Here is a 70,836-nt window from a genome sequence, read left to right as displayed (position 1 = left end):
GTGGGACCATTTCACCGTCTCCATGGCCCAACCCAAACCATGGCGTCCTCACGCAGCTCCTGGTATGGCTCACGTGGTTTCAGGAGCGGGCAACAGAGGTGGCCTGCCCAGAGCTGGAGTCTGGATACCGGCCAGGTGACTCCCTCAGAAAGGGGAGGTTTTTTGACCCCTTTACACGGGTCCCACTGTGCAGACGTAGTACAGCAATGCTGCTATCCAAATATAATTCTCTTCTCTCTTTGGGCAAATGTTCAGTCGGGACATTAAAAATCCTTCTCCCTGTGTTAGAAAGAGTGGAAGGAGGGGGAGGGGAGGGGAGGGGGGAGGAGAAGGAAGGAAGAAAGGAAGATTCCTCTCTTTCTCTACTAGAAAGGGACAAGCCAGAATATTTCTAGAAACAAAGAGAATTTTCACAGGAATTTCATAAACACCCTCATCGCATATATACACAACCCACGGGATGTGTCACTTGTCTTCAAGGAAGAAGCACACAGAAATAAAACAGTTTATTCCATTTTTTTCTAAAATTAAAATATATATATTATGTAATGAAAGCAGAGAATTGTCCAAGAGTCTCCCATGTAAGAAATACAGAGTGTGGGGGCACCTGGGTGGCTCAGTCGGTTGAGCATCCGACTTCAGCTCAGGTCATGATCTTGCAGTTCATGGGTTCGAGCCCCACATTGGGCTCTGTGCTGACAGCACAGAGTCTGCTTGGGATTCTCTCCCTCTCCCTCTCTCTCTGCCCCTCCCCCACTCTCTACCTCTCAAAAATATACATTAAAAAATATTTTTTAAGAAACATAGAGTTTGATACGAGATATGCTATCTCGATTTAATATACGTGAACTGATGAAATAAGTACAATTATCCCCATTTTTGCGATGATCAAACTGAGAGGTTAGATAACCGGGTCAGGGTTCAAGCAGAGAAGTGAAGCCAGTAGAATATGTACATACTGAGTCTACAAGTCCATTTATCTCCACCTCTGGTCCTGGCGTTTGAAACCCATAGGACACACGGGAAGGAAACCAGATAACAAATGGGAAAGATCAAGGACAGCCGGACCCTAAGTAATGAGCTGGAACCCATGAGGACAGACTGAAAACTGGGGCAGCTCTTCTGCCTCTGACCGTGGTGCCAAGAGCATCCTACAGAGGCCAGAGCCCTCTGTCACACTTGGGTGAGGCGCCAGAGAAGGCGGAGGGATCAGCCTGCAGAAAATCCCAAGCCCGAGGATTTTGTACGTGAAAAATCATGGAGTCTTGGATAGGGACAATCCTGCATCTTCTTTCAAATCTGTGTACTTTCTATTTCTTTGTCTTGCTTTATTGCACTGGCTATCACTTCCAATACAATAACAAACAGGAGTGATGAATGTGGACAGCCCTGGTCTTGTTCCCAGTCTTGGAAGGAAAGCATTCACTCCTTCACCATAATGAGCTGTGGGTTTTTGGTTGAGGTCCTCCAACAGACTGAGAAACTTCCCTTCTGCTCCTTGGTTTGCTGAGAATTTTTTTTTTTTTTAATCATGAATGGATATTGAATTTTATCAACTGCTTTTTCTGTATCAATTGACACGATCATGTGGTGTTTTTAGGATATTGTCATTTTGGTTTACATGGATCATTCTTCCAATATCGAACCACACTACCATTTCCCTGATAAACCTAATTTAGTCGTCACGTATTATCAATTTTCTCTCTTGCCGAATGTGATCTGCTAATCTTTTGTTAAATATTTTTGTACCTACGTTGATGAGGGACATTTGTGTGTTGTTTTCCTGCATTGTCTTTGTCTGGTTTTGGTCTCCAGGGTAATTCTGGCCTCACAAAATCTGTTTGGAAGTATTCCTTCTTTGATTTTGACAAGACTTTGTAAAGGATTTATATTATTTCTTCTTGGGAGAATTTACTAGCAACACCATCTGGATCTGGAGCTTCCTGTTTTAAAAGGTTTTTAGCTCCAAATTTATTTTCTCTAACACACTTAGAATCATTCAGGTCACATATTCCTTCTTAAGCGAATTTTGGTGCTTGTGTCTATTTGGGAATTTGTCCATTTATCTAAGTTGCCGATTTTACGTGTATGATGTTGCTAATAGTATTCTTTTAAAAAAAAATGTTTTTTTTTTACACTTATTTATTTTTGAGAGACAGAGAGAGACAGAGCGTGAGCAGGGGAGGGGCAGAGAGAGAGGGAGACACAGAATCAGAGGCAGGCTCCAGGCTCCGAGCACAGAGCCCGACGCAGGGCTCGAACCCACGAACCGTGAGATCACAACCTGAGCCGAAGTCAGACGCTCAACCGACTGAGCCACCCAGGCGCCCCACTAATAGTATTCTTTTACTATCCTTTCAATGTATGTAGGGTCTAGTGACATCCTATATTTTCTTCATTATGTTAACAATTTGTGTCTTCTTTTTCTTGCTAGAGTTTAATAAATTTTATTGATATTTTCAAAGAACAAACTTTTGGTTTCATTGACTGTATTTTTCCACGCTCAATTCATTGATTCCGACTTTTACCATCCTTTCATTTATTTTCCCTTTTTTTGATACTCTCTTAAGGTAGAAGTTTGGATTACGGATTTGAGCCCTTTCTTTTTTAATAAAGCTCTGAAGGCTAGAAGTTTCCTTTTAAGCACTGCTTTTATGGCTGTTTTCAAAGCACCCATATGTTTTGATATAGTGTATTTTCATTTTCATTCAGCTCAAAATATTTTAGAACATCTGTTGAGATTCCCTCTTTACTCATAGACTATAGAAATGTACCGTTTAACTTCCAAGAGGTTAGGGTTCCTTGTGAAACCTCAAGAATATTATCTTGTGATATTCTTTTCTTTTATTAAGTTCTAATTTAGTATCATTATGGTCAGAAATGTGTTCATATCATTTCAGCTCTATTTAATTCATGAAGTTTTTTAATAATCTAACATATGGTTTATTTATGTGACTATTCTTTGTGCACTCGAAAAGAATGTTTATTCTACTGTTGTTGGGTGGGGTATTTTACAAATGTCGGATCCAATTGAATGATGATGATGTTTGGTCCTTCTACATCCTTACTGGTCTTTCTGTCAGTTAATTCTATCAATGAGTGAGACAGGAATGTTGAAATTTCCAACTATTATTGCAGATTTGTCTTTTACTTGCTTCAGCTGTGGGTTTTTTTTTTTTTTCAGTTTTTGTTTTGTATGTTGTGAGATTTTTGTCTATTTATTTATTTTGAAGTAATCTCTATATCTAGCATGGGGCTCAAACTCACAACCCTGAGACCAAGAGTCCCATGTTCCACCGACTGAGCCAGTCAGGAGCCCCTGTCTGGTAGGTGTAGAAGCTCTGTTGTTAGTGTCTTCTTGGTGAGCGGACACTCTTTATCTCTGGTAATGATCTCTATTGTGGAGTCTATTTTGTCTATTACTAAAAGGGCCACACCAGCTTTCTTTGCATTTGTGTTTACAGAGTATATCTTCCCCCGGGCTTTTTCTTTTTTTTTTTAACAGCTTTATTTGAGACAGTAATTCACATACCATTCAATTCATCTACTTAAAGTACATAATTCAGTAGATCCTTAGGACATTTACAAATACATGCACCTATCACCAGTCCATTTTAGAATATTTTCATCACCTTGAAAAGAAACTCCATGCCCCTTAGCATTCAACCCCTATCTCCACCCCGCCCCCTGCCACACCACCCTAAAGCAGCAGCCACTAATCTACTTCCCCTCCATACAGATTTGCTTGTTCTGGACTTTCATATGAATGGAATCAGAGCATGTGGATTTGGTGAATGGCTTTTGCACGTAGCATATGTTTTCAAATTTCATCCAAGTTACAAGCGTGTATCAGTATTTCATTCATTTTTGTGGCCAAGTAATATTATATGGATACACCACTTTTATGTATCCATTCACACATTAATAGCCACTTGGGTCGTTTCCACCTTTGGTTATTACGACTAATGCTGCCATAAATATCCATGTGCCAGTTGTTGTGGAAACAACAACTTCTCTTGGGCATATACCTAGGAGTGGAATTGCCCAGTCATAGGATAACTCTATGCTTAATCATCTGAATAACTGCCAGATGGTCTTCAAGCAATGGCACCATTTGAGATCCCCACCAGGGGTGCGTGAGGGTTCCCATTTCTCCATATCCTCCCCAACAGTTGTTATTATTTGACTAATTTATTTCTAGCCAGCCTAGTGGATAAGAAGTGATATCGTTGTGGTTTTGATTTGCATTTCCCTGAGAATCCGTGATGTTGAGCATCTTTTCATGTGCCTGTTGGCCATCTGCACATCCTCTTTGGGAAAATGCCTATTCAGATCGTCTGCCCATTTTTTAATTGAACTGTTTGGAGGAATCCTTTTGCTACTGAGTTGTAGGAGTTCTTCTCTACTTTGGATATAACCCTTTATCAGAGAATGTGGTTTACAAACATTTTCTCCCGCTCAGTAGGTTGCCTTTTCATTTTGTCGATGATTTCCTTCACTGTGCAGAAGCAAATGTTTTCTTCTCTACACACTTTTTCTCATCTCTTTCTGGTATCCAAATGATACAAATGTCAGCCTTTTTGTGGTATGATCCCAGAGTTCCCCGTTTTTCTCTTCAGTCTCTTTTCTCTCTGCTGTTCAAATGATCTCATTTGGTTAATTCGTCTTCAAGTTCACTGACTCGTTCCTTTGTCACCTTTGTTCTGCTCTTGAACCCACTGAGTATTTTATTCATTTAAAAAATTTTTCAGTTCTAATTTCCACTTAGTTCTTGATGTCTTCTCTCTCTTTGCCGGTTATTTCTCTCTCTCCATGCATCGCAAGGAGCATTACTGCAATAGCTACTTTGAAGTCTTAATCTAATAATTCCATCCTGTGTCATCCCAGTATGTGCAACTGTTGACCGTCTTTCCTGAGCAAGTTAAGGGTTTAATGGCTCTTTGTGTGCAGTGCAAGTTTGGACTGTATCCAGGATAGATGAACATCAAAACCTTCCAGGTCTTGGTTCACTGTGTTTTAGAAGGCAATCAGTTGGTTGAATTTCAGTTCCAAGTCCCTATCTGCCTTCCATGGGTTTTGTTCCCAAAGCCAGATCAGTTCTCAAAGCCTCTGCGGGACTATTTAGGTCTATCAAATGCATATGGCGCCCTGTGGCTACTCTCGGGGCCGGGCAGCTCATCCCACAGTTCAGCACTCCATGTGTAGGGATACCGTGCAGGGTCAGATCCACGCATGCACGGCTCAGGGGTGCCCAAGTCATAAACAATGTTATGGGGCCATTTGGGGGGCTGCTCCCTTCTCTGCCACCTCCAAGCATTTTCTGGCTCCTTGGTTTCCCTTCAAGTCCTCCTGCCAGATGGCTCTGGCTTTCATCACCCACAATGCCCCTCAGTCCCTCTGACTGTGCGTATACTCGGGGCCAAGAGGCAGAAGCAGAAGTAGAGAAAAAAAAAATCTCATACAGGTTTATTCTGCCCTCTGGGGACCTCACTTCCTCCCGTCAGAGCAGAGGGTCCTTCCTCCCTCAAAGACGAGGCAGCCGTGGGCCTCCAGAGGCTGGGGCGCAAGAGAAACGAAGCGGGACACAGACACCCCTCTGAGCGCTGGGCGCCCCATTTCCCAGTCTTGGAGCCAGAACTCGGTGGTTTTTGCTGACACTCCCTCAGTCCACACCCACAAAGTCATCCCTCTCCTCTGACACCAATCATTCTGTGCAAAACGAACACAGTCTAAGTCCCGAGGGTCATTTCACGTTTAGAGAATCTTTTTCCTTTTGAAAAAACAGGAGGACAGTGTAACAACACTAAATCCGTTACTTAAAATCCCCAAGCCCATTCCCCTCTCACTTCACACTTCACCTTCCTGCAATGGATACATTTACATCTCTGAATCATCTTATCCAAACACACGATGCAGCTATCTATTTAGGCATTCCCGTGCCCTTTCCGGCGTGGGCACATGGGTCCGTGTCTATGCCGTAGGAGCGAGCCTTGCAAATCTATGACGTGGAATCACACACACTTTTATGCAAATAGGGCTTATTTGGCGGAAGGCTTCTCATGCTGTTCTAATGCTGTCCACTTTACCACAGTGTCTGCTGTGACTTCCCGACACATCTCTTTGACCCGGATCATGGAATTAAGAGTGTATTAATTTTTTGATAAGAAAAGAAAAAGCCCCACTCAGCTTCTTAACCTGATGACCATTTTTGGTGAACGAGCACTATTCTCAGTGATGGCGGGAGGAGCACGAAAATGTAACCTTTCGTGGATGGTTACTGCCATCCCTTACCCCCCTCCACCTTATTTTTATTATTTTCCACCAGTGTGTTATTTTTACCTCTTCAAGTAATTCAGGAAAACTTGTATTTGATTGACTGTCATGTGTGAGAAATATTCTACTGTAATTCCTTTCTATTCATCACCTTTAGGAGTAAAGCAAATAACAATGAAAAAACCTTCGGGGCACCTGGGGGGCTCAGTCGGTTAAGCGTCCAGCTTCGGCTCAGGTCACGATCTCACAGTTTGTGGGTTCGAGCCCCGCATCGGGCTCTGTGCTGACAGCTCAGAGCCTGGAGCCCGTTTCAGATTCTGTGTCTCCCTGTCTCTCTGCCCTTCCCCTGCTCACACTCTGTCTCTCTCTCAAAAATAAGTAAACATAAAAAAAAAAAATTTTTTTAAAGAACTTAATGGAGGGATTTATTTTTTATAAAATATCTAGCACAGCACAGGCCTCTCCTAATACTGAAAGTATGAATGACTGAATGAATGAATGAGTAGGATTTTTAAGGAACGGGTTGGTACACACACTTTCTAACTCTTGTAAAATGAAAACATATTGGCTGGGGCGTAAGTTACAACAGCGGCGGGCAGAGTCAGCTTCAAAACCTCTGTGACTTCACACGGGAGAACTTCGTGGGCGGGGCATCTGCCTCACGTGGCTATTCGGGGACCCAGGCTGCCCCTTCCTGCGGCCACACCACTGTCTGTGGCCCTTAAGGGTGACTCCGAAGGCCACCAACAAAGCGACAGCTGGAGACGGTCGCACCGGGATGCCGAACGCAGTAACTTCCCTACAAGCCCTGCGGCACCGAGGATTAGGCAGCAACTAACGTTGAGGACGATGAGCCTGAATTAGTGAAAGGTCCTAAGTCACTGAAGAAAGAAGTGAAGAATCTGGACACTCACGAAGCTTGCTGATCAGTTACCCTACATTTTAATTACGTTCTCCAACCCTCTGATTTGGAGAGAACACCCGATCGACGTGAGTGCTCCTGGGTGCCGTCCTGGGCACAGGGCTCGCCTCGGGCGAGCGTGGCCGAGTTAAGGACCGAGGGCAGGTACGGCGGGGCTGTTACATAAGAGAACACTCGGCACACACATCACTTCTGAAACCACAGAAGCCAAACCACAGTGGAAAATTCAGCTACTCTGGAAAGAATCAGCAAGATAATTTTCTGCAAAGTTTCCTACTCTGGTATGCCTTCTTCTAAGGTGGCCTATATTTCTAGTTCTTCTTAAAGCCCACATGATTAAAGAGCACCGAGTCTCCGAAAACAATGTACGTATACACATCCTATCACCACGGCTGAGGCTGGGGACAGGTGGTGGACGACACGTGCCGTGGAAAAGCAGCAGGGGTCCCGCCAGCTCGACCCTGGGAAGGAGTCTGCCTCTGGCTCCGGGTTCGAGCTCACAGACGGGGCTACGTGTGAGATTTCAGGTGTCTCCCAAGACTGAAGATGCTAATCCTTTTCTTCAACACGTATAGAAGCCTCTGAGAATTCTGAAGATCTTCATCAACTCAGGTGCTGAGGATCACCTAGGGCTTAACGCACACGTGGACGCCCCCACCCCTCGGGTCCCAGCGGTCCCAGAAGCGGGCTGGCCCAAACCTGCTGGACTCTGAGTCCCGCCGCGGGTCCCCGGGGCGCTGGCCGTGCACGGGCTGGTCACCTCGCGGCCCAGCACCGGCAGGACACAGGAGGACACGGCAGGGCCCTCTCTCTCGGTGCCTGCGCCCGGGGCTCCCGCCGCGGCCCTCCCCTCCTCACCCCCCTCCTCCCACCTTCTCTTCTGCACCTGCGCCCTGGCCCATCGCTGCTCCCCTCTCTCCGTCCTTACTCGCCCACAACGCATCAACTGAACGTTTCTTTTTGCTTTTGTAAAGTTGGCCAGTAAACACGATTTCCACGTTTTTTGAGCCCTCAATTTATTTTCTCTGTAGGGAAAACATGTAAGGCTCTCTGCTGTTTCTTAGGATACACACAGCCAAGTATGTTTATGCTCCCATGGCAACTGGGTTCTTTTTTTTAATAAGAAATGGGAATCGCTGCGCTGCTCCCCTACGGCTCGAACACACGGAACTAGATAAATGACATAATCAGACCTGTTGCCATTACTGAGCACACTGTGTAGATGGGGTTATTTAAATACCGAAATGTGAACAGAAGGCCAGCAAGCACTTCCAGGCAGTTTTTGGTGGCTGGTGCTCTGACGACACAATTGCAGGAGTCGCGCTGGCTTTGAGCACAGCTGTGCCCGTCCCCCCGAGGACGTCAGCCGTGTCTGCCCGGGCCCAGGGTCCTGCTTGGCCGGCCCGTCCGCATCCCCCACCGGTTTCCCTCGCCAGGCGGTTGGCACCTCGTAGGCACCGCCCCAGCCCAGGCTGGCAGCTTTTTTCCCTGCATGACACGGACGGTTCTGGAAGTCCTAGAAGGTCGGGGCTGGAGGCACCTGGGGCAGCGGCTTCCCCCGAAGCCGCAGAGGAGAACCCTCAGTTGTAAGTCCCACAACGGGATTCTGTGTTCCAGGAGGAGCGATCGTGGGCAAAACTTGGCCGCTTATCTTTCCTGAGGCTCACCTCAACACCTGTTTTGACTTAGTACTTAAAGCTCAGAACATTTTCGCCACTGTCCAGGAAATACCTACATTTCACTAAATCATTGTTTGGTTTCCACGGTAAAGGATGGGTCCGTGAAGACATTCAAACGTTTGCTCGCTAGGATTTATCTCGATTGTAGAACAGACCCCTTCTCCACCAGTACAGACAACAACCTGAGAAAACAGTATCCTCAAGCCCCAGTTTCTGGAAGAATCACATGGCAAACCTTCGCCAGAAAGTCACTGGGTTGGCACTTACTGGTCCTACAGGCGTTAAGTGCGGCCATGTGGCAACGAAGGTGGCCAATCTCAGCAGCCCGGCCCATCCCCCGACCCGCTATCTCACCTCTGCTCCCTGCAGGGCGACGGCGGCTCATTCACCATCGGCCTTGGACTCGTCATCCCGGATGCCCGCTTCACAGTCTCTTCAACGATCACGGGCAGCCGCGAAAGCCTGTTGCCTGAACTTCACCGAAATCCTACCGGAGTCACCCGGTTTGTGCGAGTCCCAGGCAGCGGCACTGCCGAGGAGCTCGTCAGCCAAGTGCAAAGTGAACCCGGGAGCGCTCGGAGTCCTGTCAGAGCCAACCACGGCCCAGGGCTGCACGGGGAGCAGGTGACCCGGGAGAAGAAAGGGATGTCCTCCGGGGCTCGCCGTTGGCAGAGGGGTGAAGCGGGGGTTCACGAATACCCTGGAGAGGAAGCCCCGGCTGTCCCCTCCACCGGGAAAGGCGGAGTCCCCTTGAATGGGGTCTTCCTTCCTCCCCTCTCCCTCCGCTCCCGCTCCCTTCCCTCACTTTAGAGCCTCAAGTTTTTTAAAGGACCTGAATTACTGTGTTGTTTTTACGTTTTTTTTAATGTTTATTTTTGAGAGGGAGGGAGGGAGGGAGGGAGGGAGGGAGAATGAGTGGGGGAGGAGCAGAGACAAAAGTGAGACACAGAAGCCGAAGCAGCTCCAGGCTCTGAGCCATCAGCACAGAGCCCGACGCGGGGCTCGAACCCACAAACCACGAGACCGTGACCTCAGCCGAAGTCAGATGCTTCACCGACAGAGCCACCCGGGCGCCCCAAGACCTAAAATTATTTAAGGTGATAATTATAACGGATAATTCTTGTGCTTGTAAGCTACAGAGAGGTAGTAAGTACAACAACAACAGCACAAGGACAAGACCAGAGGGAAGAGAGCTGCCTGGGAGAGGAGTTTCCCTAGGCTGGGGGGAAACGATTTGGTGCAGACCAATGAGAAGTACGCTGTAAACCCCGGGGCGACCGCTGAGAAAATGCCTTAAAAATACAGTGAGGACCCTCAGGAAAACTGTGAAGAGACTAGAACCCAAGAGTTCTCCTCACAGGAAGTTTTTCTTTCCTTTGTGCTTATCTGTGTGAGAGCACAGATGTCAGCTGGACCTGGCGTGGGATCGTTTCACGGCACACAGACACCTAACGGTCGTGCCGCACACCTGAACTTACACAGCGACGCATGTCAATTCTCCTCAACACAACTGGAAAAATATACAGTGAGAAAATAATTTAAGAAGTTAAAACGTTGCACTAGAAAATATTCACTTACGGGGCGCCTGGGTGGCTCGGTCAGTTAAGCGTCCGACTTCGGCTCAGGTCACGATCTCTCGGTCCGTGAGTTCGAGCCCCGTGTCGGGCTCTGTGCTGATGGCTCAGAGCTTGGAGCCTGTTTCAGATTCTGTGTCTCCCTCTGTCTCTGCCCCTCCCCTGTTCATGCTCTGTCTCTCTCTGTCTCAAAAATAAACATTAAAAAAAAAAAATTAAAAAAAAAAAAAAAGAAAAAATATTCACTTACTGCAAAAGAAAGCAGCAAAGGAACAGAGACAAAAAAAGACATGAGACATTTACTCGACAAATATTAAAACTGCCCACGTAAGTCCAAACTGTATCAATAACAACACGAGATGTGAATGGACCAAGCAATCCAGTCAAAAAGTAGAGGTCACCAGACTGCATTTTTTTTTTTTTTAAATCCAACTACATGCTATCTCCAGGAGACAAACTTTAGATTCAAAGACACAAACGTCATGCAAATGGCCACCACAAGAGCAAGGCTGGCCACACTGTATCAGGCAAAATGGTTTGCTTTTTTTAATTTTTTTAATGTTAACTTATTTATTTTTAATTTTTTTTTAATGTTTATTTTTATTTTTGAGAGACAGAGTGCAAGGAGGGGAGGAGAAGAGAGAGAGGGAGACACAGAATCCGAAGCAGGCTCCAGGCTCCGAGCTGTCAGCACGGAGCCCGATGTGGGGCTCGAACCCATGAACCGCGAGATCATGACCTGAGCTGAAGTCGGACGCCCAACCGACTGAGCCACCCAGGCGCCCCTGTTTGTTTATTTTTGAGACAGAGAGAGGCAGAGCATGAATGGGGGAGGGTCACAGAGAGAGGGAGACACAGAATCCAAAGCAGGCTCCAGGCTCCAGAGCCCGACGTGGGGCTCGAACCCACGGAGCACGAGATCATGACCTGAGCCGAAGTCGGACGCCCAACCGACTGAGCCACCCAGGCGCCCCCAGGCAAAATGGTTTTAAAACAAAACGAAATTGCTAGAGAGAGACATTTTCTGAAGATACAGCAATTACACAGAATGCACCTAACAGCAGAGTTCCAAAAACACCAGAAGCAAAACCCGACAGAACCGAAGGAAGAAACTGGTAAGTCAGCAAAGGCTGGAGATTCTGATGCCCCCGCTTTCAATACAGAATAAAACGGAAGAAGATCAGTAAGGAAACCGAACGCGTGGACCGCACTGCTGAGCAGTCAGACACTCTCCCCGACGACAGCACAGAGTCACAAGGGCGCGTACAATCACTCCAGATGCAAATCGAAACCACGGTGTGAAACCCGTTCACACCCATCAGAATGGCGATATTCAAAACGAGAGCTAATAACGAGTGTCCCGTGAGCCGCGGCTCCCTCTGACGGCCTCGACCGAACCACGGACCGACTCTGCAGGCCTGGGAGCCCGGGGACAGGAACGCTGTCCCCAGGAGGTGGCTGCCCAGCCAGAAGCGTCTCCCAGGCGCCCCCGCCGACACCCAGCCCCACGAGCGGGCCACCGTATCTGTCCCCCCGCCCCGTCCTTACAGAGCCACACGATGGGCCACGTGCTATTCCAGGTGCCAAAGACACACCCAGGTGGCGAAACACGGCGCCCGCTCGGACGGCTCGCACACAGCCCACGGGCCCGCGTCAGCGACGAGACGGGAGTGAAATACCCTGGGTACCCACGGCACAGACGGAGTGGGAAGGACAACTGGCGTCCCCTCGGGCTGGAACGTCTGAGAACGGGAGGGACACGAACCGGCGATTCTTGGGCAAGGGCGGTGCGGACAAGGAGCCGGTGGGCGGCGGGGACAGCGTCGGCGTGCTGACCATCACACGCGAGATGCAGCAGGTGCAGGGACACAAATGGGACAATAAAGGCTTTTTATTCGCTTTGAGCCACTACCAGTAAAATGACGCGTCGCACGTACCAGTCCCACCGCACGATCCAGGCTTTCCCATACGGATGCGTTCCGTGGGTTAGTATCTCGGAAGGTATTTCCAAACAAAAAGAAACCACTCGTCACACTCACACACTCAACACCTTTCTGCTCAAGGACGACGTGGGGAAATCACACTTTCCAGAGGGATGCAGTGCTAATGACAGATGAGGTTCCAGACGGGGCGTTTCCTGCCCGTCCTCCCAGATACGACCAAAGGTCGGGTTCTCTGCGTAACAGAACGGTGACCAATTTCAGACGGTGCTGTTCCCATGCTTTCCCCAGATTTCAAAAGCCACCTCCAGCTGTCACTCCCAATCCTGTCACTGAACTCTAGCTCCCATCAGGTAACAAAAAACAAATCACACCCAGGGGCGTCTGGGGGGAGCTCAGTCGGTTGAGTCAGCTGTGCGGACAGCTCCGAGCCTGGAGCCTGCTGCGGATTCCGTGTCTCCCTCTGTCCCTCCCCTGCTCATGCTGGATCGCTCACTCACTCTCTCAAAAATAAAGCGTAAGAAGAAAAACTGTTTTGAATAAAAAGTCACACCTGTGACACAGGTCCTGCCGTGGCTCAGAGAAAGTGTTTCCAGAGATGGCTTCCAGGCAAATGCAGTTTGGAACAAGCACACGGGGGGACTTTCGGCAACAGAGCACATCCCCACACGGCGCTGTTCACTCGCACAAAACGTGACCCACCGCCAGGACGGAGGCCACAGCCCATGGACCGAGGGCAGACCGACACTGCGGCTCCCAGGGGGCCCTGGCCCGTCTTCTGTCCTCCTTCCTCTTGGTGTTTATGGCTCAGTTTCACCGAGGGGCTATACAAGCAGATTGTCAAGTTATACAATCTCGCTCCTCACGCCATCACCTCCCTTTACCTCTGAGGGCCCAGCAGATATTTCTGCCCCCTTTAGGCTAACGTGAAATGAAAAACGGGCACTCCATGAACCACGGAGTCTGCTCACTTACTGAGATCAGTCACGTAGGTCTAGTTCACTCTTTATTAATAAAGGTGACTTCTAATAAAAAGCATAATTTAATTCAAATAAAAAAGTACAGAACGTAACACATAATCACAGCGTCACTTACACAAACAGGAACGGACGTGCCCTCTCTGGGCTGTCTGGAACGGAGACCTCAGAGCCCTCGGTGACCTACGTGGACAGCAGCTCGGCAGGTGCGGGGGAGGGGGGCTGCCCCCAGGCCGGCACTGGCCCCGTGTGCAAAGGGCCGTGGTGGAACGACCTAGAGTGAGTGGGTAAAGCCCGTCAGACCAGATGTGGTCTTAGGCCATCACCACTGTTCCAGTCCAATCTGGATCTGAGTACGACCAGCCTACACATCTGAAATAAAAGCACTGCTTCATGCTTTCCGACGCCTTTGGCATTTCGTCTGTTTCCAGGCATCTTTATAAGCAATAAATTATGACTATAAAGAACACAACCTGCCACTGACGCTCCTTACGTGGACCTGGGCAGCGACCACCAATGTCAGCGACAAGTCCAGGAACTAAAAGTCAGAGCAACCTCTAGATTTCTTCAAATCAAGCAAAACTACGTAGCACACACACAAGTGTTTTCATACAAGCTTCCTGGTCTAACAACCCTTCCAGATGGAAGGAAATACACAATAAAGCGGACACATCAAATTCAACTTAAAGTAACAGGCTTCAATGCTGCACATGTACCAGGTCGTTTCGCCAAGTATGTGCAGAACCACCTAATATCAAATATGCTTTGATTCTAGACGGCTCAAGCCACACACACACACACACACACACACACACACACACACACACACACAGTTGTGTGAACCTACAGCTTTATTGACACCTTTCAGGATGCTCTTAATACTCGTATTTTCATGGGTTCACTCCCTGTGAGGAGTCTGAGTTGTAGACAATCAATTTCCACAGAGAAATGTGCAGCCAAACCAAATTAAGAACTTGTATCTTCCACACACGGGCTCAAGTCGGAAGCGTTTTGTTTAGTATAACGAAAAGTTAATTTTTAAAAATATCTGCAGTCTTTTTGAAACACAAGGCACCAACAGGGAGCAGACATTCCAGCAAAGAGTGATTGTCTGGGCGGGGGGGGGCGGGGGGGGATGCAACTGATCACAGTCCTCTGTCCTTTGTTGATGAGAACACCTCCTCCTTTCGTGTCTACGCAACGTCTTCCAGATAATCCGCGACATCACTGAGCTGGGACACAGTCAGGTCCTGCGTCAGGTCATCAAGCTTCGTGGTTCAAACGGAAAAAAAGGAAAAAGAGCCGGTGTCAGAAGAGAGAGTCATAAATAATCTCTAAAACATACTGCTGTCATTTACATATCACCTTGTACTCCACAAACCACTTCATATTCAAAATGAATATGAACCCTCCCCTAAACCCTCCCCTTCCTCCCCCCATTTCGAAACCTGGGACGATTACCAAAGGCTGAGCTCGCAGCCCAAGGCCACACTAACGAACACCTGTTGCCATAACCCTCCCAGCTGCCCCGGTGGCTGCAGGTACATCGGGTGCGACCAGAGACCAAGTGCCGGGAGCCGTCCTCCCCCAGCCTTCCCGACGCTCCCGTGAGGCACACACTACCGGTCCCGCTGTGCCAACGAGCAGGCTAGAGATGACAGATTAAAGCGCGCCCAGGAGACCACAGGACGCAAAAGGACACGCTCCCAGAGCCTGCCGGCTCCAACGCACCACCTCTCCCAACGGCCTGCCGCGTCCGCTCATCCCGCGGCGGTCACGGGCACTTGGGGAACGCCCCTCGTCCACCTCCGGGCCGGGGCCGCCTACAGCCTGAGAGGCGCCCACCTGACCGGCGGCCGCCTCTGTGACGCCGACGGGACAGGCTGAGATGCCGCCTCCGTCTCACGTGCAACGTGCGTCCACCCAAGTACACTCTGCCCTCTGCCCGAGAACAAGGCCGAACGTGGATCTCCAGGACGCACTCCTAACTGCACAGCCCGCCGCATGTCCGCCGCATCGTCCCCTCGGGCTTCCGCGTCAGCCCTGGCCTACCTGTTGACACGCCGCTTCACCTCCCCCTGCACGGGGCTCCCGTCCCTGCGCCCACTCCCAGTCCTGTCCCGACTTCTCTGGCCTCTGCCGTCTACACTCCTGAGGCGGTCAGTTCGGACTCCAGTCCCGACCCACCGGGGCCCACCTACGCCCACGACGCCCAGCCACAGGGCACAGGTGCCCCAGCGGCACGCACTGACCCCGGGAGCGGCCATCAGGGGCACCCTACAGACACGTAAAAGCCATTGTTTCTCGACTTGGGCCCAGTAACTGTCACGTCACGATTTTCAACTGTTTTTCTCCTAATCTGTGTACATTTTTTGAAGCTTTACAGCAAATCAAGGCAACAGGCACAAACAGCGTTCCACAGGAAACGCTAACACCATACTTTGTCACTGGTATTGATGTCGTCCATTTCCACAGAAAGATCTTCCTCGATCTCTTCACCAATACTCAGCTCACTTTTTTCTGAGCGATGGCTGGTACTAGTTTGAGAGAAGGAAACAGAATAAAGGACACTGAATATGAACGTTTAAATGAAACATCAGGTACCATTAACTTTGTCCGTATTACCTCACCTGATCCTTAACATAAGTTATCGAGGGCAACAGAAACAGGGGAGTCAACTTAAGACATGAGAAAACCAAGGTCCGTGATGGTGACTCTGGCCACAATGTCAGGAAAAGCACAAACCCAGGTTCTTAAAATTTCATCTACAAGCCATGCCATCTCTCAAAAAAACTGTAGGATAAATCATTCTGTTAAGAAATAAAATATAAATTCTCAATGGGGGGGGGGGGGGACCTTGTCAATTACATAAAATTCTCAGGCTCTAATTTAAAATTTCTCATCACACCCACAACAATTATTTCCAAACCATCAGGCAACTCACAGATTATATTATCATTACATACGTAAAAAGGTATCTGAACAAAACATGACCTGTCATCTGAATGAGGACACTAGCTGGAGAGGGCAATGTCTGAAGTTAGGCGCGCGTCCCCACCTTCCACGGGGCTGGGGGAGCGCACGTGGACCACGGCGACCTGACGCCTCCGAGTGGCCGTGTCGTGTTCTTACCAAATTTCCTGAACATGACGCATTTGTTCGCATTCTAATGCAAAACCAAAACAGGCTTCGAAGTGCAGGGTGTAACTCTGGAGTGACCAGCGTGCACGAGAGAGTCAAATACACTAAAATAAGCAGCAACGTACTTCCGTCACGCTTTCCTGTGTCACAAACTCTTTGCGATTTATTTGTTGCCCAGCTATTTTTCTTACCTGTTAAAGTCATCAACATAGTCGTCGTCTTCTCCAGTCCCTGTAAGTTTAAGAAAAGACGGGCGACGTTTACATCAGCATGCTTCACGATGTAGCTACAATCGCACACTCACGTTTCCTTCAGGAAAAACCCCATTACCAAATGATATTGCATCATTAAAAATGAAGTCTCCGGGGTTAGAAATATCTTTCCCGTATAGGACACGAAAGCAAAGGACCAAATTTTAAACTACCTACGAAATAACAGAATGTCATTCATAAAATGTGGTTAATACCCAGTCTTTTATTCCAAGTACCCAAAAGCTAAATCACGTTGTATGTTTATTATTTGTAAAGTCGTCTGATGCTGGTGCTGGATGTTAATGGGAGACCTCAAAACCAGATTATCATGAACCCCCTACTGCTGCCTCATGGGCTGTGGGTTCGAGCCCCGCGTCGGGCTCTGTGCTGACCGCTCGGAGCCTGGAGCCTGCTTCCGATTCTGTGTCTCCCTCTCTCTCTGCCCCTCCCCTGCTCGTGCTTTGTCTCTCTCTCTGTCAAAAATAAATAACATTAAAAAACTAAAATAATGTCCAGGTAGGGCTCTCAGTTAACGTACCGGCACTTGACAATCAGCGTGACCTCAGGCAACTCACGTAACCTGGCTCTCATCTGCAGAAATGGAGGAAATACTAAAACCAACCTCACAGGGTTAAGACTGAGATAAAACCACCTGTTGCCACGGTGCCAAGTGCGTGTCGCCAGCGTCATTATTACCCTAGGCTGGTCCGCTAACATTCGTACGTTACTTCAAATACTGAGAAGTCCACAAATTCACGACGACGACAAAAACAAACAGGAAGCAATACTGTTGCAATACCATCAAACAAAACTAAACAGAAATGCTGATTTACACCGAACCCTCACGTCCGGCTGAGTGACCAAACTTCAGCTGACGAGTCCCAGGTCTTCCCCGCAGTGGCACCCACAGCCCCAGCCCAACGACAGCACAGGTCCCGGCGAAGGCGAGGGAAGCAGAGGGCCCCCTTCTCCCGGCTGGCACCTGCAGCGCGGCAGGGCCCCTTCCCTCCACGAGGGGAACGCTCAGCGTCCCCTCCTCAATAGCAGGCTGGGGCTGCCCTGGCTTTGACAAAGAGCAGGCTGTCAGAGCAGAGGGACAGCAGGAGGCAGAGACACCTGGCACAGGTGAGAAGCAGGTGAGACGTAGAAGCAGCAGGCCAGGCAGGGAGCAGGGGGCGGGGCCAGGGGTGGGGCCAGGGGCGGGGCAGGGGCGGGGCAGGGGCGGGTAGAGCCGGCAGCCGCGGGTGGGGCTGAGGAAGAGGCGGCCTGCCCAGGAACCGGGGGAACTCTGGGCAAGGGCGCAGGCCCGCCCAGCATCACCGTCACCACCACCGCTACCGCCACGGCTGCAGAGTCTGGCAGCTGGGGGCGCGTCCACGCTGCGGCTGCAGGGCGAGCCGAGACACCGCCAGAGGCAGCTGGCGCTCATGAGGCACCGTTCACTAGGGCCTGCGTGTGTCACTGGAGTGTCTCCGGCGTACAAGGAGCTGGGTGCCGTCAGCGCCCGCGGGCAGGCCCAGAGAGGGCACGGCTGGCCTCCGCCTGTTCGGACGGGCCACGGAGGGAGGCCCCATCTGCGATGTCACCTGCGCCCACCCACTCCCAAACCGGAGTCCTCTCCGCTCACCGCAGTGTCCTCCAGAACGAGGGGGGGGGGGGGTCTCGCCAGGGCCCAGTTGCCCACCCCGCGAGCACAGATCCGGGGCAGCGGAACGTCGCGTGGGGCACACACCCCTGTCCCGCGGGGACGAAAGAGGGACCGCCGAGCACGCGGGCCGAGCATGCGGGCCGAGCCGTTTCTTCCAGCCCCTCCCAGGTGAGGTACGCCTAGAGGACGCCCATCCGCCTCTGTCCCTCCCCCCGGACCGGACACCGGAGGAGAGCCCCAGGGCCCTGGAAGCGCTCACGTCCGCAGGAACGCATTTCCTCCCTCAGGGTCACAAACCACCACTCCACGTGACACAACTGAACACCGTATCCACAGCCTGTCTCCCGCTCAGGCTGTTCCCCCAGGGCCTGGACGGCGCACTCCCAGTGCCCAGAATAGGGACTCTGCCTTTGCACGGACTGTCCTCGGTCCGCGCGGAAACGTCACCCACCCGGTCTCGGCAGGGAAGTCGCCCCCGGGGCGAGGACGAGCCCGCCTCCCGCCCGTTTCCACCCCAGCGCCCACTGGCTCCTCCCACGCCGCGGGTGTCTGCAGGGGCCCGTCCCAGGCAGAACCCCCCCCCCCCCCCACCGAGAACCCAAGCTCCACAAGCAGGGAGACCGTGGTGGCCGCTGCGTCACCCACCCCCGGGGACCGCCAGGCGCCCAGTCAGGAGGCGCCTGCTGCAGGCCAACCCGCTGCATTTAAGGTTTTATTCTAAAACACAATGGCCTTCAGGCCATTAAGACTAAAAACAGGAAATCTACTTACCTAACCCAAGCGATCCAACTTTATCATTGACCAACTTCAGATCTTTCAAAACCGCGTTTCCTCTTTTACCTGTGGAGGAAAAACATTCACACGGGATTGACTTTTAGAACCCAACAGTCTCTAAGGCGTATCACTCGTTTTTCCGGTATAGGGCTTATGACTATAACGTCATAACCAAAATCGAAGACAGAATTGCAAACTGACGAATGATGCTCTCATCATGCATCGCACCCCCTTTTTAACCACACACCATACTGCTCTTTATTGAAATCTGACCAGGAAATAATTTCTGGCCTAACAGATAGCACCGTCTGTGAAAAGACTCATTAAGTGTGAATTCAGGCACTACGGTTATTCTCAATTTTATTTCCTTCAATTTTGCTTTAATTCAACGGCTATTTCATTTACCAAACTGATGGTTTTTTCAGTCCTAAGTGCTCAACATCCTCTCCCAGTCGTCATTCTCTACTCGCCATTAAGAGCAACTTGACCATGACCCGCTAAGTTCTCACTGCAGGTGACAACGACTGGGGAAGAAGAATGGGGGGGGGGGGAGGGGAACTGGCGTGGGCCACATGAACAGATAGGTGGCCAGTTTACTACCCGGCTCAAAGAAACCACACATCATCTCCTTCACGTATCCTGGGGAATCCCGCAGCTGCACCACGTAACATAAAAAGGTTAGTAGGGGTGCCCGGGGGGCTCAGTCGGTTAAGTGTCCGACTTCGGCTCGGGTCATGATCTCGGTTTGTGAGTTCAGGCCCCACGTTGGGCTCTGTGCTGACAGCTCGGGGCCTGGAGCCTGCTTCGGATTCTGTGTCTCCCCTCTCTCTGCCCCTCCCCCACTTGTGCTCCGTCTCTCAAAAATAAACATAAAAAAAATTAAAAAACAAAGGTTAGTAAATACTACAAAATTATGCAAAAATCACACAATTTCTTAATAAAGATCTACTTTTTAGTAGGGTTTAAAACACTGTCCATTAAATCTCTATTTACTGTGATATAGTAAACAAACTTCACCTACACGCGTCTTCATTCAAGGCTACACTTTCAAACCCTCTGTCTTGTCACCACCTGCATGTGGGAGGGGCGGGAAGGTAAACCGTGCAGCGGCACGGCCCTTCCACGTCTGACAATCTGCCTCTCTGGTACGTGGAAAAAGAGAGGTCAGATTCACATTCCGAATAAGGAAATCTTGCCATTTGCAATGATGTGGAGAGAGTCAGAGAGTATAATGCCGAGGGAGATAAGTCAGAGAGAGACAAATATCATACGATTTCACTCACGTGTGGAATTTAAGAATCAAAACAAATGAGCAAAAGGAAAAAGAGAGAAACCAAGAGTCAGACTCTGAACCACAAAGAGCACACGGATGGGTCACCTGAATGGAGGGGCTGGGGGCATGGCTGGAACGGGAGGGCATTAAAGAGTACACGCATCGGTCAGAGAAAGACGGATACCGTATGTTTTCACTCCTGCGTGGATGGCGAGAAACTTAACAGAAGACCATGGGGGAGGGGAGGGGAGGGGAAAAGAAAAGTTACAGAGAGGGAGGGAGGCAAACCACAAGAGACTCTTAAATCCAGAGAACGAACTGAGGGTGGATGGGGGCGGGGGAGAGGGGAAAGTGGGTGATGGGGACTGAGGAGGGCACCTGCTGGGATGAGCACTGGGCGTTGTGCGTAAGCGACCAACCACGGGAATCCACCCCCCGAGCCAGGAGTATACACTGTATGTTCGCCATCAAAAAAAAAAAACAAAAAAAGAGAGAGAGAGAGAACACGCATCACGGTGAACAAACACATAAAATAAATCTAGGAGATCACACACACACGCACACAATGATTTGGAGTTCTGATATCCAAAGGGGAAAAAAGATGGGCCGGCCCCAAATCGCTGAAGGGAGAATATTTTAACATTCCCGTGATGATTATTTGCAATCATAAAACCTACAAAACAAATTCTTAAAAACTGATCGACTCTAAGTCCTGCTCGAGTCCATCTAAATGCCCCACACGGGAGAAATGACGTGACATACTCACGATCTAAGGCAGCTAGGAAGTGGGTTTTGGAAGCGTTTTGATGGCTGGGAAAGCGGCGGCACGAGGAAGCGAGGCGACCGCGACCGTGGTAAAGGAAGGGAACGGGAGCCGCCTCGGGAGCACCACGGGCTGAGGACTCGCGCAAAGGAAGCGGCTCACGGGCTACTTAACCAGAGAAAACCCATCGCCAGGCCTCGGGCCGTGTCTCCACCGCACTCACTTCCGGCCTCTGCGGACGAGGGGGCTCCGGGGGCTCCGGTCAGGGAGCTGCGGCCGCTCTTCAAGGGGGGCGCGTCCGAGAGCGAGGCGAGGCTTCCGGCGGGCGGCCCGGGCTCGCTCCTCCTGCCAACAAACAAGCGGGTCGCGTTAGTCGCCTGCGGCCAGGCCAAGGACACAGAGGCGACTCCACCGCGGCGGGAGTGCGCGCGGTGCCGGGACCCAACGTGCAGTCGCAGAGTCCGCGGCGAGTGACCGGAGAAGCCCGCTGGCCTCTCCCAAATCGTCTGCGACCTTACAAACTGAACCGTTCGGCACCTTCAGGGTCTGTGATTTTTAACGGAAGCCGGCGAGGGGCAGCACAGAGGCCACCTCCCCAGCGGTGCCCCGCCCTCGCGTGGGCCTCTCGCGGCCCCACCGTCCTCCTCACCCCTTCCCCGGGCCTCCTCTCCAGCCCTGCCCACGCCCACCCACGCCAGCAGGAACCTTCCCAGGCTGCTACCGTCACCCCCCACCCCCCCACCCTGCCCAGTGCACCCGCACGCTCCGCCCTGCGCACAGCAGCACCGAGACCGGCCTCTCCCCCGCACCCCTGCACATCGGTCCCCTCCCTCCTAGCACTGTCCTCAGCAGACAGGCGCACGGCCATTCCCCACTTCCCCACTTTATTGTTCTCCCCCCACCCCTCACACCCCTGTAAGACACAACTCACCTGGAGTGCGCTCCCCACCTACCATCCGCCCCCATCCTTTGCCCAACCCGCTCTAACCCTCTGCCACGGCAGCCCGCCGCCCCACGATCTGTCACCCCTGCCTCCGTGTCACCCCTGCCTCCGTGTCACCCCTGCCTCCGTGCTGCTACGCAGTGACTGACTTTCAGGACTCACTCCAGCCTCCTCCTTCCAGGACACCTCTCCCAATCCCCTGGGTCCCTTCCCTCTCCCTCCTCCTCCCCTCGCTGACTTCCAGGTGCCACCTGCCACTTCCCAGGTGACAGCCTCCAGGCTCCTCTACGGGCAGCATCTAACACGGACACTTCCCTCCCCCCTCACTGGGCCTCCAGCCCAGACCTCTCCCCGAATGCCCGTCGGACGCCCTCAGTTACCGGCCCGAGGCCTGACCTCGGCAGCAGCGAGCTTCCCAGCCTGAGTTCTAGACCGTCACCTGCCCAGCTGTGCAGCCCAGCCCTGCTCTCCACCTGTCGGCGGGGTTTCCAACCTTCCAGCCATTCAGCTGAAAACCCTGGACCCTCCCTCGAGGTCACTCCGTTCTCTGACACTGACCAGCAAACCCTTTTCGGATCCGGCCCCCAAGCACACCTCCAAACTGCCAATTTCTCACCACTTCTGACATCGTCTCTCACCCGGATAATCCCGACCGCCTCCCAGCTGGACGCCCAGCGGCCAGACCCCGGGGCTCCCGGTCTCCCGAACGGTGAAGTCGTACGTACTCCCGCCGCAGTGCCCCTCGCCGCTCTCTGCCGTGCCCGCAGGGCTGCACGAGCTGCCTCCTCTCCTCGGAGTTCCAGAAGCCCCGCCATCTGCCCGGCCGACTCACCAACTCGGTGAGCTCCCCCCCCCCGGGACGGCCGCTCTAGCCGAGCACCACCGGCCTCTGCTCGCCCTGTCACCGCTCCCGTCACTGCTCGGCCGTCACTCTGGCTGCATCCCCCTGGCGGCCTGTCGGGACTGCCTCCTCCTTGGTGCCTCTGTCTACAAGACTGCAGGCTTCTGGAGGGAGGCGCCCTGCCTGAGCTCTGGCTGCCCCGTCCTGGCACGGGACAGGCACCCGGTACGTGCCCGCCGACGGAAATCAGTGATACCCAGGTTTTCGCCACCTGGGATTGTTTCACAGCACGAAAGGCTTTAGTGACACAAAATCAGACTTACATATCAATAATTACAGAAGCTTCAGTAGCTCGTTTTTAAATTATGAAATACTCGGAAATGATATTTTTAAGCCTCTGGCTTGATAATCCAAAAACATGGTTTACTCACCAACCGTAAGTTTTTTCTGGTTTAGGAATGGGATCATCAAAGAAAGAATCCCCTTCCATATCATCTCCGTCTGGACAAAGACCAGCTTTGTCTTTGACATCTAGACTTTTGTTACTTAGGAAAGATCCAATTTTCGTTTCATGAGTCAACAAGTGGAGACTGCTTCTGCTCTTTGGTTCTGATGAGGAGAGACTTGTGTCACTCTGACTGGCCTCACTGTTGGCCTAGAAAAACAGAACGGGAAAGAGAAGAGGCCTCCTTGGTGAAACGAAACATTAAGAAGCTATTTGACACAAGAAAACATCACACGGACATACACAAACCTCTGTGTGTGTGTGTGTGTGTGTGTGTGTGTGTGTGTGTGTGTGTGTGTGAGATCTCACAGCTGCATGGAGGGGAGAGTAACCCCGTGACCTATCAGCACGTCCCCAATTCACGGCATGGCTAACTTCCGAAGGAGAGAATGTCAAAAGTAATGTGTTCGAACCATTCTTCTTCTCCCTCCCTAAATGGAAGTATCTTTCCCTACCCCATTTATAAAGAAGCTTTCCCACTTATAAATAACTTCTGCATTTCCTCTTACGTGTCCGTCACTGCATCAAAAGTTATCTTAAATTAGTAAGTCGCCAACTTGCAGAAAGGAGGAGGGCCCATGGGTGAAGAAGGAAGATTAGTTCACATGAACGAACCAGGCAGTAAAACAAAGCATTCATCAGGGAAGACGGCACTTGTCCACCCAGCGCCAAAGAGAACAGGCGTCGAGGCGAGAGGGGCCCTCTCCGCCGCCCCCGCGTCCAAGGCAGATTTGCTGCCGAAAGCACTGGTCTGACTTCAGACACCAGACAACTGCCCGATCCACACTGCCTCACCCGTCCGCGGACAAGTGTCCCTCATCCGCCTCTGCACACCTTACACGGTACAAGACCCTCAAGCGTCTCTCCCCCCGTCCTGCCCATCTGGTGTTACGGGCGCAAAACCGCACACCGCAGTTTCTTGTTTTCAGTTGGCCTTAATCCGCACAACCTCACTTTACTCCATCCTTGGTCCCATTTCCTTTTGCCCTTAGACAGGTCTAGGTCAACAACAACAAAAACAAACCATGCCAGTAGCGATACAAGCAGCTAACCTTTCTGGAGAACCTTCCAATCTTCCTCCAGGCGATCTCCTTTTCATCCTCAAAAGCAGCCTAAAGCACGGGGAGGGGAGAGGCGCGGGGGCAGGGGCCGTCTTCCCCACTGATTCGGAAAAGGCGGCGTGCAGTCGTTTTAGTCACTTGCCAAGGTCCCCAGAAAGCTCAAGGGTCAGGTCAACACTAAGGTCTGATTCCAGAGCTTAGCCCTTAACACTCATGCCATGCCATTAAGTCGACTCGTATGAAATTGCACTTTTGTGGGTTCACACGGACACCTTCCCCAGGTTCGGCCTTCCGCACCACAGAGGGCAGTGCCGCGGCCGGGGCCCGCACGTGTTGCAGAGGACTCTCCCGTGTCCCCCCACGGACGCCTCCCCCGTCCACGCTCTACTGCCGACCACACAAGGAACCGAATTCAACTAGAGTAGTATTCTCCAGCCGGGACTGCTGCTGGGAGTTAAGAGAGGAGGCGTGTGCAGGGGGAGAGGCGAGCGGGCAAGGAAGCCGTGAGGACGGCGCTCCAGGAGGACGCACCTTCGGTACGTGTACGGACAGGGTGGGGCGTGTGTGTTAACACACAGTTCACACTTCTCCAAGAGGCCGTGATCAGCCAACACCAGGCAGGACACGTGCTACACAGTGTGGCCTTGTACAGAGCCACATATTCCAGAAGTTCCTAACGTAGATAAATCAATTCTTGTAAAAGAAACGTCCGGAAAAAAAAATAAAAAAAATAAAATAAAATAAAAAAAAATAAAAAAAAATAAAAAAAAAATTAAAAAAAAATTAAAAAAATAAAAAATAAAAATAAAAAAAAATAAAAAAAAAAATAAAAAATAAAAAAAAATAAAAAAAAAAATAAAAAAAAAAAAAAAAAAAAAAAAAAAAAAAAGAAACGTCCGGGAAAAGAAACACCAACTTGTCCTCCTTTAGACGACACGCGGCACTTTCACACGGCAGAAACGTTTTACCGTCTCCCAAGCACTTTCTGGAAGTTCCCCGTGTGATCAACTACAGAGAAGCACCACCCACCTACATGGCCCCCGGATTCATGCCCAATGTCATGTACGATCCATACCCGCTGAAACACGGATTGATTATGTTTTCAAAGACATATACATGTGGAAATAAATACCCTGACTCGTGACATTTAAACCCATTTACAACTACAGATACCGAGAAACACACTCTCTCCGTGAGAACACTCCTGAGAAAATTCAAAAGGTCGAACCAGTGTGAAGTAAAATGGGACGTAAACGTAAAGCAACTTAACAAAACACAGGATTATTCCAAAAAGTCTCTCTCGCCCGTGAAGTCACGTAACGGTTTATGTGACGTAACTCCAGTCCCCGTGATGAACTGCAGACGCTTAGTGATCCCTCCCTCTCCATCCCTGGTGATCTCTGACTGGTCCTAGCAGTATCGCCGGTAAAGGCACAAGGACTAGTTTTAGGAAGACAACTTCCACAGACAAGCATGCTCTGATGTTCGGCACAATACGCATTTTTAAAAGTAATAATTAGTTTGTTTTAAAACTGCAGTTCTCTGGGCACCTGGGTGGCTCAGTCGGTCGAGCGTCCGACTTCGGCTCAGGTCATGATCTCACGGTCCGTGAGTTTGAGCCCCGCGTCGGGCTCTGTGCCGACAGCTCAGAGCCTGGAGCCTGTTTCAGATTCTGTGTCTCCCTCTCTCTCTGACCCTCCCCCGTTCATGCTCTGTCTCTCTCTGTCTCAAAAATAAATAAACGTTAGAAAAAAATTAAAACTATAGTTCTAGTCATCTAGGGGGTAAAATTTAAAAACACTCCATCTGCTTTGGAACTGGGCTCCAAATCCATTTCTAAACTACACAGGAATGTGTCACCCTAAGTGTTTATCTAAAGAACCCTTCCTCAATCGGGTTCCTAATGAATTCACTCAACGTGACTCCAAATCACTTCTCCCGTTGGAAAACAAGCCACACTGACAGAAGGATTTATCAAAACATTGACAGGTTACCACAAAAGCACTACAGAACTTTAAAACCAATTTCCACACGGGAAATCCGAGTCCTCTGAGCAACAAGAAGTCAAGTCACGACGTGCTGCCGAGAATCTGTTTAAATACCCTGCATCGTGGCTTGAGACGAGTCTGTCTTGTGCACACAGATTCAGTGACCGCAGTTTCCATCACGTACATGTGGACAAACTGGAGGAACCAAGGTAGCTAAAACTCAGCACTGTTTACAACAAACAAGTGTGACAACAACAGAAAGACTCCCTGGACGCATTCACTCCCTGGACGAGCTCAGAGCCCTCAGCGGTTGTGACGGGGTAAACGGTGTCTCCCCAAAAGGGAGAAGACGGAGCCCTAACCCCCGGTGCTCCAGAGCGCGCCCTCACTCACCAATCGGGTCACGACAGATGGGACAGGTCACGAGGGCTCACGGCGCAGGAGGCAGGCCTGGCTCCCCAACGGGGAGGCCGCCCGGGGAGAACCCACAGGGGCATCCCGGCGGGGACGGAGCGACAGATGCACGCCGTCCTCACAGTCCTCAGGGGAACCGGGCGTGCGGACACCCCCCTTTCACACCTGCGGCCTCCAGAACCATGAGACAGCAAGGGCTTGCTGTTTAAGCCACCAGGTGGGTGGTGCCTTGTCACAGCAGTCCTGCTCAGGGCTCCAGACAGTAGCCAACGGCCCTCCTGGAGGTCGGTCTTTTCACAGAAGCCACCGAGCAGCACGAAGAAAGCAGTCCCTAAGTGCCCGTGCGCCGACCTCGAGACTAATAACCGTCCTGGTAAATTACAGTAAAGTTGCAAAAAGGTTTCAGAATGTACCTAATTCTCTACAAGTACACTTACACATTTAGACTTCAGTCATTTCTAGATTAACAGAAAACTGACATCACAGAGAAAGAAGTTTCACGGTGAAAATAACTGCAAATTTTCCAGGAACCAAATAATGAGTTACCACTAGAACATCTCGAGAACCAAAAAAATACCAAAAAATTACCACTAGAACATCTTGACCACCAAAAAAATAATAATCATTCTGCTTTTCCAAACGAAAGGCTTAATCTGCACTGCTCATGCACAGAAACATCACACCTAAAGAAATAACCCACTTTAAAAAAAAAAAAAAAAAAGAGCAAACCCACTCTTGCAAAAGTACTAAAGGAACCTATGGGAACTAATTCCCTTCCTCGCTGGTGTCTCAAGCCCCCAGCTCTGCCCCACCCCCCCACCCTGCCAGAGGCCTTTTTTGACCCAAGATTTAAAGAATTTTACTACAGCTGTAAAACTACATTTAGAATTCACTCACCTAGAAAATAACACCGTGGGTCTCGAAAGCCACAGAACATTTAAACTCCTCTAAAACATTTCTCTAGACCACCAGTGCCTTTGATCCACGGACAATCTGCAATCCCTGCAGACGCACCCTACCTCTGGCTCTGAAAACAGACTAGAAAATGACCCTCTGCACCGAGGCTCCCCTCTCCCAGATCCGGCCAGCAGCTCGGGGGCCAGCGGGAGAGGGCCTGGCTGTCCCCTCTCGAACTTGAAGCGGCCCCCGCGACGCGCAGCTGGCCGGGCACAAGTGCGAGTGGCCCAGCGCTGGGCCTGCTGCTCACCCACATGTACCCATCCATTCAGGAAGGGGTGTGAGTGTGTGTGTGTGTGTGTGTGTGTGTGTGTGAGGGAGTGACGCTGCTCGAGTATCTAGAAAGCCCTGAGCAAAGTGCAAAGACACAGAGGCATGCCCACCCCACCCCCAAACGTACCCACATGGCGGTCTTCACCCCTGCCCTCAATCAGTATCACGCTGGGCCGATCCCAGAATTTTGAAAACAAGGAATAACAAATTCAGAAGCATCCCTGTTTGAGAACTTGAGAAGCAATACGCTAACTAATTTGGATGTAAATCTAAAAAGATAAAAAATAAAAATTAAGAACAAAACAAAGAAGAAAGAACTTGAGAAGCAAAACATACCTCCACACACACTAGATTTAAAACCCCTGGGAAACGATTACAAAAAGGATGACCTTTCCCATTACATTCAACACGATGACAGAAAGCCTCTGAGTCTAAACATCGCAAACAAAAACTCCCTCGCGTCTTAAAGAACACACCTAAGTCAGTGGATTCCACCAGTCTGTCTGCACCACAACTGGCACCGGGTCGGCAGCACCAAAGGATTTACGGTGAAATGGACCAGTACAGACGACGCTCCGAAAGGAGGGCTCCCGACACACCGGGAATGTTTACTGCCACACCCGCCCACCCAAGACCCCTCCACCCAGGACTCCAATGCCCCCCACCACCCTCCACCACCCTTCAGCATCTCACAAAGGAACAAAAACCAGAAATGTAACTTTTATGCAACCAACTTAAATTCGCTCCAAAACCTTGGATTTTGCTCTGCATATTGATAGGTTTATCGTAAGAAGTACAAATCAAATATATACGTGTACATATATATATACACACGTATACATACCCATATAGACATGAACGATTTTTGAAGCTCATTTCTAGTATGGATATAACTTCTCTGAAAACAGCCAAGGATCTCCAAATAAGCCCTAAGTCCTGAGCCTTCCTGCTTCCTGCCTACAGAAGAACACGACCCGTCCACACCCCTGCTCCCTGCTCGGCGTGGGGCTCTCCTGCCGCTCCGCCCGTGGTCCCCACACTGGCTCCTGGCAGGCGGGGCCACGCTCACAGCTTTGCACCCTGGGAAAGGCCACCTAGCTGCCCTGTGAAGGGCCCAACGTCAACGTCCACAGGCAGCTCGGTATTTGATTATTAAGATGTTAAGAGTGTTAGGATATTAAGGACACTGGAAACCCACCGCACATGCAGGCAAGGCAGAGAGGCATTGGAATGAGAGCTAAGGGCTCACCTATCAGGCTGGAAATAGGGGATGCTGGGTGCGATACAGATTTATAATGGCAATTCAGAAACAAGATCAAGGAGGGGGGAAGCGGGGGAAGGTTTCAGAGTGGCTAAGTATCTTTGGTCAGAAATACAAAAATGAGATAAAAGGGGCCCGACTGATAGCCTACAATTCCGGGGCATGGGCCTGTCCACATTCTTCAGTCGCCCCCCCAGGTCGGGGGACCATGAGGCCTGCCCGCTGTAGACTGAAGGGTAAAGTCTGGGCCCACCATGGCTGCGTTTCACTGCAAAGTGAAAGTTCATCTTTTGACGTGCTTTGGTTCTATGTATAGACCTCTTCGAAATGTCTGAACCAGGAAGATTGGATGAAAATGTAATACTATGAAATATGCTTTTAACGTTTTTGAAAAGTCCAACAAATTGATCAAATGTATCTTTAAAAAAACTACGCTGTTTTATATCGTTAGCCATCTTTCTTAAGGGGGGGTCTCACCTCTCCAATGAGACTGTCACCTGTTTCGGCGGGGACCACGGTGAAGTGCCCACAGCACGTAACACAGTGATGTGCACCGCATACGTGTTCAAACGTACCTGCTAAATACCACTCTAAAGGGTCTTCTCACGTAGAAACACACACAGACGACACGAACAAGTACAATAACGGGAATTTACTGGTGAAACCACAAGAATGAAGCCAGCTAACACAGCAAATCCAGGGTTTAAAAGCCCTTTAATTTTGAAGGTCTTCGATTATAAGCTAAGGTTCCACAAGAACTGAAGCATCTCACAGAACTAAAAACTAAATACCTTAAATATCTTATCCTAAACAGGTATGAGAACTGTCCTGATGAGTAGTGTGCTTCCAAGAACTCTAATACTTAAATTTTAAAAGCTAATCTACTGGCTGGGTCAATTTTTGTCATCTCTGGGGGAGGAAAAAAATGCAGCCAGGCACAGATCCCTGACGACTCAGTGCGCCTACCCCGTGCACCCCCACACACCCCCCGCCCCAGGCACCCCCGCGGCCAGGGCTTCGTGGAAAGGCTCGTCATCGACATCGATGTGCAACGGGCAGATGAGCTGCTGAATGCTGAACACCTTTCATTTATCGCCCAGAACTTATCCAAAAAGTAGTCTGATGTTCTATTTACCTCAGATAAAAATCATAACGTTAAGAGTAAGAATAAGACCCCCTCCCCTGCTCATGCTCTGTCTCAAAAATAAAAACGTTAAAAAAATTTTTTTTTTTTTTAAAAGGGGCGCCTAGGTGGCTCAGTCGGTTGAGCATCCGACTTCGGCTCAGGTCATGATCTCACAGTTTGTGAATTCGAGCCCCGCGTCGGGCTCTGTGCCGACAGCTCGGAGCCTGGAGCCTGCTTCGGATTCTGTGTCTCCCCCCTCTCTGCCCCTCCCCTGCTTGTGCTCTGTCTCTCAAAAATAAATAAAAACATTAAAAAAAAAATTTGTAAAAACAATATGTATAGGACCATCCAAAGGGAAAATAAGTATTTTCGACTTTTTTTTGGACAAAAGAATTCTCCAAATAAAATTAACAGCACACTTGAAAAATACAACAGTATGATTTTCACCCGGATAAAAACTGAAAGTCAGATTACTTTTCTCGGCACGGTGACTTTATCACAAGTGACCGCAGACAAAGGAGCACGGGCCCGGGGCGGGCAGGAACCGACCGGCAGGGACCCAGCGCCCGGCAGGGACCCGCGGCCCCCAGGCTGGCAGTCTGCTGTGGCGCGGGCTGCGCTCCCCCTCTGCCCTCGCGCGTGTTACCTTGGCACCAGACTTCCGCCTGCTTGTCTTCTTCTTACCTTGTCCTGTGTACCTTGGTATCTGAGCATGAGAATAAAATGACATTTTACCACAAAGCATAAATCTTCAAAAAGAAACTAATTCATCACCAAACTAATGAAGCTTCCGATTAGCAAAGTTCTTAAAACTGGAAACCTGAATCAATCTGTTCCTTTTAGAGACCCACTATTTTTTTTTCTTCTCTTGCCTTAACTCCCTTCCTCAAGTGGTTCAACCCACGGGGAACCGCTGGGCCTCACGGCTACCCGGTCACCCGTCCACACCGCGGCCGCAGCCCGCCCCACGGCAGCTGTGCGGGCAACTGCTCCTCCGGGCCCCACCGGGCCCGGCTTCCCGAAGCTTCCTCGGGAGCACACGGCACGGGCTCCGAAGGTCAGGCTGGCCCCCAGGCCTGACCACGACTTCCCAGGGTCCCCAGGCCCCTCTGTGGGCTCCCGGGCCGGTAAGGCACCTGCTCTAAGACACAGGCTCTCCTTAGAGCCCAAAATGATTCAGAGAGCACCGAGCCATAAAAGAAAGGCGAGTGAAAGGTGGGGAAAGTGCCAAAACTCCAAATCCACACGTCAGCGCTACTGGGAACCGCATTCCCACCATCAGAAGGCCTCCCGTTGACACGAGTCGGCCGTGGCACCGGGAGTGGCCACGGCCACCCGGAGCACAGAGGACTGCTCTCTCAATCACCCTTCAAAACGACATCACTGTCCTGTGAGCACGTGGGGCAACGTTCCCCCGCCAGCTAACTTCAATGATCCTCATCAAAACTCCTAGATCTTGAAACTTAAGTGTGCACAGAGAGTAAGAACATGCGAGAGGCTTTGCTATCTTATCCTGAAGACCCACCGCATGCAGAAGTCGGTGCTGCTAACTGGCTTTAAAAAAATACCGCTACTTTGCTAAAAAGAGAGCGTCCAGAGAGCTCAATGCCGTGGGTACTGATGTTCTGGAATATGCGTTAATTTGAACCCCTTCCCAGCCAGACATTTTCACAGAAAGCAGTGCTGCTCACAAAGGCTCTGACAGCTGACAATTCATTTAAAGGGGCTTCTTAAATTCACTCACAACCTTGTTTTCTCTGTTACTGCGGTCACTGCCTCCCACGAGCATCAAGGGAAAACCTTCCCCACAGAAAAAGCTCCCCAGACCTCGGGGAGAGGGGACCACTATGCACGGGATGACGGCCCCTTCCCACGGTGGGAAATAAAGCACCAAACCCTTTGGTGTCCAAATCGAAAAAATGAAAAGGAGCAGGCCACATCCAAGAACTGGCGACAACACAGCAGGGACCGCTCACGGTGTCTGAGCCCGGGCGTCTGAGAGAAACCCCCTCTACCACGTCCGGCCCCGACACGTCTCCTCACCTGGAGCCACCCACACAGCCCCTCCAGCACGTCACCCTAACCCTGCGGGCTGGAGATCAGAGCGACGGTCCCAACGCCACCCGACCCGACCGCACCCCACCCCCGCTAGGACAGGCCGGTTCCACCGGTGCGCGCTGCGCCCGACCGGTCACGGGGCGGCACGCTCCCGAAGCATCCTGCTTCTGCCACCCTGTTGCCCCCGGCTTCCAGTCCCAGGGTCCCGCTCTAGTCCCGTCCAGGGTGCCAAATCCCTGAGACCGGAAGGCCTCGGCTCAACAACCCATAGCCGCCCCCTACGCACCCAGCCAGAGCAAACGTACGTTCGTATGAATCCTCCAAATGGCTCGCTAACATAAAACCCTTGTAATTTACCATCCAAACTGGTCCCCCATCTGCGATATTCAACACGATATCCTGGAACCACAGTCTGGAACCTAGTACCCTCGAGCCAGGAATGTATAAGCGAAGAGTAAGTAAATGTCCCGGTCAGCTGAGGAAGAAGATGTTGCAAGGACCAAACTGAGGAAGAAGATGTTCCAAGGACCACATGACACCACAGATCCCCCAATTCTGTTATTCAACAGCATATTCCTCGCCAGGACACAAAATTCAACACAGTCCCAACCAAGGGAAATAATCTGTAAAACCACACGCTGCATCAGGGGAAAGACGCGTCTTCGCGAAACTACGCGGTGGTGGCGTCAGTCACGCGACGGGAGAGACAGCAGCAGAGTCCCCGCGGCCGGCTCACCTTGCTGGGACCGCTGTGTGCACTCGTCTTGCCGTCTGGTGACTTCGGTGGAGAATGCACATCAGAGAGATCTAGCGCACCCTAAAACATTTCACAGTTTAAAATTAAAACAGGTCCAGAGCAAAACATAAATATACTAATTATGCCTCAACGGAATTGTAGCATTTAAAACTACTACGGGACGTTGGTGTTTTTGTAATTAACGTAAATATTCTTATGAGGTTTTCCCCAATTTTAGTATAACAGAAACAAAACGAAACACACTTAGATGCCAATCACCTTAAGTAGTTCTCTCAATGACCTCGACCCGGTCTCCCCCCACCCGCCCCCGCCCAGCCCACATGAACCCGGCCCGTGAGCCATGCTTCCAGACTCGCTTCCCTACCCCGCTGCGTCTCCATCGTACCAACGAGCAACTCTCATGAGTCGCCCTCTTCGACGACCACGCCCCTCCCTTCCTCCTCTCTGAGCCAGGTGCCCGTCCAGGCCTGTCACCGCCCGTCACCGCCCACGTCCGCGTCACACAACCACCGTCTGCAGGGCAGCAGGGCACGGCCAGTCAGCTCTCGGTGCTACGCTGAACGCAAAGGAGGAATTCTGCCGTGTTTCTTGAACGGAAATCACCTCCTAAAATTCACCCACTCCATCATCACAAGCTCGGTGCACCGTATGCGTATTAAACGTCGGTCACTTTGCCATAAGAACCCTTCCAACAACTGCAGCTTTTAAACATGAAAACACGCTGCGCTGCACACCTTCGCTCCTCCGGCAGCCCCGTGACGGCGAGTAACGGCGTCGCCTTCTCCCAGGCTGACCGCCTCACCTCACCTCTGCAAACTTCTCTTCTTCCCGATTACCCCCCAAGGCCCCAGCCCTCTGCCAAGATATTAGCTCACTCGGTCTGGCCGCTTCTTCCTTCACAGGGGATCTTTTTCTGCCCGTTTGTCTCTGTGTTTACAGCCACCGTCCTGGTCGAGATCCGCCTTCCCCCGATCTCACCATCTAACCTTCCCAGACGTGTACAGACGTGTACCTCCCGTGCACGCAAGTCTACAAAAGCTTCCCACTGACCGTGAACGCCCGATCTGTTAAGAATGCCCGTCCCCAACAGAGGCCTGACGTGAGGAGAGAGGGCCGGGCCACAGCAGGCACGGCCACAGGCAGGTGGGGCCAGGGCTCAGCTCCAACGGCAGCCAGCAGGGAGAGAGGACGAGCAAGAGGCAACATCCCAAAAGGCGGAGTGGAAGAGAGGCCGGGAATGAGAAACTCCCCGGCCGGATGCGGGGGTGATGTGCCACTGCAGGGGGACAAGGGATCGGAAGGCGAGAAAGCAAAAGCCGCTTTCAAGGACGAGCCATCTGCCTCAAGCTCAAGGTCCCACGTTTCAAAAAAAGACGTGAGGCCAGAAAGACGAGTTGACGCGTCAAGACTGAGGAATCTGGACGCTGTCTGGTTGCCATCACAGGGTGAGTGCAGTTTCTAAAGAGGAAAGGAACAGATAAAGAGCTGAGCGTCAACACGGAGTCGGCAAGAGCGAAGGGTGCAGACCGAGCGCCGAGGGCACCCGCAGGTGCCGCTGAGCTGGACGGGGGCGACCACGAGGCGCTCCCGGGGAGGACAGGGCTCACCAGGGGCAGTGCAGACCGGCGAGTGCGGGACTCCACGCGGGGGCACATCCAACACCCTCTGCCAAGTCAACTCAAAGTCCCGGGCGAGGATGCGGGCCCGGCAACCGGATTCTTCAGGCGGTTTAAAATGCAATTTGGGTAAAGGCATCACTAACTGAGTTCAGTGGGCTTAATCCACAGCTGGTTTTCTTCCCCGGCGTCAGAAGTCAAAGATTAATTTAAAAAAACCTACCATTTTTTATTTCACTATATAAACGACAGTCTTCCTCTCAAAGTTAGGAACACTAGTGAAGGACAGAAGAGCCAAAATGGACACCCGTGAGCTCCCGACTCCGGGTTTACTTGTGTGCACCCACACGCACACGCACACGTGAAGTACACACCCCAATATTAACAGGGGAAAAGTAGCAGAAAGTAGGTATCTCGCAGCGGTCTCCGACCTCGTGACGCCACGGAAGTCTCCTCCGGGCCCGTCCGACAGACCGCGGCCGTGACACGGGCTAGGCTGATCGGGGAGGCGCCGGGGCCTCCGGTCACGACGACGGAAGAAGGCACCGCTGAGTTTCCATTTTCAGACCGAACCCACTGGGAGAGACAGCTCTGACCGGGTCCCGGCTCGAGGCCGACCCCCCGTCCACAGCACACAGAGCTGGCCGGTGACGGCGGCTTCAGGCGGGACAGGGAGTCCTCCTGACGGAGGGACCGACCGAGGCCACCAGGGGAGAGGCAGCTCCTCGGAGCGAGACGGAGGAGGCACAGGCACACGACCGACACACACAGAGAAGCGGGGGGCGAGAGCTGGGGCCGCGCGCTCACGCGGGAGGAGGCGGATTTCTGTGTCTCGTGCGGCTTCCGCTCGGTCAGAAGATAAAGCCGGTTTTTTCACACAGGACTCAGACGCCCAAGTGAGCCGACTAGGCGGGGATGTTTGTGAAGGGCTGGAAATCCTGGTTTCGAGCCGGGAGGAGGCTCTGAGCCGGATGTGGGGAGTCCTGCAGACGGGAACGGTAACAACACGAGACACGGTAGCAACACAGGCCAAACCTTACGAGACCTCTACGTGCCCGGACGACCTCGGTCCTCACTACGACCCTCGAGGCTCATTTCTAGTCTCTCCGTCTCATAGGTGAGGACCCAGGGCGCGTGAAGGTTAAGTGACCTCCAGGAGGTGACCCCAGAAGCCCGGCTCCGCGTCCGAGCCAAGGCTGGCATGTGAGGGACGGCGAACCAGAGACGACAACGACACGGGTGGCTGGCACTGCAGGGAGATGGACCAAAGGGCGACCCGGAAGGAAAGAGAAGGACAGACAGACAGACACGGCTCACCACCACCCACTGGCCCAGGAGAGAGCAGGAAGCGAGGAGGTCTGGAGTTCGTTAAGTTTATGCGACGTCTTCTTCGCCACTAGCTGGTACGACGCCCATCCCATGATAAGCACCACCAGACACTGGGGAAACAACTACAAACGAGTGAAATTACACCCACAAGCTGAGCGACAACGTGGGCTCTGCATGGGCTGACTTGCTCACCCACCGGGACGTGGGTCTCACCGGGACGCGGGTCTGCTTCCTGCCGCTCGGAACACCTTCCCGGTCCTGTCCCCTCCTGTCCTCCCGCAGCAAGATGGGGTTTAACGACTGAAAACGACCGCTGCCCCCGGGGCGCCCGGGGGGCTCAGCCGGTTAAACGTCCGGCTTCGGCTCAGGCCATGATCTCGCAGTTCATGGGTTCAAGCCCCACCTTGGGCTCTGTGCTGACAGCTCAGAGCCTGGAGCCTGCTTCCGATTCTGTGTCTCCCCCTCTCTCTGCCCCTCCCCTGCTCATGCTCTGTCTCTCTCCCACTCTCTCTCAAAAATAAGTAAACACTGAATTAAAAAAAGAAACCACTGCCCCCTTTAACTAACCTTACTGCTCATAAAATGCTCAGAACCAATCACTTACTGGATACTCCTTCTGGTATCACGAGCGTCACGTCAACGTCTGTTTCCTTACGTGAGCGCATTCCAGCTTGAATAGCTCTCAACTCTTCTAGTCCAAGAAACGTTCTCATATCTTATCTTTTCATTGGAAGTGTCTGTTAGGCCTTACATGTAACAGGTGCTCAGTCAGGCTTTCCTGATGTTCAAAGATCCTAACAGAAAATAAACTCTGAGGCTGTGTATGTGGCAGTGCGCAACCCCCACAACCTTACCTATAAACCCGGGACGCGAGGGACTAAAAGCACACCATTAGCCAGGTGTCTGAGACGACTACCATACCATCCACGTCTGTGAGACAGCGTCTTTACGTAAAGCTAACGTTTGCAAATAGAAATCAGACCATTAACCTCATTAGTGGGATTTCTAAACAAAAGGAATAAGAACACGGAAGCTTGAAAATGTCCAGAAACTAAGCATGACCAACAGCTTAACCGGCTCTACGTCTCTTTTTCAAAAGCCTTTAAGTTCAAAGTGTTGTTAACCAGCCTCTAATGCAGCCCTGTTGTTTGAAATGGTAACCAGACAGCGGCTAACAACAAGCGCAGTGTCCTCCACGGTTCGCGTGCCCTAGCTCCTGCATCAGGCTCTGCGATACCCGTGAGGCGGCCTCTCTCCCCACCCCACACAGGAGCCACTGTGGAGGGACGGCTCACCTAGAGCCAACGGCTAGTGGGTGGACGAGCTGGAGCCCATTCCAGGGAGCCTGGCCCCTGACCCCAACACCCCCACGTCCGTCCACACAATGAGTGCAGCTCCAGACTGGGAGCTACCACTTCTCCGATTTTCCTCAAACTGTGCGTTTATACAATCTGAGTGTGTTTCGTTTTGCTTTAAGGGAACGGCTTCTTTCCGTTTAAACTCTGACTCACTATGTATGCAAACACGTGCGTGGCTCTGCTGAGCAGCCAATACTTAAAATAGAAAAAGATAACGAAGGCTAGGACTATACTCACCTCCCCATTGGTTGATCCTTTTTCTTTCTGTTGACAACGTCTGATCACTTCTAATAATAAAGGTCCACCCACAGTACCTTCTGCTTCAATAATACCTAGGTCTCGGGCTAAATTCTCTCGACCTTCAAGACCTTGAAACTAGGGCAGAAATAAGACGTGAGAAGTAAGATATAAACTGCACAAAAGTATGCAAATTATTTTCAGAGATTTAAGAAAAATATTTTTGAAATTGAAAGAGATCTCTAACTCAGAGAGACCATTTTTCTAACAAATAAAATGCTTATTTAAAAAAGACTATCTAGGGGCGCCCGGGTGGCGCAGTCGGTTAAGCGTCCGACTTCAGCCAGGTCACGATCTCGCGGTCCGTGAGTTCGAGCCCCGTGTCAGGCTCTGGGCTGATGGCTCGGAGCCTGGAGCCTGCTTCCGATTCTGTGTCTCCCTCTCTCTCTGCCCCTCCCCTGTTCATGCTCTGTCTCTCTCTGTCCCAAAAATAAATAAACGTTGAAAAAAAAAAAAATTTAAAAAAAAAAAAAAAGACTATCTAGGGGCGCCTGGGTGGCTCAGTCAGCTGAGCATCTGACTTTGGCTCAGGTCATGATCTCATGGTCCGTGAGTTCGAGCCCCGCGTCGGGCTCTGTGCTGACGGCTCGGAGCCTGGAACCTGCTGCTGATTCTGTGTCTCCCCCTCTCTCTGCTCCTCCCCCACTCACACTCTGTCTCTCTCTATTTTTTTATTTTTTTTTTTTTATTTTTTTTTCAACGTTTTTATTTATTTTTGGGACAGAGAGAGACAGAGCATGAACGGGGGAGGGGCAGAGAGAGAGGGAGACACAGAATCGGAAACAGGCTCCAGGCTCTGAGCCATCAGCCCAGAGCCCGACGCAGGGCTCAAACTCACGGACCGCGAGATCGTGACCTGGCTGAAGTCGGACGCTTAACCGACTGCGCCACCCAGGCGCCCCTGTCTCTCTCTCTTTAAATTTAAATAAACTTGGGGCGCCTGGGTGGCTTAGTCGGCTGAGCATCTGACTTCGGCTCAGGTCATAATCTCACGGTCCGGGAGTTCGAGCCCCGCGTCGGACTCTGTGCGGACAGCTCAGAGCCTGGAGCCTGCTTCAGACTCTGTGTCTCCCTCTCTCTCTGCCCCTAACCCACTCGCATTCTGTCTCTGTCTCTCTCAAAAATAAACAAACATTAAAAAAAATTTTTTTTCATTATCTCTTTCCTTTACCAAGTCCCTACACGCAAAGTCCCCATTAAAGTCCCCATTAATGGGTGTCGTCACGCCACAAAAGACTCCTTTCTATGACGGGGTTCTATGAAGTTCTATGAAACAGCACTGGAAACAAGTAGCTACCGTGCAGACGGCTTTTATGAAAAACAGATAATCAACTACCAAAGAAATCTCTACGCAAGACACTGCAAATTGTCAAATTTCATGAAGTTTCGGCTTAACCGAACCCACTTGTGACAGAGAAAGTTTCAAACGATAGATGCAAAAGTCATTATTCTTACTGTGCTAGTTTCAGGCTGAAAAACGGCCAAGGTGAAGTCAAGATTGAAAAACTGAAGAAATTCTGCAACAAGACCAGCCACCAGCCGGCCTGCAAAAAAGCGAGAGCTGATGAGCATATGCCTCCCCTCCGGGAACCCCGAAGCCTCCTCGCGGACACCATGAAATAAGCCCAACCCACTGATGGGAAAAACGAGGCTTCTAAACCGTTTCACCGCAAACCGATCTTAGAAGAACACGGTCACGCAATGAAAATCTCAAGTCTCCTCGTTTTTCTCGTAGGATCATCAGTTTGGAGCCAACTGTTAATCGGACAACTTGACATTTCACAGGTGGGCTCGAGTGTTCCGCTCCTTAGAGCGCTTTTAGCCAACAATTTCCCATGACCGATGATACTTAAACAACTTAACAGCTGTTCAATAAATGGCAATTTTAAAGTGAGGAGTTGTAAGAATCACAGACCTCAAAAAACATCTCAAACCCCTGCTCTCTCCGAAACGGAGCCATCATTTGAAAATCCGGAGAGAGACAAAACAAACAAGAACCAGCTGAACATCTTACCATCTCTTGTGTTCAAGAACTTTCTCAGGCTCTCATTGACTAGAGGAGTTTTGTTCTGTTAAAAAACGAAATACTGTGTCATGTGTTTATCCTAAAAACAACTACGACATGTGGTTTAACATTTAATGTTTTGGCAAAGATATAAATGAGATATCGTCACTCGCAAAATTATGGTCAAGCCCATTCCAAAACTCTTAACTACTATAAAAACTCTTCCGTACTACTTAATGTTTCAAACTTAATTAAATGAAACTATACGTGAAATGTGTATTTATTTATAGTTGGTGGGGTGCCTGGGTGGCTCAGTCGGTTGACCGTCCGACTTCAGCTCAGGTCACGATCTCGCGGTCTGTGAGTTCAAGCCCCAAGTCGGGCTCTGTGCTGACAGCTCGGAGCGTGGAGCCTGCTTCCGATTCTGTGTCTCCCTCTCTCTCTTCCCCTCCCCCGCTCATGCTCTGTCTCTCTCTCTGTCAAAAATAAGTAAACTTTAAAAAAATTTATTTATAATTGGTAAACATTTCATAAACTGCTTATTAAACTACTTTAGAGCCTAGGTCTTCAAGCACTCCTGCAAAATGACATTACGTTTACTTACAAAAACAACTGTTTACTATTCCAAACACGTGAAGCTGACATTTTGTCGCCGGGCACATCTACCATTTATAGCACGCTTACAGTGAGCGGGACTCAAATTACACACTTGCTACTCCCCGCTCGTCGGCAGTATGTGAGATGATTTTCCGCAGTGCACGGGCCAGCTTATTTCTGTCATTAGACATGTATTCGGATACAGGAAAAATACCTGTGGGTCACCCCAGCTTCCTTAAGCAGACTGAACTACAGGTATAACGGGGGCCTCACGCTCCACCAACGGGACTGTAAATGGTGCAATCACCTGGGAAAGTAATCTGGCAATGTTTTCAAAAGCTGAAACTACCCCTCCCCTAGGACCCATCTGTAGGTATTTTCTCGAAGAAAAGCACGGATCCAAGCAAAGATGTGCACGTGAACGTTCCCAGAAGCCCCGTTTGTAAGAAACCCGGCAACAAGTCAAAAGTTCATCCCCAGGTGAGTAAACAGCCACGTGACCACACAGCGGGCACTACGCGGGAGGGGGATGGGACCAGCCAGCAACACAAAGGACATGAAGAATCTCGAAGCATCACGCGGAATGAATGCAGCCAGGTCGAGGAAGAAAGGAGCCTATGCTGCAGGATTCCACTTGAATGGCCCTTACAGGCATGGATGCCCAGGGCCGGGAAGGGTGTTACAAAGAGGTCTGAGGAAGCTTTCGAGGGTCAGGACGCGGCCACTATCTTGCCTGCCTCATGGTTGCATAAATTTGTTAAAATGTAACACGTTGTACGTTTAAGTATGCTGAATTTACAGTGGGTCAATTCTATCTCAATAAAGTCATTTTTAAAACACCAAAGATAAGGAAGGGAAAGAAGACAAAGGTCCTCGGGGCGCCTGGGGGGCTCAGTCGGTTGAGCGTCCGACTTCGGCTCTGGTCACGATCTCGCGGTTCGTGAGTTCGAGCCCCGCGTCGGGCTCTGTGCTGACGGCTCAGAGCCTGGAGCCTACTTGGGATCCCATGTCTCTGGCTCTCTCTGCCCCTCCCCCACTCACGCTCTGTCTCTGTCTCTCTTCTCTCAAAAATAAACATTAAAAAAAAAAAAAAAGAACACGGAGGTCCTTAATAGGTTGGTCTAGGGAATTTTAAGACAGTGAGTCGACTGAAATATTTAAAGAAAGTGGAGGGACAAGGTCAGATGTGGATAAAAACAGCCAATCGAGGAGCACTGTGGAGAAGGACTTCAGGAAGACAGCGAGGGACACGAGCAAAGGGGAGACTAGAGGGAAGGAATGGGCAAGGTGGAAAAGAAGTAGCTAAACACAGGCTAGGAGGGCAGCAGAGAACCTCAGACGTCTCGGGTACAGTATGACACAGCCAGGCAACTCACTGGACACACAGAAAGAGCAGGGTCCAGGCACCTCTCTGATGTCCCGCTTGGATACAGAGCTGTCCCCGTGAGCCCAACTGGGCTAGCAGGCACTGTGACAGGTCTGAGGCTCACACTATGGATCAAAGCTGCAGGGCCGAAGTCACTGCTGTGGCCAAGGTCATCGGGGAGAGAACGCAGAACGAGAACCACCAGATAACGCGCCAGGAATTTAAGCGAGGTGCACAGGACAAAGATCACGCTAAAGGAACCAAGGAGGGGTCAAAAGGAAAAAAGAAGAAAACAGAAAAAAGTCCCAAAACTCCGGGGAGATTTTCAGGGAGAGAAGGATTAAGAATGCCAAATGCTGCAAAGAACTAAGATAGGTAAGAACTAAAATACAGACAATAAGGAGATTCTTCTTGACCTCAGCAAAAGGAGTTACTTAGATGTAGCAGATTTAAAACCAATTTAAATGGACTGAAGATGTTAATGGATTAAAGGATGCCTAGAACTTAAGAGATAAGACCTACACGCTCTTCCCAAACTTGGCTGTGAGGGGAAGAGCCAGCGGGGTATTAAAAGCGGAACAGGAGTCAAGCAGTTAAGGGAGAGATCAAAGACACAGCAAACAGCTAAGGAGCTGAGAGTACCTAGAAGGCAAAACGCAGACAAAGTGACCACTGATGGACGAACAGAGCCTCCTCCGCCAAAGCAAGAAGGAAAGAGGCACAGATAAATACAGATGCGGGCAAGCTTTTCCTGGGCTGAGCGACAGATGGGGGCAGGGCACACACCAATCGTCAGGACTGGATGCTTCTACTTCCCTGTGAAGCAAGAAACGAGAGTGGCCGTTGAGAGTGGGGGGAACGGGAGGTGGACGTCGGCGTGGGCCGAGCGGGAGGTGCTGAGCGAGGCGCAGGGCCTGCTCGGACCCGGCCGAGGCCGGCACCCAGCAGCCAGTCACAGCAGCAGGCCACGCTGGGTGACCGCTCTGGCACACACGTGCACAAGCAGGGAGGGGAGCAGTCTGCTGAATTGAAGGACCTTCGCGGCTTTTCCCAGCGCAAGTATGGCTGGAAGGCGACGCAGCTGCGGTTTCTGAGACACGGGCCACGGGGTCCAGACGAGTCAAGAACAGAGGCCAGCCGAGAGAAGACGGACAAACACAGAAGAGCCAGGAATCGAAGCACTTCAGCGAGTTTGGGGGGGGGGGGGAAGCGCAGGCACCTAAGTCTAAAGAGGTAAGGAGATTAGACGGATTTGCCACAGAGGACGGTGAAGACCCTGATCGTGGAGTGACTGTCGCCAACCAATTCCCGAATACTTATTCAGCGTGGTGGTGAGACTGTGTGCCCCCACCGGGCGGGTGTTCACAAGGCACACGGACACAGTAAAGGTCCTGAAGGATCCTGCCGGGAACTCGCGGACCACAGAACCATTTCTTCAAGTAGCTCCTATGACCTTGTTTTCCAGACTTGCCCTACGGGAAGGGGTCTACACCACCTAAGATTTACCACCAGCCTCAGACTTACTTGGGACCTTAACTTTCTTTGGATTACTCCAAACAATCTAAAATACAGGCAACAAGAGAGTCATTTTCCCTCCCTTCCAATAGCAAAGAAATGTAATCCTTAGTAACTCAAACTCCTCGCCGGCTACCCGCTACCGTAAGCAGCATTTTAGAATGATCTCTAAGTAATTAAAAATCAAACATCAACGAACAGGGTAATATTGAAATTTGTAGATGTCATACCTCTACTTTTTCTTGCTCTTCTAGGGCTAAAAACACAGCTGCTCGGAGTTCAGCCTTTTTTTAAAGGGGGTAAAGGAACACAAATGGTTTCAAGGCAATTTTCATGGCAAGAAGCGCACACATACGGCGTACGTTCCACGGGCGCCATCCCCACCGTCTAAAAGCCAAACAACGAAAACCAACGGCGGGCAGGTACCGGCGGGGAGGTCAGGAGGCGCCCCGCGAGCTCTCTCCGCCGCCCCCCGCCTTGCCCCGGGGCCCACCCCCCCCCCCCGGGCCTGGCCCCGCTTTCGCGTCCGCGACCACGCCAACTAGTTCTGGCGCCGCCCGAGGAGAAAGAAGTCCTCCCGGGGTGACACGCCGCAGCTGGGACCGCGACCACCCGCACCGGGGGCAGGGGGAGGGACCGCCTCGCCCGCGCGCCGCGCGCCACCCGGGGGCTCCCCGCGCGGACGGCCTCGAGCTCGCCCGCCCGGCCCCGCAGGGCCCCGCCCCCCACCCCGCGGCCCAGACGCGGCCCGGGCGGCCGGTCCCACGCGCCCCGCGACCCTCTGTGACGCCCGCCGCCCGCAGAGGCCCTGCGGCCCGCGGGCGGCCGGCATCCCCGCGTCCAGGCGCGGCCCGGCCCGGCCCACCTTGATGCGGTTCAGGACCCCGCTGTTCTCCAGCGTCTGCACCAGCAGGTCTCGCAGCTCCGTGTCCTCCTCCGGCACCACCGCGGCCGCCGTCGCCGCCATCTTGCTTCTCCAAGACAACCGCCCAAGCCGCGCCAACGGCCAACGGCCGCCGCCGATTCCGCTCGGCGCGCGGCGACGCGGCCGAGACCACGCCCCCGGCGCCGGCGCGAGCCCGCCCCCACGTCGGGGGCGGGACCAGGGGTGTTGGTGGGCGGGGCCTGCGGGAGGGGAGGGGCGGGGCCCCGGCTGTCCGCGGGCCGCTGGCAGAGGCGGGGGCTTTGAGGGAGGCGGTGCGGGTGGGGACGCAGCGCTGCGGTGCGTCGTCATTGAAATTGTACTACATCGCAGGCATGAATTAATCGTGTGCTTTGAAGGTTGGATGCGTTCCCACCGACCAAAGGGACGCCCAGTCCTGCTCAGCCCCGGGCGCAGCGGGGCGGGTGGAGGGTCGGTGTCCGAGACGCTTGAGACGGTCCCGGTGTCGCGTGCAGGCTGCCCCTGCAGACACACTGCAGCTGGGAAAGTCCTGATGTCTGCCTCGCTTCCGTGGTGGAGCCGAACTGGGTGCACACATGCGTCTGGGTGTGTGTGCACGCGCGCACCGCGATAGAGCCTGCACGCACAGGCATGCATGCCTGTATGTAAATGTGCTCTTCAAGAGGAGCTTGTGAAAACATGCGTGTGTGTGCACTCGCTCACCGAGAGATAGCGTGCACGCGCTCACCGAGAGATAGCGTGCACAGACACGTACACACGTATATACACGCACTTCCCGACAGCCTCTACTTCCGTGCAGGTATGTGCGTGCACACGCTCACCGATGGAGCCAGTGCATACGTCCCTGTGTGTGTGTGCACATGTCACAGAGAGAGAGCCCGGGAGCATGTACCGGATATACTGAAAGGAGGTACTGGGAGACTTACTATTCAGTGACAATTATAGAAAGAATTGTCCGTTGCAGGTCTCAAGAGAAACGTGGTCAACAGGAAAGAACCATCAATCACAGGCCCCAACAAGAAAAACTGCACTGCATCGTCTAGAAAAAATCAGCCTCTGCTGCAGTTCAGCCAGTGAGAAATCATCACCACCCTGAACTCCTGCTTTTCTCCAGAGGACTTTGGTTCAAAACACCCCCTCCCGATCCCCCCACTTCTCCACAAAATAACGTTCCGTCCTTTGTTTGGAGGACTTACTATGGTTTTGCCGAGGTTTGCATGTCCTAAATTGCAATTCTCTGTTATTCCCAAATAAACCCGTTTTTGCTGGTGAAAATAACTGCCTTCTACTTTGTGTGGGGTTTTTTTTTTTTTTTTTTTGCTTCTAGTCTTTTTAATGTTTTATCTATTTATCGAGAGAGTGAGCACCAGCAGAGGAGGGGCAGAGAGAGAAGGGGACAGAGGATCGGAAGCAGCTTCGACCTAACAGGCTGACAGCAAGGAGCCCAATGCGGGAGCCAGGAGACCTTGACCTGAGCCAAAGTCGGACACTTAAACCGACTGAGCCACCCGGGCGCCCCCTGTGACTTCTGTTTCTGAGGTTAACAATACATGTGTGTATGTGTGAATATGCGCGTGTGCACAGTGAGAAAGTGCATATTTACACTGGGGTACAATGCAGTTTACGCGAAAGTTCAACGTGCTGCTGTGCCATTCCTCGCACTCTGCATGTTTCCATAGTTTTGCAATAATGTGTTGGGAAGGTGAGGAAATCCAGAACTATGAGGAAACTGGTAAGAAAAAGTGCAGATTCTAGAACCCCACCCTGGGACCCTCACTGGGTCTCACTGTGTCGCCTCTTCTCCCCACCAGTAGCGTCTTTTAAAATTGTATATAGAGGGGCGCCTGGGTGGCTCACTCGGCTGAGCGTCCGACTTTGGCTCAGGTCACGATCTCGCGGTCCGTGAGTTCGAGCCCCGCGTCGGGCTCTGGGCTGATGGCTCAGAGCCTGGAGCCTGCTTCGGATTCTGTGTCTCCCTCTCTCTGCCCCTCCCCCGTTCATGCTCTGTCTCTCTCTGTCTCAAAAATAAATAAACATTAAAAAAAATAAAATAAAATTGTATATAGAAATGTTACATACACATATACTTCTCCCCTTCCATAATTTTCATCCTACGCTTACTTTTTAATTCACTGGTTTCACTTAATAAGTCCTGACTATCTTGATTTTGTACACATAGGTTCTATGTACACATAGATTCTACCTCATTCTTTAATTCCCGCATAGTATTTGGTGTAAGGGTGCTCCAAATACTAGTTTTTGTAATTACGCTAGGATGTGTTTGAATTTGTTCTGGTTACCTTGGAAGTAATGCGTACTGATGATTAAAAATCCGAACGAAATACACTTGTCATGAGCACAAGGTGAGGTAGGGAAGGACTGAATCACTATATCGAACACCCGAAACTAATATCACACTGTACGTTAACCAACTGGAACTGAAAAAGAAAATCTTTTCTAGCAAAATACAATTGTCCTAACACTCAGGTTATTCATCATTAAGTATTTATAAAATATTTGTTGAGGAATCTACCCAAAAAATCCAAACAAAATGGGAAAAAATTAAAAGTAAAAGTGTGCACATCTTTCCTGCTCACCTACCCACCACCCAGGACCACACTCTAGACCCAACCACCATAAAGTTTGTTTTTAGTTCCCCTGGTTCTTTTCATATCAGTCTAAATGCTACACACTTACATCTTGACCCAACCAGGAATGGTGTCTTTCAAAGAATAAAAATTTATCTTCCAACTCCTAATTCTTAAAATTGTGTTACTTTCCATTTCACGGGTGGGGATTGTGTGACTTTGAACTGTCTACCTAAATCATCATTTGTCCATTTCACACATGACCTGCTGCCTCCCCGCCCTGGGAGATGTGGAAATTAGCATATCTGCACTCTCTCGGCTCCCCGCCCCCTCAGGTCACGATCTCGCGGTCCGGGAGTTCGAGCCCCGCATCAGGCTCTGGGCTGATGGCTCGGAGCCTGGAGCCTGTTTCCGATTCTGTGTCTCCCTCTCACTGCCCCTCCCCCGTTCATGCTCTGTCTCTCTCTGTCCCAAAAATAAATAAAAACGTTGAAAAAAAAATAAAAAAAAAATAAAGGGAGAGTCAGTTGTTAAGCCTCTACTAGCACATCTTGGCATTCACTCTGCTTCCGGACCTGAGGGTTTATTCTGTCTGTTCGTTCTCAAAGCCTCTAGTCCTAAGCTTCAGGCCCCTCAGCTGTGAAGTGTCAACCTGTCCCGCAGAGTTTGGCCACGTAAAATAAGACCGCTTGTTGGAAGTCACATCTATTTCCTGATATCGAGAAAGGATCTATCGAGAAGTTGGTTTCTGAGATTGGCCTTAAGGAGAACAATTCCATCAGAAATAAAGGTCATTCCGAACGTAAAGGTTAACACGAGTAAGAGAGAGGGCTGGGGAGTGTGGCCCGTGTTGGCGAACGAACGTGGGATCAGGACACGTGCGAGAAAAGGGGAGCCAGTGGATCTGGATGTGCAGAAAATGGGAGGAAATTCCTACCTGTAGACTTCAGGCAGGGGAGAGCCAAGAGCTGTGCGTGGGGAGGAAAGTGGGGCACAGAGGCAAAGTTCGTACTGGTGACAGAAGTAAATGGGGGCAGTTCCAGCAGGTAACGGCGTGTCATTGGGGGAAGGAACCAATGATCGATCGACACCTAGGGTTGGCTCTCCAGGAGGCAGGTAATGGCGAGTCATTGGGGGAAGGAACCAATGATCGACACCTAGGGTTGGCTCTCCAGGAGGCAGGTAATGGCGAGTCATTGGGGGAAGGAACCAATGATCGACACCTAGGGTTGGCTCTCCAGGAGGCAGGTAATGGCGAGTCATTGGGGGAAGGAACCAATGATCGATCGACACCTAGGGTTGGCTCTCCAGGAGGCAGGTAATGGCGAGTCATTGGGGGAAGGAACCAATGATCGATCGACACCTAGGGTTGGCTCTCCAGGAGGCAGGTAATGGCGTGTCATTGCGGGAAGGAACCAATGATCGACACCTAGGGTTGGCTCTCCAGGAGGCAGGTAATGGCGTGTCATTGGGGGAAGGAACCAATGATCGACACCTAGGGTTGGCTCTCCAGGAGGCAGGTAATGGCGAGTCATTGGGGGAAGGAACCAATGATCGACACCTAGGGTTGGCTCTCCAGGAGGCAGGTAATGGCGAGTCATTGGGGGAAGGAACCAATGATCGATCGACACCTAGGGTTGGCTCTCCAGGAGGCAGGTAATGGCGAGTCATTGGGGGAAGGAACCAATGATCGATCGACACCTAGGGTTGGCTCTCCAGGAGGCAGGTAATGGCGTGTCATTGCGGGAAGGAACCAATGATCGACACCTAGGGTTGGCTCTCCAGGAGGCAGGTAATGGCGAGTCATTGGGGGAAGGAACCAATGATCGACACCTAGGGTTGGCTCTCCAGGAGGCAGGTAATGGCGAGTCATTGGGGGAAGGAACCAATGATCGACACCTAGGGTTGGCTCTCCAGGAGGCAGGTAATGGCGAGTCATTGCGGGAAGGAACCAATGATCGACACCTAGGGTTGGCTCTCCAGGAGGCAGGTAATGGCGTGTCATTGGGGGAAGGAACCAATGATCGACACCTAGGGTTGGCTCTCCAGGAGGCAGGTAATGGCGTGTCATTGGGGGAAGGAACCAATGATCGACACCTAGGGTTGGCTCTCCAGGAGGCAGGTAATGGCGAGTCATTGGGGGAAGGAACCAATGATCGACACCTAGGGTTGGCTCTCCAGGAGGCAGGTAATGGCGAGTCATTGGGGGAAGGAACCAATGATCGACACCTAGGGTTGGCTCTCCAGGAGGCAGGTAATGGCGAGTCATTGGGGGAAGGAACCAATGATCGACACCTAGGGTTGGCTCTCCAGGAGGCAGGTAATGGCGAGTCATTGGGGGAAGGAACCAGTGATCGATCGACACCTAGGGTTGGCTCTCCAGGAGGCAGGTAATGGCGAGTCATTGGGGGAAGGAACCAATGATCGACACCTAGGGTTGGCTCTCCAGGAGGCAGGTAATGGCGAGTCATTGGGGGAAGGAACCAATGATCGACACCTAGGGTTGGCTCTCCAGGAGGCAGGTAATGGCGAGTCATTGGGGGAAGGAACCAATGATCGACACCTAGGGTTGGCTCTCCAGGAGGCAGGTAATGGCGAGTCATTGGGGGAAGGAACCAATGATCGACACCTAGGGTTGGCTCTCCAGGAGGCAGGTAATGGCGAGTCATTGGGGGAAGGAACCAATGATCGACACCTAGGGTTGGCTCTCCAGGAGGCAGGTAATGGCGAGTCATTGGGGGAAGGAACCAGTGATCGATCGACACCTAGGGTTGGCTCTCCAGGAGGCAGGTAATGGCGAGTCATTGGGGGAAGGAACCAATGATCGATCGACACCTAGGGTTGGCTCTCCAGGAGGCAGGTAATGGCGTGTCATTGGGGGAAGGAACCAATGATCGACACCTAGGGTTGGCTCTCCAGGAGGCAGGTAATGGCGAGTCATTGGGGGAAGGAACCAATGATCGACACCTAGGGTTGGCTCTCCAGGAGGCAGGTAATGGCGAGTCATTGGGGGAAGGAACCAATGATCGACACCTAGGGTTGGCTCTCCAGGAGGCAGGTAATGGCGTGTCATTGCGGGAAGGAACCAATGATCGACACCTAGGGTTGGCTCTCCAGGAGGCAGGTAATGGCGTGTCATTGGGGGAAGGAACCAATGATCGATCGACACCTAGGGTTGGCTCTCCAGGAGGCAGGTAATGGCGTGTCATTGCGGGAAGGAACCAATGATCGACACCTAGGGTTGGCTCTCCAGGAGGCAGGTAATGGCGAGTCATTGGGGGAAGGAACCAATGATCGACACCTAGGGTTGGCTCTCCAGGAGGCAGGTAATGGCGTGTCATTGGGGGAAGGAACCAATGATCGACACCTAGGGTTGGCTCTCCAGGAGGCAGCCGGACACCCATTTGTCAGCACTGGAAGCGAAACCCTGGCTGTGGAAGCCACCGGGTCACCAGGGCTTCGTCCACCACAACATGGGTTCGAAATTTTTTTTTTATGTTTATTTATTTTTGAGAGAGAACATGTGGGAGCGGGGGAAGGGCAGAGAGAGAGGGAGACACAGAATCCGAAGCGGGCTCCAGGCGCTGAGCTGTCAGCACAGAGCCTGACGTGGGGCCCGAACTCACGAACCAAACCGCGAGATCATGACCTGAGCCGAAGTCGGACACTCAGCCGACTGAGACACCCAGGCGCCCCCAAAAGCTCACTAATTTCTTACGGGATAGCTCAAACTTCCTTAAACATGTTGCCACATGCCGTGTAATAAAAGAACTAATAAAATTAAATTATTGTAATTTTAAAAAGAGTATAAGTTTCTAAAAGTCAGCCAGAGATTACGAGAGATTTCATTCAATACAGTAAAAGGAGGTCTGTTCAAAAACACTTCTTTCTTTTGTGAAAGTTGTGACCCGGTATAGTAGTATGTATACGGAGGGACTTCAATAAAAAGTTGTCATTTACTGTCTACAATGAGCCATTATTAAGCTCTGTAATTAAATCAGTAAACTCTGCACAATAACCATGAACGTTGCATCTTATCTTTACTATCATTGTTACTATTCCTCTGGCCACCCAGCTGGGACTCGGAATGCGCATCTGAGATCAAATCCACTCAGAAAGCCAAGGAATGAAACGGTGTGGCCCACTTCCTGCAACAAGTTGGCAGGCTGAAATGAGGGAGAGAGGGAGGGGCTTTGCCTAATACCCCGGGCTGCCGGCACAGGAGCTCTGGGAACATGCTAAGTAAGGAAGGAGCAGGGAAAGCAGCCCAGCAAGAGAACCATGTCCTCAGCATGTGGCCGGGGCTCAATGAACCCTTCCTGAGGAGACAGCAATAAATGAGGGAGGGAGGGAGGGAGGGAGGGATGGGGAAGGGGAGGCACAGAGAGGAAGTTGGGGGGGGAGAGAGGGAAGGGTGGGAGGAGGGAAGAGAGGGGAGGGAGGAGTGGAAGAGGGGAGGGAGGGGAGGGAAAGAAGGGGTGGGGGAGAGAGGAGAGGAAAGGGTGAAGGGAGAAAAGGGAGGGAGGGGAGAAGAGAGAGGGGTGGGGGAGGGGAGGGGGGAGGGAGGAAGTGGAGACCAGAAGCCATGGGAAGGGGGAGGGGAACTGCTCTGACCAGCCCAGTGGACCAGGAGAAGCCAGCTTTTATGTGGCCTTTTCTGGGTCAGCAGCTAGAGTTCCTCTTTCAGCTAAACCACAGTTCTCCATTTTGTTTCTTTTAGCAGCTTTAGAAGAAAACTTTCTAAGTCACCAGGGCATCATTTCAATGGCTTCTTTATCAAAAGAGTAAAGGGACCTCCTCCTCTACTCCCAGAGAGCAGTTGACAAGGAGGGAATTTCCCCTCCAATGGGTGTGATTTTCCTATGGCAAAGGCAATCTGCTAGGAGCTCTGTGCAAAGACACTAATGTCCTTGAGCAACCTGAGGCTGAAGACACCACTATCTGTGCGTTCGTCAACGTGAGGTTTTCAATACTGTTGCTTAAAATGTATTTAGTAATTGAAGGGAAACATACCACTGAAGTCAAAGGATGTCCCAAAGAAGCCTCGAGTCGAGGAGGAAGAAATGGAAAATGATTCACTGGCTGTCTTCAGAGGTAAGAGAGCTAATAATTTATTAATTTTCATATCTCACCAAAGCGGGTGGATTAAAGGTTAAAAACATTTATTAATTTTTATTTTTTTAACGTTTACTCATTTTTGAGAGACCGAGAGAGACAGAGCATGAGCGGGGGAGGGGCAGAGAGAGAGGGAGACACAGAATCGGAAGCGGGCTCCAGGCTCCCAGCTGTCAGCACAAGCCCGACGCGGGGCTCGAACTCACGGACCCGTGAGATTATGACCTGAGCTGAAGTCGGACACTTAACCAACTGAGCTACCCAGGCGCCCCTGGGTTAAAAAACATTTAAAAGGAAACAATGGAAAAGATGCCCTTGAATGTGTTACTGATTATGTGCTTCCCACCTGGCTTCATGTGCTCTCGAATTTCGTCTCCGTGTTTCGTCGGAGAACACTGCAAATGCACAGCTTGTCGTTTTGTTTTATCCAAGCTGTTCGTTCAAATCGCTCTTTTTTCACAGCTTTATCGAGGGGTAATTCACATTTCATGCATTCATTCATTTAAAGTGTACAAGTCAATGATTTTAGCATATTTACAAAAGTGGGCAACATCACCCTATTCTAGTTTTCGAATTTTTCTGTCCTCCCCACGAGAATTCCCCCACCCGCTAGCAGTCACGGAAGCCCGAGGCAGCCACCGATGGGCTTTAGGTCTCTGTGATTTTGCCTATTCTGATCTATGTCTATATATGAAATCATATAACATGTGAGTTCCTGTGACTGGCCTTTTTCACTTAGCATAATGTTTTCAAGGATCATCAATGTTGTAGTAGGTGTCTGACTTCGTTCCTTAGCAGCGATGAATGAATTACCGTTACTACCGAGTAATACTCCATTGTATGGATACATTTATTTATGTATCCGTTCATAGATTGATGGACACACAGGCTATTCTCCAGTTTGGGTTATCATGTATAAGGCTGCTTCGACACACAACTCGAGTTTTTGTGCGAATATATATTTACTCGATGTAGCTCTGATTGACCCCTAAAAATAAAGACCACTTGCTTTAAAAGAAAAGAAGGGTCTGGACTCGGGCTGCAGAAATGAACGGGCACGGAAGATGGTTTGAAAGACAGAAATGAGCCACAAAGGCAAACTCTCTACCTAGATTCTGAGAATGAATTCTGGAGGCTACCGTAGGGAAATTCCTTCAGACACCCCACCTGCATGCTCTTGGCATAGAAAGTTCCTGATTCTTTAGCATTACAAAATTCATATGACGTAACTTAATTAGCTAAAATAGAACAGAAGGATTGAATGAAGGCGGTAGGAATGCAAGAACTAGGAAAGTTGCTTCCACCCTCCCAAAGACACAGTTGATGCCACCAGAGGGCAGTGTGGACCAGGACAAACGGCAGCGGTCCCCTTTGTCAGCCTGTTTCGCTAGCTGCTCAAAGGCAGGACCTGGAGGCTGGCTGATGGCCACTGGTATCAGTTAATGGACCCTCCCTTTAACCGGTGCCTTTCAGCTAGGTATTCTTCAATACCGAGAACAACGCGAAAGTGTTTTCCTTCTTTCCACTACTTCTGAGTATTTATTTAGCTTTGCAACGCATAGCCCTCTTTTTGAGTTTATTTTATTTTTAGATGAAAAAAAAAATTTTTTTAAGTGATCTCCACACCCAGCGTGGGGCTCAAACTCACAACCCCGAGATCAAGAGTCACACGCTCCACCGACCGAGCCAGGCGGGTGCCTCTCCTCTTTACGAATTTACTCATTTTTGTGGCCAAGTGCATATCTCCCCATGGTTGATTGGTCCAGAAGCCAGAGCTTTGGTACCGCATCGGTGTGTGGTGCATTCACACCTTGGAAATACACATTCTCTGGGCTTCAGGAGCCGTGTGCGACTCAGACTTGAAGAATCGGGATTTTTAAAAATTACTTTGAATTGCTACTGCTTTTGATTCGCTGTTTTCAGCCATTGGTTAAATAGCTTTGACCCTGAAGCTCGGCATTTGAGCAATGCGTTAGGACAAAAACAAATGGATTAAAACCATGAGATGCCAGTACTATTTTAATTCCAAAATGGATGGGCGTTGATTTTCTATAACGTGAGTGAAATCGAAAATTGGGTTCATTCAGTTGGCGACTCTACAAAATACTCCAGAACGTTAAAATACACACAACACACAAAGATCAGGATATATCCGTTGAAAGAACCCTCTAGCCTCTTAAAATGTCTTTCGCGTGTATTTGTATATGCACATATATGATGGCGAAAGATAGAGTAAAATAGGCAGAGGGGGAAAGGTTGGGACCTGAGGTCCCTGGGTCGAGAAAAACACATTTTGGAACAATGCTGGGAGGGTCTGACCACTGCAGACCCCCCTCAAGGGTAAGGCTCCTCTCCAGCATGAAACAGACCCCACCTACTCCCCCTCAGGTTCCCCTCAGGAATTTGACAAAAGATCTAACTAAAAATAAGAAATAGACCATGAAACATATGACCCACAAGGAATGATATGGCCATAGACCAGCCCTCATACAACCGAGACGAGCCAATCAGGAATGGACCTCCCAGCACCCAGAGCTATCAAGCCAATAAGGGTGGGACCTGGGAAGGAACAAGAGGGAAGGGAGGGGGGAGGGCCGACCAGAACCTTCGAAAACAAGGACCCTTGCCTACAGTCCGAGGGCATTCAATGCCCCGTCTCTGTAGCGAGAGCTTTCCTGATATTCTTCCTTTCTAATAAACCTATGCCTGCTGCTCGTTCTGTGTCCACCTGTTCATTCTTCGAAGCAGCGAGACGACGAATCTGGGTGTTGAGGTAAAAAAAAAAAAAAAAAAAAAATCCTGCAACACATATGACAAACTCCTCTGTTTGCTTTTGGCCTGTGTTTAAAAATCCTTTTAATGTTTTTTTATTTATTTTTGAGACAGAGAGAGAGCATGAGCAGGGAAGGAGCAGAGAGAGAAGGAGACACAGAATCTGATGCAGGCTCCGGGCTCCGAGCTGTCGGCACAGAGCCCCCCGCGGGGCTCGAACCCACGAACTGTGAGATCATGACCCAAGCCGAAGTCGGACGCTCAGCCGACTGAGCCACCCAGGTGCCCCCTGCTTTTGGCCTGTGTTTTAAATTTGCACTTCCCCAGTGACTATTGAGGTTCCGTGTCTTCTCACCTGCTTGAGCTACACGCAGCCACTCTTCTGAGATTCTTGTTGCCCCATTTTCACATAGCTGGTGTTTTGCTGACCGATTTCCAGAAGTTCTTTGTATGTTACGGACACCAACCCTTTGCTGGTAGTGTGCCGTGGCAGATGATGGCTTACCTCTTCCGTTTCTTTGTGTTTGCAGAAAATTTAAATGTGAATGTAGTTCTGTTTACCATCGTTTAATGGTTACTACTTTTGGGGCTTTGTTTTTCAAAAAGCCTAATGTAACCCAAGATTAGAAACTTATTATTCAATGTGTTCTTCCAAAAGTTTTAAGGTTTTGCATTTCATATTTAAATCCTTAGCCAATCTGAAATTGATTTTTGTGGTTGGAGTGCGGAGGGATCAAATTTCACTTTTCCACATACACAAACAATTATCGCGCTGTTATTTATGTTGAAGATGCCCGTCTTTACCCGCTTACCGGCAACGCGGTCTCTAACATAAATCACCGTTCCATACATGAGTTCTCCCCTGAAGTCTCTATTCTGTTCCATTTGCATGTCTGCCTGTAACTACCCGGTAACACAGGTAAGTCACTATAACTGTATAATAGGGCTTGGTGTGCGACAGGGCGATTTTCCACTTTACTTTTCTTTTTCAGGAATGCTGTGGCTCTTCTTGGCTGGGCCTTTACTCATCCAGGTAAGATGTTAAATTAGCTTATCAAGTTCCTCGAAAACACTTACTGGAATTTGCCTGGGCCTAAGTGTGAACCTTAAAAAATAAAACTGTCATTTTACTAGCAAAAAAACAAGTGTATTCAGGAATATAGCAGAGAACTGCAACCCAGGCCAAGCAAGCTACGGCAAAACCACACGCAGGTCCAGAGAACGAAAGAGTCGCACGTTTCAAAGACCAAAGGCGAGGAGGAGGGGCTGTTGTAAACCAAAAGCGGATTGGAGTACACTGGGACTTCAAAGGCTTCTCATTGGCTGAACGACGACTGCCTCTCATTGGCTGGACAGTTGCTAGGGGGAGGAGGAAGATTTTCTTCCTCTGCAGGGGCGATAAATTAGTAGCGAAGGGGGTACGAACTCGCCAGGTGCTCTCTTCCTATTGGGTCTGCAAATGATGCCAAGTGGTAGGGGCTGAGAGCTCCCCCTACTGGCCTAAGCGAAGTTTCCTTTTACTAATTTTCACTGATGAAGTCAACAGCAGAGGAGAGAGAAAACGATAAAATGAGAAAAACCACCCTAAGTAAGTCTTCCCTTCCACGTGTTCAGGAAAACTAGTGTTGCACAAAGACGCCTCACAGAAAAGGATGAAGGTGAAACCCCATGCAGAGTCGTTACAAGAAAAAAAAAGAGGATAAAAAATAATCCTGTAAGTAGTACATCATGCCAGAAAGTCATGCTTCCAAACAGAGGAACGCTGTAATATTTTAAAATAACTTTTACTCCGGGGGCGCCTGGGTGGCTCAGGTCATGATCTCGCAGTCGGTGAGTTCAAGTCCCGTGTCGGGCTCTGTGCTGACGGCTGGAGCCTGGAGCCTGCTTGGGATTCTGTGTCTTCCTCTCTCTCTGCCCCTCCCCTGCTCACGCTGTCTCTCTCTGTCTCTCAAAAATAAATAAATGTAGGGGCGCCTGGGTGGCTCAGTCGGTTGAGCGTCCGACTTCGGCTCAGGTCATGATCTCACGGTCTGTGGGTTTGAACCCTGCGTCGGGCTCTGTGCTGACAGCTGGAGCCTGGAACCTGCTTGGGAATCTGTGTCTCCCTCTCTCTCTGCCCCTCCCCCCACCTCAAAAATAAACATTAAAAATTTTTTAAATAATGTTAAAGGATAGAAAAGAAATGAATATTTTTTTTTCAACGTTTATTTATTTTGGGGACAGAGAGAGGCAGAGCATGAACGGGGGAGGGGCAGAGAGAGAGGGAGACACAGAATCAGAAACAGGCTCCAGGCTCTGAGCCATCCGCCCAGAGCCTGACGCGGGGCTCGAACTCACGGACCGCGAGATCGTGACCTGGCTGAAGTCGGACGCTTAACCGACTGCGCCACCCAGGCGCCCCAAGAAATGAATATTTTAAATATTAGACACAAAGTGTGCCCCACTTTTATCTCTATATAAATTTTTTTGTCTTTCTTTAAAAATATTTCTTCATTAGGTGAAAACATTGTAACAAGTGAAGTGTTGTTTCAAGTGTTGTTAGTGTCATAGTTAACGCTTTTCAATTCGCTTCTTGTGTTTACCATATATTGTAATTTTCATGTGGCAAAGCCCCTGGCTCCCAAATGTCATGACACAGAGACTACCAGTACAGTTAATTAAAGTATTATTCTGATAGACAATCAGCCATTTCATGCAGCTTGAAAGATTTTAACTTGGGGGTTGGTAACTTTCTCATCTTTAAGATTTAGGGTGTGAGCCAGTATATACTGAATCAAGCTCATATATTCAACATTTATTGTGCGGAGTAATAAGTTACATAATAGCTAAATGGTCAAGAGTCCTACAAATGGTAATTGACCACCTTTTGAATACTAAATGGAGGGAAGGAAGACAACCCTTCCCTTAGAATGTTCTCCCATACCGACTGATGAGTAAGGACAATCTTGCCTTGGGATATTTTAATCTTAAACGGTGAAATTAACTAGAGAGGTCAATCACTAGGTAGAACATATCCTCCTGTGTTTGTATCGCATTCTTTTTTGTTAAGTTTCAAGAAATCATCTAATTCAGCTTGGAAGCCATGTCGGTCTTCACGAGAGGTGTGCACACACACGCCCATGCACAATTACATGTCATGACAGCATCTGCATTTCGGCCCATATCTGCTCCTAAAGAAGTCTCTCACTTTGGAGGAGCAGCCTTCCCTAAGCTTCGATGCCTCATTATATTGTTGAATTACCTGAGTAACATCGAATGGATAATAATAATAATCGCAGAGAGCTCGGGGCTCCAGCCCTGTTTGTCGGTCAAGGCGATATCCTAGAGCTGCTCACATGTCTAAGCAAACCAAAACAGGAACAGAAAGGAAGGTGGTCAACACGACAGAGGAAAACCACAGTGAGATGCCACCTCGCACCTGTCAAAAGGGCTGTTACCCAAAGGACACGAAAGGAGTGTGAGTGTGACGAGTGCCAGTGTGTGGAGAGGAAGCCCTCTGCACTGTGGGTGGGAATGCAAATTGGTCCGGCCACCAGGGAGAACAGTACGGAGACTCCTGGAACCCCTGTCACGCTGGGAGGAGCCGACTGGGCCGAGAGTCCACGGGGAAGCCACGGGGAGGGGCTCTGGTGACAGTGCCAGCTGGGCCTTCCCTCCTCCCAGGGGGCGGGAGGGGGGTGGGGGGCAGGTGGAAAGTGCGTCCTCCAGTAACAGCCCCCTCAGGGCCCAGTCATGGGAACAGACCGAAAGCGGCTTGAGCCTTCCCGCCTGAGGCCTCAGGTACCAACGGAGCCTCAAACGCCACTCAAACGCCACTCGGGACAGCCGTCCAAATGGGCCTTTCCACCCAGCCCGTGGGCATGATACAATCGTTGGTCCACGCTGCAGAACGTGGGGTGGTTGCCCACCCAGCAAAGGAGCAAACGCTCAGACCTGGTCCTGAGCCTGGAGGGAAAACAGAACCGAGGGGGCGTGGCTGGCACAGAACGGGCCCTGTGGATGTCAAGGCTGGGCGCAGGTGGTGGCGAGGGGTTAGGCCGGTCGGTAGACTTTGGCCTAGGGAAACGGTGCCTGTTTCTGAGACCACCCTTTTCTTCTCACTTGCATTTACCCAGTCCTTGCCCTCACATGACTTCCATGTGCTCATAGCCACAGATCGGCGAGCCCCACAGGGCAGCCTGCAAGCCGGGGGCCGCACCCCCGGACTTAGACAGGAGGGCCCGAGAGCCCAAGGCCAGCACACGGGGACACTGGGTGCCGAACTTTGACCTCTTCCTCCATCCCACCACGCTCCTCCCTCCCGCGTTTGCATACGATCCTGCAACACACACAGATCTGTATTTAATAGCAGTGAATAATCACGCACGGTTTCCATGTATGGGTCCCTCCAGCCGGAGGAGCATGAGCTGGTGCTCAGGGTAGCTCTGATTTCTGCACGTTCCTCACCCCCACCCCCAGAGGCAGCTGCCCTTCCTCCTGCGGGACTCCTTGAGTACAAACACCCAGCTTCCCTCTGCTGCGAGATCCAGATCAGCCTCAGTGTCGAGACCCACATTCCGTGTCCTTCTTAACGAGCCGCCTCTCGGTTTTTCTCAGGGGTCAGCCTCCAGCAAATGCCATCTCTGAAAAGATAGGAAGCAATCAGTGGTCTTCGGTCCCAAAGCACGCGTCTCCTCACACACGCTTCGCACTCCCTGGGTTAATGTCACCTGCTCTCCGTTATCCGTACTTCAAAGGACTGGGTCACTGCTGCTGGTGCTGGGAACTTGCGTGAACCTCGGCCCAGGCGGCACAACCATTAGAGTGACTGTGGCTTCTTTCGTGACTGCGGACGGAGGCCACTCACAGCCACTCTGCCACCGCGCTGACTCTGAGCCCTCGTGTTCTACCAGACGCCTCTTAATAAAATTAATAAATGACTTAAGGCATAAATAATAAAATTTAATAAAATAATGTTAGGGGCGTCTGGGTGGCTCAGACGGTTGAGCGTCCGACTCTTGATCTCGGCTCGGATCACGATCCCGGGGTCGTGGGATCGAGCCCTGTCGTTGGGCTCCACGCTGAGCATAGAGCCTGCTTGAGATCCTCTCTTCCCCTCTGCCCCCCTCCACTGCTCACACCCTCTCCCCCCACCCATATATAACAGACCAAAAAAACACAAAACAGAATGTTGTCAAGGGCATTCCCCAGGAACCCTCAGTCTATGAAGCAAAGCCTCTGGGCCAGCAGGTCACAGAGAGGATGCTCGAACCCTGGGGGATGCGGGCACATCTTGCAGGGGGTGGCGGAGATTTAAGACCGATTTCCGTGTGCCCGCCTTCCAAGGATTCTTCTTCCTAATACTGAGCCCCCCGACAAGGAGTCTTGAGAATAGGAAGCCTTCTCCTGCTCTGGATAACAAAGATGTCCCCTCTCTGCCGGGCGCCGTCTTGGGGTGTCAAACCCTGTAGGGCCACAGAGTGGACAGCCCCTCACCACCCCGGGCAGCGTTTCGCTGTCCCCCCCACAAAGCACACGGGGGCTGAGCTGCCGGCTGAAATGCATCTTTATTTGAGGGAACAACTTGACAGATAAGACACTGACTCAGACGTCAGTATTTAGAAGCCAGTTTCCCCCCCAGAACGAATGGCGTTCAGGCGGTCACTTCAAGCAAAACAACACTCGTTGTCAACGGTGACCGTGGAGGTTTCAAATGAAACTTGGAAAGCTGGCATCTGCCGTGGGCACCGAAAGCTCCCTAGCGTTTAAAGAGCCGTCTGAGGAGGTCAGTGTGATATTCAGGAAGGTGCCTCTCGGATGCTGGACAACGAACACGTCCCCATCTCTTGTACGGGGAAACCTGCCCATATCCCGGTGCACCACTGCGGTCCAAACCTCCGGTGCGTGATGTTACAAATCCACGCGTGCCGTACGAACCTCCCATCGCTGCCGTGACAAAGTACCGCAAACCCGGGGCCGACGCCACGGATGCAGCCTGACGGCGTCCCCCTGGCTGGGACCAAGGTACCGCACCGGACAGAGGTCCTCTCTGGAGGCGCCAGGGGAGAACCTGTTGCCTGGACTTTCCGCGTTCCTTGGCTCAGAAGTCCCCTTCCGTCCGCAAAGCTAGCAGCACCGGGGTCAGTCCTTTCCATGCCGTGTCCCCCTGACTCTCTTCCGCCGCGGTATCTCCCCTCGGCGTCCCCAACAAGCGCATCAGCAAACGTCCCTTTTGTAAAGTCAGGCAACATATTTCCAGGTTGGGGGAACGGGAGGTGGAGGCCTTCCAGGGCCGTCATTCCGCCTGCCGCACGTTGACAAGCGATGTGTTCAGAATTCCAGACAGAGCGACGTCTTCCAAGGGGACGGAGCACAAGCAATTCAGAGTCCACACCGCAGCTAATCGTTTCTCAGTTTTATCAGTTTTCAATTTTTCAATGTTTATTTCTTTTTTGAGAGAGAAAGACACAGAGAGAGCACGAGCAGGGGAGGGGCAGAGAGAGAAAGAGAGACACGGAATCGAAAGCAGGCTCCAGGCCCCGAGCCGTCAGCCCAGAGCCCGACGCGGGGCTCGAACCCACAGACCGCGGGATCATGACCTGAGCCGCTGTTGGACGCTCAACCGACTGAGCCACCCAGGCGCCCCAGTAACATTTCTGAAGTGTTTTCCAGAACTTCTGTGGCGCAGGAGAGAAAAGTCTCTGAGGACTCAGGACACTGGGCTCACCCAGCAGGGACCTCTCTCCTGCACCTGCCCAGCTTCTCACGGCCCCAGCTTCCTCGTCTGAGACGCGGACGCAAGCACCCGCTGGGCCGGCCTGTCGGCGTGTGGGAAGACTGAAGAAGATAATTGTAGCAAAACGCTCTCTAATCCTGAAACGGCTGCGTCAATGTAAGTGTTTTTGTTTTGTCCGTCGGCCTCTAGAGGGGCCGTCTGTCAACAGAAGGCTTTTGGCTGAATGGATGAAGCAGGGCCGCATTTATTCCTTAGCGAGAGTGTGTCAATTGCCTGCCTCAGGGTTACACATTTCTTTTCCTGGGGATGAGAACTTTTAAGATGTACTCTGCCAGCCACTTTCAAATGTGACATAGCGCATTATGAACTGTGGTCGTCGTGCCTCGCATTGTGAACGGATAGGATTGGCGCGGAGGGCCTCCGGCAGACAGGCAAAGAACGATGGGGAAAGGGCATGGCCTTGGTTTCAGAGCCCCGGGTGGCCCTTCGAGGCCCCAGACCTGCCGCCGGCCTGGCAGGAGGCAGCCTCCGCGGGTCCCCAGCACCCCGAACTCTTGGCTTCCCCTGCTGCGTTCGATGCTGTATTAACACAGGTAAGGGGATGAATTAATGGCGGGCGAAACGAGTCCCCCGTGACACAGACCTTTTAAGACAATGATGAAAGCCGAATTATGATGAACCCCCGTTTACTTTAAGCCAGTTAAGACAAACTATGAGTGGCCGTCTGGATCTGGTCCAAGTAAAGTCTTTCGTGGTTGGGCCGGCTTTGCAGACCGAAATCAGCCCCGCGGCAAAGGGTAGATTGCTTTAATGACGAGCTGTATTCCGAAGGACTCTGTGGCCAAATACATACTCGAGAGGGACGAAAGGGAAACACAGAGATATACCAAAAGAAGAAAACAGAGTAACAACATGAGCCCGTCCGTCCTAGATTTGACTCGGAAGTGAACCCGTGACGCATTTTCTTTAAAGCTGAAACCAAACAAACGGACAAACGAAACGTATGTCCTAGATTTGGGCCTCCGCAAGGCCTGGAGACAGTGGCCGCCCCGTGGGCAAAAAGTTCCAGGACTAAGATCTCTGAGTACAGGTCTCCGGCCGAGGGCTCGGGAGGCCTTTCAACAAAGAGCAGTAGCAGAAGCAGGGTGCACATTAACGGATGTGGAATCCACGGCAAAGAGCAACGGGGAGACGTTTTTTCATGATACAGGGGAATTTTATAAAGAAAAAGCCATAACACCAAATGACTCGAAAGCAAGATACACAGAAGTGCAAGACTGGGGCCAGGCTGTTACCCAGATGGCACGGCGGGTGTCCTGCCGTGTGGAATCCAGAGGACGTCACATCCCCTCGTCTGTCTCTTTTGATGTTGACATTGAGCATGGCTGCAGGGGTCAGCATACCCATCCGACCCCTGTAAATGCCCCTCTGCTTCTCCTCTACTGGTTTAGCCTCTGCTGACGCTCAACGCCAGGTGTGTTATTTTATTTTGGGTTCAAAATGGCAATGTCGTAGTATTATTATTCCTTCTTCATTTTTTTTAGCCGCAACTCTATAAAGAACTTTCCTGATCAATTATTTGATGAATCAGATGTGTGCTTCATCGAGGAAGAGTGAACGAGTGACTTTCACTCGTTCATCACAGGTGTTCGGGATACTGGACTGGTTTCATCGCGGTCCCTGAAGGACTGAAGCATTCACGGATTTTAACGTATTTAATGTGTATTAACCCACTGCCACTCTGATTTTTTTGATGCTCGGAGAAGTATGATTCTGCCAATGGGAGCCCTCAGGTGCGCTCCTGAGCTGGGCGGTATTCGGCAGCGTCCCCTCTCTCTCTCCGGTGTCACCGTGCTCCGGGCTTTCCGTGACCAGCCTTCTCTCCCGGCCTGGAAGCTGGGGTTCTCCAGTCGTGGTGCAGGTTGGTCCCAGCTGGTCACCACCACCGAGACGGTTCAGTGGAAAGGTAACAAGGCTTTTGTTTGGTTGGCTTTGTGTTCTCTTTTTACAGAAAATATGCTTGAGGGGCGCCTGGGGGCTCAGTTGGTTAGGCGTCTGACTCTTGATTTCGGCCCAGGTCACGATCTCACGGTTCATGACATCGAGCCCCGTGTTGGGCTCTGTGCTGTCAGCTGGGAATTCTCTCTCTCTCTCCCTTCCTCTCTCTCAGCCCCTCCCCCGCTTGGGCACTCAAGCACAATCTGGCTCTCTCAAAATAAGTAAATAAACTAAAACAAACAAACAAAAACAGAAAAGAAAAGAAAATATACGTTGAGTTGGTGATAAGATTCACAACTTGGATCTAGAATGCCAGAACTTCTGCTTAACTTTGAGCACATTTCTTTATCTCCGTAAGTCTTACCTTTCTCTTGTTCTTAAACATCCCCAGTGCCGTTCATATCCTTCTCGACTTGTTTTGTGTATCTATTTTCTTAGCTTCTGAGCAACAGCACCATGCACTTGCTACCAAAAGGGGCTCTGGGAACAGCTGGGTGCCTTTCCAGCTCTTTCTGCCTTAGGATGTGTCCCCCTGGGAAGCACAGTCCAATCACTGGGTTTCAAGTGACTTCAGCGGTGTCGGGGTGGCTCAGTCGGTTGACCACCTGACCCTTGACTTCTTCGGCTCAGGTCATGATCTCACAGTTGGTGGGATTGAGCCCCACGTCTGGCTCTGCACTCAGTGTGGAGCCTGCATGGGGTTCTCTCTCTCCTTCTCTCCTCACTCCTCTCCTTCTCGCACACGCTCTCTAAATACATACATACATACATACATACATACATACATACATAAACTTCTAAAAAAATAAAGTGGCTTCAAAGAATTCTTCCGTGTGGGCACACAACTATTCAATACCAACTTACGTTCCTTCCACTTCGCTTTTAATTACTAGAGGCTGCCTTTCTAAGAATTAAACTGTTGCCTAAAACACTGTTCCGAAGTTAAGTCTACAGAACAACTCCTCTCAAAGAATCCTGGCTTCCCTCCTTGCCCCCTTCCGTAGCTCCCTGCGCTGAGAACCATCTATCTGTCCCACTTTCCAGGGCTGGGAACAAACGACAGAAAAGTTAGTGGGGTGCACAGCCGTTCATTAACCTCACTAACTTCGCGGGCCACGGGTCCAGACAGGCCACGACAGGATGACCGGCCCCGCCTTGTGATGACAGCAGGCCTCAGCTGGAAGAGGCCAAGGCCAGGGGGCCCGGGTCACCCACAGGCGGCCGCCGCTGGCTCTCAGCTCCCGTCCAGATGGGCCTCCCCAGGCGTCTCTCTGTCTCTCTGTCCGTGCGAGCGGGTGCTTCCCCACAGCCTGCTGGTGGCGTCCTCACAGCCAGCATCCCGGGCTGTGGCAGCCGTGTGGCCTCGGGAGCCACCCGGGATCCCCTCTGCCACCTTCTCTCTGGCAGGGGTCAGCAATCCCCTCCAGGTTCACGGGGAGGAGGGGGTCTCCATATCTCGTTAGAGCAAGGCAAGATTCTGGAAGAGTCTCTGGGGTGGAAAGAAGGCCAAGGCCACTCTGCGATACAAAGTGCCACCACGTTTTAATGAGATATTTTTTGTCCTTATAATTTAAACGCTTTGAGAGAGGAGGAGTGGGCGGAACTAGAAGGTATTATGCTTAGCGAAATTAGTAAGTCAGAGAAAGACCGATACCCTGTGACTTCACTCATATGAGGACTTTAAGATACAAAACAGACAGACACAAGGGAAGGGAAGCAAAAATAATGTAAAACCAGGGAGGGGGACAACACATAAGAGACTCTTAAATATGGAGAACAAACAGAGGGTTACTGGAGGGGTTGTGGGAGGGGGGACGGGCTAAATGGGTAAGGGGCATCGTGGAATCTACTGGAATCATTGTTGCACCATATGGGAACTAACTTGGATGTAAATTTAAAAAATAAAATAAGACAAAAAATGTTTTTTAATTAACAAAAAGAGAGAGAGGAGGAAAAAGGGAAGAGCTATATAGCAGCATTCCATGTCACAGTGGATCTGGGAAGCCAGAGGAGGAGGGTGCTGTCGAGGAGGGACAGAGGAGGGACAGGACCCCTAAGAAGGAGGAAGAGGGGCAGGGCAGAGAGTACAGGATGGGGGGGTGGGCATGGGGGGGCTGAGGCCAGACCAGTAGGAGCCCTCTTTTCTCCATCTACTCCGGGGGAAGACGTTTGTTTCTCTTTGAATGAGCTGAGAGTTTTTTTAATTGACTTGTAAACGCTCCTATATAAGGGATAGCTGTTATTATGGGACTTGTATTCAAAGACAGCACAAGCTTCTCTGTGCAGGCAGCCTCGTGCGTAATGCATATGGGCCCCTGCCCAGCTCACAGAGGAAATCTTTCTCCAGAGGAGGTGAGGGTGGGTGGAACGACCGAGCACAGTGCAGCATAGCAGACCCCCTCACCCTTACCCCAGGGCCTGAGGGACACATCTCCAGCCTCACGTGAACTTGTCTAATGCCACAGGGTGCCACTCAAAGGCTGGCTTTAGAGCTGGTGCTCTTTCCAATAAGCCCAGGCATTAGTTATCTGTATTTCTCTAAGCTACTAAAAAACGATCGGTCAAGACCAAAATGTTTAGAATATCTACTACATTAACGGTTAACGCAACATTCAACTATTATTCACAATGCAGACTATTTCTCTGAAGGACGACTCAGTTCCGTAGGAATCCCTGAGAAGTCTACAACAGCTTATTTCTTTTACGGTAAGTCATTGTTAAAAACAGACAAGTGAACTGTTTGTTCTGATATCTACGCAGGAGGGCATGTGAATGTGTGTCTGGCTGTGTGCACGCATGTGCACATGTAGGTGAGTGAACTCATCTTTTTGCTTTCCCGTCTTCAGAGCCTTTTATGAGAGCAGTCAGAAATACCATAAATAATACACCTTTGAGTAAACACTTGGTAATAATTCCTTGGCCTTGAAGTCTAAACTTTGTCATCAAAGAATAAAGTTAATACAGTTGACGTTTAAACAACGTGGCTTGAACTGGTTGGGTCCACTTACATGTGGGTTTTTTTCAACAGACACAGTACACACTATAAATGTATTTTCTCTTCCTTATGATTTTTTTTTTGATTGCACACATATATGTAACAACACAGTTTTATATAGGATGCTAAGAGCACTTTTCTTCATATTTTATGGAAGGACCAAAAATACGTGGACTTTCTATTAATATCCAACACAGCCAAATCTGATGGCTACGCCCAGATAGTCTCCTATTTGGAATCCTGTGACTGTAGGGTCATGGAGTCATGAGTCTCCTTCCTCCCGGACATGGTGCGGCCAACCTGCTTTGCTGGACAGCCAGGTCTTTTAGGATCTGTAAAAACAATTGCAAAATCGAAGCGTGTGCCCTTCTTTCTAGCTTCTGGGTGGGTAGACTTCTTTTACTAAACCAGTCAGTTCTTTCAAAGTTGTATCCATCCAAGCGTAGAAATGACATTTTCTTTTCTCTGCGTTATTTTAGGACTACAGTATATACAACATACAAAATATGTATCAATCAACTGTTTGCATTATCAGTAGGGCATCTGGTCAACAGGCTATTAGTAGTTGAGTTTTGGGGGGAGTCCAAAGTTACACGTAGATTTCTGACTGCACACCATTGATGCCCTTAAGCCCTGAGTTGTTCAAGAGTCAACTGTATATTCTTTTTTTATGTTTGTTTGTTTGTTTGTTTGTTTATTTTTAATGTTTATTTATTTTTGAGACAGAGAGCATGAATGGGGGAAGGTCAGAGAGAGGGGGAGACACAGAATCCGAAACAGGCTCCAGGCTCTGAGCGGTCAGCACAGAGCCCGACGCGGGGCCTGAACTCACGGACCGTGAGATCATGACCTGAGCAGAGATCGAGGATGTTTAACTGACTGAGCCACCCAGGCAGCCCCGTTTGTATACTCTTTTATTTCGCAGTTCAGAGTCTCATGCTGTTTGACTTAGTCATTTTCTGTTCCAGAAAGTCTGTTCCCTGCGGTTCCAACTATTAGTCACATCTTCAAGAAACTTCACCCCGAGACACCTTGGTCTGGCCTCCCTGCTCGTCTCCCATCCCTCTTGCGTTGTAGACACTGCCCACAACAAACACGTCCACAAAATAGTTGCCAGGGTCGTAGCCACACTGCATGGGGAGGCCACACATCCTGGGAGTAAAAGACGAGAAAGGTCAGAGGGAAAACATCTGGAAAGTGTCCTATCTCAGCATACAAATAACTTAGAATGCAGGGGATTTTTTTTTTTAAATAAGATTCCCCGGAGGGTGACAAAGTTATTTAGGGATTGAGAACCCTGAATGAGCACAGCAGAGACGGGGGCCACAGTCGCCCCTCACACCCTTAACACACAAGGTCTACAACCAGCGCCCCCAAGGCCAGGTTCAGGGCCAAGAAACAAGCTGCAGAGCTCCCACCTGGAGCACCTTGCTGTCCGTCCCTCCAGCCCAGGGTCCAGAGAGCTTGCGGTGAGAGAGGACGCAGCCCTGAACTCCCAGCCTGCACCGGGCTCAGTGGGCTCGTGCCAAGCCACTAGTGACATCCCTTTTGATCATCACGACACATTGTTAGAGAGGATTGCTTTCCTACTTTACGAACGAGGAAACCGAGGCTTAGAGGAGCCAGGTTTACACAGGTAACAGGTGGGAGAATGGTAACTTATACCAGACGATCGGCCGTCGGAGGACACGCTCCTGACCTCTGTGCGCCTCCTGCTCCAAAACGAGGCAAATTTGACCCGAAGCCCTCATCCACCCTGAGCCTCCTGGCCTAGGTCAAGGCTGTCTGTTTGGGAGACGCCCAGTAAACACGAGCTTTGAGCCCAACGAGGCCCTTCTCCCGGGCTGGCCGGGACCCTGCAGGCTCCCGGGGTGTCGTTCCTGGAGCACACACACAGACAGTGAGGAACATGTTTGAAAACTCTGCACCCCGACATTCCGCACGCTCCATTGTTCCACAACTGAGTGTTGGTGTTTATTAGTCGCATCTGACAAATTCCCCAGCAGCAGATGCTGCCTACCCACGCACAGCTGCTCAGTCAAGTGTGAGTGTCCCCTGTGCTTCCCGCTCCCCCACTGCCACCCGGCAGGCTGCCCCTCTGTGCAGCGGCATAGGGCCCTCTGACCCCAATCCCACACGACCACACGCCTCACCCCTCACTTGCCCACCTGGTTTGCTTGAGGTCCTATTTCTGCCTCCTCGTTTATAGACCATGTTGCTGTCCCCAGTTATTTGCCACCGTTCCCCGTATGTCCCAGACGTTTGCCCTGTGGCTGCAAGCCCCCACCCCCACCCTGAGAAGGATACTTTCTACTCTCCTGAGGCCAGGCTTGGCCATGTGACCTGTTTGGGCCAAAATCGATGGGACATCAGACCCCCAGGGCATAGAGCCACGGCGGGGCTCCCCCACTGCTGGGCCATTAGAAGCCAGAGCTCAGGGGCGCCTGGGTGGCGCAGTCGGTTAAGCGTCCGACTTCAGCCAGGTCACGATCTCGCGGTCCGTGAGTTCGAGCCCCGCGTCGGGCTCTGGGCTGATGGCTCAGAGCCTGGAGCCTGTTTCCGATTCTGTGTCTCCCTCTCTCTCTGCCCCTCCCCCGTTCATGCTCTGTCTCTCTCTGTCCCAAAAATAAATAAACATTGAAAAAAAAAAAAAAAAAAAAATTTAAAAAAAAAAAAAAAGAAGCCAGAGCTCAGGTCAATCTGGGGGGGGGGGGCGGGGAGGAGGTGGGAGCCACTGGGGCTTGGGCACTTCGTCATTACAGTGTGACCTGTCAAGGTTGACTTGGGAAGGGGAAACCAGGAGGAGTGAAAGCGCCCAGAAGCTGTCCCTAGTCTCAGTCTGTGAGGCGTAAGCATTGACGTAAGGATGATGTGTTCACAAAAGTGGCGGCTGCTGGTCGCTGCCTCCCTGGACCTGCTCCTGCACAAGCTGCCCCTCCTCGGACGCCTCCCCACCTGCCCTTTTGATGTCCTGTGGGAGCCGTGGCTCACCCTCAGGCACCTCCCCACGCCCTCGTGCGGAGGCCCCCGTGGCTGTCACGTGGCCGCGGGCCAGCTTCCAGAAAGCCCGAGCATCCACGTCCGTCTGCAGGGACAAACCCGCTTCTCCCCCCACCGCCCCGCACCCCCTGGGCGAGCGTCCCTTCCCCAGTCTCACTAGGGCCACAGAGCCTCCACCTCTGGTCACCACGGTACGGCGGGGCCCCTGGTAGCCGGTTCCCACACCTGACTCGTCCTGACCCCGTTCCCCCCCCCCCCCATGCGGCGCCAGAGCCCCCACCCCCCACCCCGGGGAAGGGGTCGGTGCGGGGCGAGAAGCAGACATCACGGAACAGCCACATACATATTTTATTCAAACAGCCCGCACACGGTGGCCTTTAAAGCCGACCTCACGGTACGGGACAGGAAGGGACACGATGCCGGACGGCACCCAGGCCGAAGCGGAAACCTCCTCCCCAAGGAGCAAGAGCGGGTGGAGAGCGAGCGGCCGGGCCGGGGGCGTGTCCCGGAGGCGAGGCGCCGGGGGGCGGGGGGGGGGGGAGGGGCGTGTCTGCGAGGCCAAAGGAGCTTCCGGGCGTCAAGGGACGTATCTGCCGAGCTGGGGGCGTGTCTGCCCGGCCGGGGGCGTGTCCTGGAGGAGGGGCCTCGGGGGCGTGTCTGCCTGGCCGGGGGCGTGCCCGCCTACGGGGGCGTGTCCGGGGCCGGGGGCCCAGAAGCGGAAAGGCGCACTTCCAGGCGGCGACTGGGCTGCGGCGACCGCGAAGTGGTGGCGGGGGGTCGCCGTGCAGCCCTGGCAGAGACGCGTGCGCGGCTGGGGGACTCAGGTGAGGCGGCTCCCCGGGCTGGGGTCGACGGGCTCGGGGCCCGCTCGGGACGGCGGACTCGGGGGCCGAGGCCTACGCCGGACGGCGGGCTGGGGGCCCCCTCGGGACGGCGGACGCGGCCTGCAGCCGGTCAGAGGTGGGTGGGCTTCAGGAATTCTGCCCGTTTGCAGGGAGACGCAGGGCCCGGCGCCGGACGTTGTGTGTCTCCCCCCGGATTCGGGCAGGATGAAGCCTGCAGCCGCTCGCAGCCTGCTCCTGTGCGCCTTGTGCCTGGCGATGTGCCGCGTGGGCGGCGCGAGCAGGTGAGCCCCCTGCACGGCTGCGAGCGCCTGGTGCGGCCTCAGCCTGGCCCGCGCGGCGCCCCGGGGCGTGGGGTCGGGGTCGCGGCCCTTGCGGGTGCAGGTGCGGGCGGGAGCGGCGCGTCGGGGATTGTCGACGCGCAT

At 51.3% G+C, this 70,836-nt stretch overlaps 2 protein-coding genes and 1 long non-coding RNA gene across 8 annotated transcripts in view; 2 read left to right on the top strand and 1 right to left on the bottom strand.

Moving 5' to 3' along the window:
- Positions 1-13,381: 13,381 nt before the first annotated feature.
- Positions 13,382-44,509, bottom strand: CEP43 (centrosomal protein 43). Of its 5 annotated transcripts, none has more exons than XM_030316778.1 (13): positions 44,348-44,509; positions 43,713-43,766; positions 40,014-40,068; positions 39,455-39,543; positions 37,940-38,077; positions 33,379-33,459; positions 31,231-31,290; positions 23,431-23,654; positions 21,439-21,560; positions 19,177-19,245; positions 16,698-16,737; positions 15,806-15,902; positions 13,382-14,633 (listed from the first exon to the last, which is right to left on the bottom strand). In XM_030316778.1, the coding sequence occupies exons 1-13, from the start codon at positions 44,447-44,449 to the stop codon at positions 14,559-14,561; spliced, it is 1,206 nt and encodes a 401-aa protein (XP_030172638.1). In that variant the 5' UTR covers positions 44,450-44,509; the 3' UTR covers positions 13,382-14,558. The 5 variants fall into 5 exon arrangements, 4 of the variants coding, with proteins under 4 accessions (XP_030172638.1, XP_030172639.1, XP_030172640.1 ...); XR_003969063.1 differs by lacking the exon at positions 13,382-14,633 and adding an exon at positions 17,296-17,348 and having other exon boundaries at positions 15,887-15,902; XM_030316779.1 differs by lacking the exon at positions 31,231-31,290 and having other exon boundaries at positions 44,348-44,508.
- Positions 44,510-55,084: 10,575 nt separating this feature from the next.
- Positions 55,085-59,811, top strand: LOC115514655. 2 transcript variants are annotated; one of them, XR_003969062.1, is made up of 3 exons: positions 55,085-55,894; positions 56,476-56,575; positions 59,458-59,811. It is a non-coding gene; the product is annotated as an uncharacterized LOC115514655 (long non-coding RNA). The 2 variants fall into 2 exon arrangements; XR_003969061.1 differs by lacking the exon at positions 56,476-56,575.
- Positions 59,812-70,269: 10,458 nt separating this feature from the next.
- The window catches only part of RNASET2 (ribonuclease T2), a 16,576-nt gene continuing 16,009 nt past the window's right edge, over positions 70,270-70,836 (top strand). The window contains exons 1-2 of the mRNA XM_030316776.1: positions 70,270-70,393; positions 70,564-70,695. Coding sequence (XP_030172636.1) covers positions 70,619-70,695 — 77 coding nt within the window. The 5' untranslated portion in view covers positions 70,270-70,393; positions 70,564-70,618. The remainder of the gene's footprint in view (positions 70,394-70,563; positions 70,696-70,836) is intronic.

Source organism: Lynx canadensis, chromosome B2 (genome assembly GCF_007474595.2).
Source record: "Lynx canadensis isolate LIC74 chromosome B2, mLynCan4.pri.v2, whole genome shotgun sequence".
Lineage (NCBI taxonomy): Eukaryota > Metazoa > Chordata > Mammalia > Carnivora > Felidae > Lynx > Lynx canadensis.
Note: the sequence above shows the minus strand (reverse complement) of the source record. Positions and strands in the feature narration are given on the sequence as shown.

Bases quoted from the DNA above. Each gene is read 5' to 3' on its own strand.
- CEP43 (XM_030316778.1), bottom strand. From the start codon at position 44,449: ATGGCGGCGACGGCGGCCGCGGTGGTGCCGGAGGAGGACACGGAGCTG. The intron at 40,069-43,712 runs GTATGACATCTA...GTTTTTTAACAG, and splicing joins AAGAGCAAGAAAAAGTAGAG to AACAAAACTCCTCTAGTCAA. The intron at 31,291-33,378 runs GTGAGCCGGCCG...TCTCATGCTCAG, and splicing joins CACACAGCGGTCCCAGCAAG to ATACCAAGGTACACAGGACA.